The sequence below is a fragment of the Trichoplusia ni genome, chromosome 13, assembly GCF_003590095.1.
Source record: "Trichoplusia ni isolate ovarian cell line Hi5 chromosome 13, tn1, whole genome shotgun sequence".
Taxonomy (NCBI): Eukaryota; Metazoa; Arthropoda; class Insecta; order Lepidoptera; family Noctuidae; genus Trichoplusia; species Trichoplusia ni.
Window position 1 is genome coordinate 7,751,220 of NC_039490.1, and position 71,698 is coordinate 7,822,917.

The window sequence follows — 71,698 nt, forward strand, 5'->3', positions numbered from 1 at the left end:
GGCGGCTCAATAATGGTTTGGGGAGGAATAAGTTCCGACGCTCGCACAGAGCTGGTCATCGTCAATAACCGCTTGACTGCAGCCCGATACATTGAAGAAATCCTTCAGGAACACGTTTTGCCTTACACAGGCTTCATAGAAGAAAACAATTTTCTCCTAATGCATGATAACGCTCGTCCGCACGTTGCACATTGTGTCGAGGAATACCTTGAGGAGGTCGGTATTAGAAAATTGCAGTGGCCAGCTCGTAGCCCAGACTTAAATCCAATAGAGCATGTCTGGGACATGCTTAAAAGAAAAATTAAGGCAAACTCCAACCGCCCCAATACTCTAAATCAGCTTCGGAATGCAGCACTGGTTCCTTGGGATAGCATACAGCAAGTGGATATCCGGAACATCATCCATGCCAGAGCGCATGCAGGCGGTTATGAGAGCTAGAGGAGGGAACACCCAATATTAAAAACACAAAAAAACAACAAACATACAGTTGTTTTTCAATCCATAGTGTATTGAAACTGATAGTGTAAAGTTCATCGTTTTCTGAAAAATTGAGTTTAAAAAAAAAACAGTATTTTGGTGTAGTGTACTTGAGAAAAAGAATGTTTAAAATCATAAAAAATAGCCAATAGACTTATCTTACTTTAATTTAGTGTCAATATAAGTTCCAATTTAGAATTATCGTCAAATTTCTACGTGGCCAAGTTTCCGTGCCGGTGAGTGTATAAGTATCATCTGATCATAGAGTCTACAAATGCTATCGGGAGACTGGTTCTGGTTCGTTCACGCGCCGTTCAGGATCTGGCAGGAATCGGGTCACTTCTGAGTGAGATGATCGATTTATTGTAACAACTTCTTTACGAAATCGACGCCTTAACGCTTTTCAACTGCAGCAGCAGCTTCGCGTTGTACGAAGAGTAGCTGTAAGTGACTCTACAATAAGAAGAAGGTTGAAGGAACGCGGATTGGCACCGCATAAGCCAGCGAATGGGCCGAAATCAACTGCAGACCATCGAAGAGCGCGCCTTAACTTTGCACGCGAGCATCTAACTTGGTCATACCTTCAGTGGAGCAAAGTACTGTTTTCTGATGAGTGTAAAATTATGCTATATGGTAACGACGGAAGGAACAAGGTCTACAGAAGAGATGGAGAACGCTTTGCACAATGCTGCATTGAAGAAAAGGTCAGCTATGGTGGCGGTTCGTGGACGGTTTGGGGAGGAATCAGCGCCGACGGTAAGACAGAACTTGCCTTTGTGTCTGGGCCAAGGCTGCCTGCACTAAACTCTCATCGGTACATCGAAAAGTGTCTTGATGTGATGCCCTATGCACATTTTATTGGCAACGACTTCATATTCATGCACGACAATGCTACAGCGTCCGCGGGCGTCGTACGAGATTATCTTACCGAAGTCGGTATCTCCATTATGGTATGGCCAGCAAGAAGCCCGGACTTGAATCCCATTGAACATCTATGGGATGAATTAAAGAGACGAATTCGAGCAAGAGATCCAGCCCCAGAAACACTTAGCCAGCTGCTAAATGCAATCCAAGAGGAATGGGATGATATACAACAACATGTGATCGTGACTCTCATCCGATCGATGAAGAACCGTATGGAAGCAGTAATAAGAGCTCGCGGAGGGAATACAAGTTATTAAATAAACGTTTATTACATTTCTTTTCATTTACGCGTGTTGTTTTACCCATTTCCTTTATATTCAATACAGGGTAAAAATTACTCATTATACAAAATACGAAACCTATGAAGACTTAATTTGAATTTAAAACATAAACATTAGGATTTAAAAACCTCATACAACTCACTATTAAATGACAGTTTACATTTATTCCTAAATATACACATTTTTCTTATAATCCTTATTAAATCATAAGATGCGAGGTGTTTCGATTTTTTTGATGAGAAGGGTATAAAAAAAACCCGTGCCGCCATTTCATACAACGAATTACCTCTTAACTTAGAATGACCCATAACATTATCCTCGCATCGGATCTTATTGAGCACGAGCTGCACAATTCCTTCCAAATTCGTTCCGTTTTAACATCGCCTGTCATTAGATGAACACAAGAAAAAACGAGCAAAGAAAACTCCAATGCATTCAGCGAAAAAGGTGGCTGTTATTAATGTGTTCAAACACGTTGAAGAAACGTGGCCGAAGGATTCATATCCGAACAAAATTTATGTTGTTAACAAAACAGGTGAAATTAGACGAATTTCACGAGCCACTAAACGTGTAAGTAAACAGGTTTATAAAAAAAACCTATCAACAGGCGTGAAAATACTTCATTATAAAATGATTTTAAAGTACAAGTTTTAATTACTGAAGAATTTATGTTGTATGTAATACGCTTAACAATATTCTATGTATATTTCTAAATACATACACAGTATAGATAAATTACACCCAGACACCAGAACAAATGATCATGCTCATCAAGTCATCACACAACAGTTGTCCTGGGCGGGAATCGAACCCACGACCTCCGGTATAGCAGTCAGGGTCACTAACCACTAGACCAACAGTCCTGCCTAATGACGTAGCAATTTATGCCGCCTCCGTGTTCAGGGCTATGCCAGGTAAATCAACGTTTGGGGTATTTGTTTCACTCTTTATTTTATTAGCCGGCAGCAGATACGTCATGCTCCCTTAGTCGTCACTGTCTGCGGTGGCGTCTTGGGTCGGGTCACCTCCTGCCCTCTAATATGGCGAGGGAGGTGATGGCTGACCCTTGAGTCATACTCGTGAACGGGTGCTGCTTGCGGTGGCTGGTCGGTCTGCTGACCTTGGCCTTTGTACTTACAGTATAATTTCGTATAGGCTTAGATACAGCGACCTCAAATTTTTGTTTGTTTGGCATCGCACCTACACACTTATTTTGTTATTGTTCTGTACAATTATAATACTTCTTGTAAACGGAATGACAGCGTGCTGCTGGGGAGTTTGTTGCGCCGTTTCTTCCCACACAGCAAAAGCACTTAGGAAGCGGTAAAGGGTGGGCGAAACTGGGTGCTGTCCAATGTAAATAGTGCTGACCTTCAAAAAGTGCTACTTAGTAGCCTAATTTGAATAAATGAATTTTGATTTTGATTTGATTTGAAATATTTGAATGATGCAGATCTTCGCAGTGACCAGGTAGCATACAAATTACGACAACGGCTGAAATACAAGCACCACCTAGCTTTCTTGTTATGCCACATGTTCCTAATCTCGAGTCAAATCAGACCATGAACGCTGCACCAATCAGTCAGTCGTTTTCCAGGTATGTACTAGATATATACAACATACAGACGTATTTGTGAATTTCTTTTCTAGGCCGAAAATGTATACTTTACATTGCGTCTTACAGGAATTTAAGTCCATCAAGCTCTACACGTGCTCAATCCCTGATCGTTGAAAATGAAAATAACGACGAAATGGAAGTTCTGAAGTTAACTGGACGGAGGATGTTTGACGTTGAATATCTGTTTCACCAATTATCGGAAATAGATCATAGTCCTTTTAATTGTACATTTAAAGATTTCAATTTTGTGAGTGAATATCGTAGTGGCTTTTATTCATCATTTCATTTTATTTGTAACATGTGTGGCGTTAATTTTAGTTTACAAACCGACAAATCTAAACGTGAATAAAATCAACATGCTGTTCAGGGGGTTGTTACTTCAGGCAGTGGATTTGCTCAATTAGATAAATTTTGCACACATGTTGACATGCCATGTTTGTCTAATAAGTCTTTTATAAAAGAAAGCTCTATATTTAGTGATATAATTTAATATTTCGCTTTAGAAAGTATGTACCAAGCCGGGATAGAAGAAAAACAAAAAGCCATATCAAATGGTCATGTAGATCCTGACGGGATTTCATATATTACTGTTGTAGTTGACGGTTCATGGGCTAAAAGGTCATATAGAACTAATTATAACTCTTTGTCAGGCGTATCCTCTATAATAGGGTTTAAATAGCACAACTTCGATGGAAAGCAAGAGCAGATAGATTAAAGATCAGAAGACTTCATATGAAAGTTAAGCGTTTGAAGAAGAAGAGCGTTAGAAGGTATCTGTCTAGTGGCGTTATTTTCACTTCACGCAGTGCATTAAGATGATTTATTCTAAATAAAATACTTTTTCGTATTTTGTTTCAGGTTCAAAATTTAAGTGCCTTAATTAAAGAATTGGAAAGCAAAAGTCTTCTGTTAGGAGAGGAATCAGAAATTTTAACATCAATAAATGTTAAGTTGAAGGACTTGGTTGGGCGTCATTTGGCAAAAAATAAAAAATAAACCATTGACGAAGCAGTATTCTCCAGCTCTCCGATCATTCGCTTTGACACTCCATTATTTTTCGCCAAATGCTTACTCATACGTCAGAAAAACTTTCGATACTTGCTTACCGCATCCGAGAACTATTTCTAAATGGTATGAAAGTGTCAATGGTGAAGCTGCATTTACAGCTGAAGCTTTTAACATATTAAAGCACAAAACTAACTCCTCAGGCAAACGCGTTTTGTGCAGTCTTATGATGGATGAGCTGGCAATTAGGAAGCACGTCGAATGGGATGGAACAAAATATCACGGTTATATTGATCTCGGCCTTAATGACGTACAAAACGAAAATTCGGATCAAGCTTCTCAGGCTTTAGTCCTGTTGCTTGTATGTCAAACTGAACGCTGGAAATTACCTGTGGGTTTCTTTCTTATTCGTTCTATGACCGGTGAACAACGCGCTTCAATAGTTCAACAATGCCTTTACAAATGCCAAGAAAATGGTGTAGACGTTGTTTCACTTACAATGGATGGCTGCGCTGCAAACATTGCTATGCTTAAAAAGTTAGGATGTTCGTTAGAATCTCAGAATATGAAAACTACTTTCAAACACCCTAGTACAGACTACGAAGTAGCAGTATTCCTTGACGCATGTCATATGCTAAAACTTGTGCGCAACGCATTTGAAAATAAAAAGAAGTTTCTTGATTATCAGGGTAATCTTATTGAATGGTCTTATCTCGTCAAGCTCAATAACTTACAAAAGTCAGAAGGACCTTGGGAACAAGTTAAAAGAGAAACACATAAATTTTCAGCGACAAAAAATGAAAGTAAAATTAGCCAGTCAACTTTTTAGTAATAGCGTAGCAGATGCACTCCAAGTTTGTGAAAAATATAATGTTGAATTCAAAAATGTGGCGGCTACAATTACTTTTATCCGTTTAATAAACAACATCTTTGACATTCTCAATTTACGAAACACGTCAGTTTGAGTACAAAAAGCCCTTATTTGAAAAAAATATTTTGAAAACAAGGGAGTATTTAGAATATGCTAAACATTATATGATGTTTATAGTAGCTCCTGATGAAGATAAGCTTGTTATCGCCACGAATCGTAAAACTGGTTTTATGGGCCTTTTAACATGCATTAATAGTACACTTTTCTTGTATAACCGCCTAGTTGAAAAATAAAAGGTCCTCAAGTATTTAACTATGTACAAATTTTCGCAGGATCATTTGGAACTATTTTTTGGGGTATTAAGAGCTCATGGAAGGGCCAATAATAATCCAACATCACGTCAGTTTAAATCAGCTTACAAAAAAACCCTGATAAACACAGAACTGAAAGAGGGTTTCAGAGGAAATTGTATTCCTTTAGAGGATATTTCCATTTTAAAAGAATCCTCTGTAAACAAAATAAATATTACTACAGAACGTTATCGAATTTTGCAAAATGACTTGATCGAGGCATCATTGGATAAGGTGCCCGAAGCGACGCCTAGTGCACCGGAGCCCACAACGGCATCAGCCCAGTCGGAGCAGCCTAAGGGCAAAGGAAAGGGCAAGGGCAAAAAGACCACAGGCTGTACAGACGGAAGACCCATTCCTGCCCTCCACCACCCCTTCTATCCAGCCTTGGACAAAGGTGGTACGGCGGAAGGGGAAGAAGTCAGCCCCCTTACCGCCTGCAGCCAAGCCTGCAGCCAAACCTGCAGCTACGGTGGTCAAGAAGAAGAAGCTTCCTCCTCCTCCAAGAACCGCTGCGGTGGTGGTTACATTGACCCCAGAAGCAGCGGGGCGCGGGGAGACATACGAGTCTGTGCTGCGACGGGCTCGTACAAACGTCTACCCAACGCAACTTGGGGCTGGCAGGGTCACGTGTCGGAAGAGTCAAACGGGGGCTCGAATATTCGAGTTTTCAGGCAAGCAAGGCGGCACCAAGGCGGAACTCTTTGCGTCCAAGCTCAGAGAGGTTGTCGCGGACACTGTAAAAGTGGTAAGGCCCGTCAAATGCGTGACTCTAGAGGTGACCGACCTCGACGACTCGGTCACGCAAGAGGATGTTGTGGCAGCGGTTGCGGCGATAGGGGGCTGCGCCGCTGAATCTGTCAGGAGCCGAGCCATAAGCCCAGGACGCGGGGGTATGGGCACTCTAAGATTAGAGTGCCCTGTCGTAGTGGCCAAGGCGGTCCTAGCCAAAGGTCACCTCTCGGTGGCGCTTATAGCTCGGGTGGGGTCCGGATTCTTGGGGACGAGCCGATGCGCTGTTTCAAGTGCTTCGGGATCGGCCACACCCGAGCTCTGTTTCCATCTATTGCAGACCGCAAGAACATGTGCTTCCGGTGCGGAAAGGAGGGGCACAGGTCTGTCGCTTGTGAGGCAGCAAACCCGCACTGCGTGGTATGTGCTGCCAGTGGTCGTTCGGCCAACCACGTCATGACGGGCAGGAAGTGCTGTCCGCCCGCAAAGAAGGGTAAAGTGCAGGCACCGGTGCGGCCTGCCGTTGCTGCCGCTACTGAAACCCCAGTTCCAGTGCCGGTCGTCGTGGGGAATGCGATGCTCACCGACTAATGGCTGGTCGTCGACGACATCGCTTTCTCCAGGCGAACATCAACCATTGCAGAGCGGACAGACTGACGAGGCTACATTTGGCAGAGTGGGGTTATTTAATACCAGAAATGAACATTTATGGTGTTACGAAAACCCGCACGAACCGAGACCTCATAATTATCAACACCGGTTTAGTGTGAATGTATGGGCGGGAATCGTGAATTCCACATTACTGGGCCCTATCTTTTTGGATAGACTTAACAGTGAAACTTACGAACAATTTCTTACTGAAACACTACCGGTATTAGAAGAAGACATACCACTCGCCGATTTACGTGGTATGTACTTTCAACAAGACGGGGCACCTGCGCACTATGCTCACCGAGTCAGAGACCTATTAAACAGGATGTATCCTGGTCGATGGATAGGACGTGGCGGGCCCCGCGCTTGGCCTCCGAGGTCACCAGATATTACTCCTTTTGACTTTTATTTGTGGGGACATGTTAAGACGCTAGTGTACACAGATCGTGCAATCACAAGCCGTGATATGTTAATAGAAAAAAATATTTGGGCGTTTAATCAAATTAAAATGAACTCTGAAGTGTTATCGCGAGTAAATGAACAGGTTATTTTTAGGTGTGGACTATGTGTTGGTTGTGAAGGTGACTATTTTGAACGTTATGTGCGCGATACTCACCGACACCCGCGAGACTTGAACTTGAGAGGTAATAATAATTTGTAAATATTGATTTGAAATATCTAATTATCATTAAATCAATTACTGTAAATATGCTGATTCCACTTTTTAAATACGCCTACATTTAAAAATAAAAATGGATGAATAGTACCAGTTTTAAGTTGAAGAATGTTCAACATAACTTTCGTCACATTGCATATGTAATTTAAGTACCTACATAGAATTTGTTCTTATTTTATTTTTTAATGTAGCCAGTCCTAAGCCTGGGAAGGGAGAGTGGATTCAGTATTCGGTACCTACAAACATTTATCAAGTGATAACCAGTTACAATTTTACAAGAAAAATACGTCACATACGGTACCTAGTTGATAGTTTGTTTTTATTAAGGTGTTAGTACGTAGGTACTGTGTGAAAGATCAAGGTCATTCCCATGTAACAAATGTCCGATTGTACCTAGGTATTATTTGGCTTTTACGTAAAAAGGCGGGAAATCGTAGCGTAGCTAGTTAGAATTATTACTACCTACGAGTGGTGTTGTGGTACCTACAATAAAATGAGCGATAACGACGATAACGAAGCCGCACGAACTACTCGCAGAAGACTTCAAGAAGCTGGTCTGAAAGGCTGTAAAGCTAGGGAGAAGCCATGGCTCTCCGATAACAACAAAAAAGCTGGATTGAAATGGGCTTTAAAACACCAAACTTTCACCGCTGAAGATTGGTCAAATGTTGTACGAATCAAACTTTGAGGTGAGTAAGTCAATTTAATGCCCTGATACAATTTTATATAACGTTTTAAAAACTAAACGCATAGTTGAATTTATTTTAGTTTTACGGAACTCAATATTTTTCTCTTTATTGCAGATTTTTGGTACACCTGGTGTGACCTTTGTGCGTAGCCGTGTGGGCGAAGAATTTAACCCCGAGTGTGTGATCCCAACCGCTAAACACGGTGGAGGCAGCATAATGGTCTGGGGTTGCATGACCGAATCTGGAGTTGGCGAATTGTTCGTGTTTGAGGGTCGCATGGACTCTACTAAGTACATAAATGTACTAGAAACTGCATTACTGCCTTCATTCACGCAACTTTTTGGCGACACGAATATGGATGGTGTCAAATTCCAGCAGGATAACGCTCCATGCCACAAATCTGCACGCACTATGAGATGGATTCCGGAAAATGACACGGAACTGCTTGACTGGCCAGCTCAGTCTCCAGATCGGAACCACATAGAACATTTATGGGGTTTATTAAAGCGCAGGGTTAGGCGCCACACAATTAACAAAAAAGAAGATTTAAAACGCTGCCTGCGCCTAGAATGGAACTCGATTACTGTTGACGACTGTAAAAAACTTGTTAACTCTTTACCAAAAAGAATTTCTGCCGTAATTAAGGCAAAGGGTGGACCCAGAAAATATTAATTTTCTATTAATAAATAGTAAAATAAATCCATATGAAACGTTTTGTTTTATTTCTATTTGATACTCCGTATAAAACTGAAAGATATCATGGGTGCTCAATACTTATGGCAAAGGCTGTATTTGAGATGTTATCGTTGATAATTGTATAATTATTATAAATAATGAAAGTTTTTAACTGTGAAAGTTGTTCTAGTGGTGAGTGTACAGAAAATAAAAACTGGTGCGTTTATAAAACTATCTTTCGGTGACAAAAAACAAAAGATCACGAAAGGTTGCAGTACGCCTTTTTCGAATTTGATACAAACTAAAGGTACAGTCAATCGTAAATTTAATATAAAACAATATAATTTTCAAATAACAAAACCGTCTGGAATAACGTCGGTTCATAAGTTTCTCAACGCGGCTAAAAAACACGAGCTCTCGTGAAACCATTTAGAATCTTGTATGAAATATCACACCTTCGGTAAAAATCGTATTGGGACGTGTTTAGATTCACAAATTCAAATCGATACTGCTAAGCACATTGCAAAAGTTGATCGGAATCGTAATATTTTTCGGCGACTTATAGACATTGTTTGCTTTTTAGGTAAACAAGAACTTGCTTTTCGCGGACCTGATGAATCAGCTTCGTCGTCGAATCAAGGCACTCGTGGCTTATGACGTGGGCTTGGAAAATTATTTACAAAATTGCACAAGCTCATTTACGGGTTTGTCAAACCGAATTCAAAATGACCTTATCTCTAGTGTAGCGTCAGTAATGATTGAAAAATAAAATAACAAATCGCCGAAACTGATTTCGTTGTCGTGATGGTTGACGAAACAGCAGACGTGAGCGGTAAAGAGCAACTAGTTATTGTTTTTAGATCTTATTTTAAGTCGGAAGTGAATGATCGTCTTACTATATACAATGACGTAAGTTCCAACCGCACCACGCAAACTTTAAGTACTGTCATTCTGCAGATTTCATCAGAATTTAGGTGTTCTTCAAAATTAATCGCTCAGACCTATGACGGCGCCGCTGTGTCATCTGAACTCAACGGCGTTCAGTCTACTTGTTCAGTTCAGTTTACTTGTTCTCAAAAAGTTATGTAGTAATACACAAGTCATCGTAAATTCCGTTATAGTTTGTGGTTCTAAATTGAATATTCTGAAAACTGAGGTTAAAATTCAAAACGTATTTTCAACTACAGTAAATCAGGCAAACGTGCCCCACATTTCGAATTGAAATAAAATTAAAAAATAGTTTGTGGTTCTAAATTGAATATTCTGAAAACTGAGGTTAAAATTCAAAACGTATTTTCAACTACAGTAAATCAGGCAAACGTGCCCCACATTTCGAATTGAAATAAAATTAAAAAAATACTTAATATTATATAAAATTAATTTTGGAAAAAAATAAAAACCGACTTCAAGACTACACTAACAATATATACAATTGAACTAAAAAGTATAAAATAATATTTTAATTACAAGCCAAAGAACACTAAAGGAAAATCAACGAAATTATTGATACTTATGCATACTATTTACATTTTAAAATCAGTTATTTTTGAGATCGGTGCCAAATGCGGGCAGTTTATGTTTCTTTTTTGTGTTATTAATAGATAAATTATTTTATTGTCTTCTTTTCAATTATCGGTTGTTTTTCAATTATTTATGTAATTTCTTTTTGTGTCATTAATATATTGTTTTTGTTTTGCCTGGCACCTACTCCAAAAATAACTGATTTTAAAATGTAAATAGTATGCATAAGTATCAATAATTTCGTTGATTTTCCTTTAGTGTTCTTTGGCTTGTAATTAAAATATTATTTTATACTTTTTAGTTCAATTGTATATATTGTTAGTGTAGTCTTGAAGTCGGTTTTTATTTTTTTCCAAAATTAATTTTATTTTTCACTTTTTAGTGGAAAGTTAGTGATTTTTAGTATAGGTACGCCTACTAAACGCGCTGCCCAAATGAGTTCTTTACCCCCGTGAAACTGCCCAGAATTCCCAGTGATATTTGTTCGAAAGCCTCCACCCAGTCTGTTACCATTTGAGAGTGATGTTAATGATGGAGGCCATTTTGAATAACCGAATATCTCATCAGAACAAACATCTAATTATGTTTATTTTAGTTTCAGTATTGCGTTTTTTGTAAAACTTTGTAAGTGACCTTGAACATTATTTTTTTTCGAAATAGTTTTTATAACCTTTGTAGTGAGTACAGGCGTGATAATATGTTGTGTGATGGCGTAAACAATGCTTAGATATGCTATAGCAACAATTGCGGTTAATCTGCTGTTATTTATTGAAGAGTTCCCCCGATTTCTACAAGATCCCATCATCAGATATTGAAATGGTGATAATGGGACCACACGGGAAGCACAAGCTTTCAAATAAAAAAAGAATTATGAAAATCGGTTCACCCAATCGCAAGTTACGAGGTAACAAACATAAAAAAAAAAAAAAAAAATACAGTCGAATTGAGAACCTCCTCCTTTTTTTGAAGTCGGTTAAAAATAATCAGCCTTAACCTCTGACTCAATTGCCATAATAAAAACTAAAAAAATCTTCTAATATACACCGTGATTATATTAGTCGTCTTACAAAAGCAGCCCAATGACTAGAACACGTTCATGATAAAAAGATAGGTATTTATGAGATTTGAAAAAAAATTAAATGCAATTTTTATTCAATATTATGATGCAATTCGTAGTTTATTAAAAAATATTCAAAGAATATATACCTGGATATACGCTGCCCAGCAGACAAAATATATCAACTTCAAAGATTCTAGCTTTATATATAGACACATTAAATAAAACCAAAAAAAATCGTATCTCAAGACGCCTTGTCCGTTTGCTTGACATCATCGCAAACAGAAAGTTACATTGGTGTAACTGCTCATTATATTGACAGTAATTTTGAACCAAAACAAGTCTTATTGGAATGCAAAAGTCTTAACGAAAGTCATACTAGTTCAAATGTAGCCTGAGAATTAAAAAGAGTAACAGACGAATGGAATTTAACACAAAAAGTTAATTTTGCCATATCGGATAATGCTCGCAATAGTGTAAAGGCGATAGAAACTGAATTAGAGTGGAAGCACTATGGCTGCTATGCACATTCTTTACATTTAATTGTCACGGCTGCTTTACGACCATTAGATGAATTGATGTCCAAAACAAAAAACATCGTAGCGCATTTTAAAAGAAGTACGAGTGCTACAGATGTGCTCCTCAGTTATCAGTTAAAAAATATGTCAGACAGTGGTGAGCCTAAAAGGCTAGTGCAACAAGTGCCTACACGCTGGAATTCCACATATTATATGCTGCGCCGATTTACTTACCCCCCCCCGTCCGACACCGCCGCGAGCGGACGTGTTTAGTAAGCGCTCCGCGTATAAAATTGTTTAAAAGTGCACTTTAGTAAATTATCATTGATTACTTTACGCTATACGAACTATAGACAGTGATAAACAAACGAGTGTATTTTTACCAAATATAAGCTAAAGATATAGTGCCATAAAAGCGAAAAACTAATAAAAAGTCTACGTGTTTACAAGTGCAAAAGTGTTTGTCATTGCCCGGAGCGCGAGTAGTGCGGTAAACCAGTTGTCAAAGACAAAGAAAGGTCACACTGTTCACACACTACGCGGCGTCCTGCGAATAGTTCAACATTTCGACCGCTTCTAACGTGTAACCGTGGTCGAGTGGCAGAGACGCCCGACAGCGATTTCGTCGCCGTGCTCGGGCAGGCAGCGGTTCGAATCTCGGCACATGAAGTATCTTTTTGGATGTCGCTGACTATTATTTTATGGCCTTAAAACATTTTCCTAAGCTTTTTTAAAATACTAAAGAAGTTAGGTGCTGGTATTTATTTTTACAAGTTTCGCACACAATTCGACTTGTTCTGGCTGTTCTTCATACTTCCATTCTCCAACACCGCTATGTCTACAAGTAGATCTCCATCACGAACACCTACGCCGAGCTCTGCGCCACTTACTGCACCCTCGCTCAATATGCTGCAACATAGCTTATCGGAACCTAACATTAACGCCGAAAAATCAGAAAAATGTGTTGAATATGACCACCAAAACGTTACACAAAGAAGTAAACGCAAGTGTTTGGAGTCAGGAACTGCTCAGGAGAGTGAAATATCAATTTTTATGTCAGAAATGAAAACCATGTTTACTGAATTTAAAGAACAGCAAAACAAAAAGATTGAGAAAATTTATGAATCCATTGAGGAGATAAAAACCCAAAACACCAATATTCAATCTACTGTAACTTTTCTTTCTCAGGATTATGACGCATTGAAAACACAAATAAGTCAACTAGAAATGCAACTCGAATCTGAGAGGAAGAACAATTCTATTGTTATAAAAAGCTTGGAAGACAAAATAGAAAAACTTGAAAGAGGCACTAGGTCCGCTTGTGTAGAATTCAAGAACATACCTGCTAATACCCAGGAATCAAAAGAAAAATTGATGGATATTGTTATCAAGACCGGTTCTGTAATCAATGTACCAATACAGCGCCACGAGATTAAAGACGTCTACCGCATAGGTTCCACTGAAAAAAATAACAGGCCGGTGATTATTGAATTTACTACCAACATCTTAAAAGAACAATTTATTCGAATGTATAGAAAATTCAATAAAGACACAAAAAACAGACTGTCGACAGAGCACTTGAAAATAAGCGGTCCACCTAATCCTCTATTTCTATCTGAATATTTAACTCCGAAAATGCGAAGACTGTTCTTTTTGGCCAGAGATTTTGCAAGCAGTAACGAATACCAGTACTGTTGGGTCACAAATGGTAAAATATACCTACGCGAAAAACAAGGATCACCACATATTTTAATTAAAGACGAATTGGATTTCCCTAAAAAATGACTAGAATATTCTACTTCATATCCCTTTATTTCAATGTTGTTTATCGCCTCTAGTTATATTTTGTTTATTATAAAGCATATTGTAATTCAACTTAAAACAAAGGTAAATGCTATAAAATTGTATACTTATAAAATTAACATAAGCAATACCTACAAATCATACAACAATTTGTTACTATATAAAGTGTTAATATTCCTGTACACAAAAACATTATTATACACATTCGAACTAGACCTCATACCACACAACACTGAACACTTACTTGTACACAACTATCACAACACAACACTACACTACGAGAGAAAACACTTATTCATCATAGTAGACTTCTTCCCCAATAAGGCGTTAACATCTGGTTATGCCTTCAAAATAAAAACCACATTTATTGATATCAATCACTATCTTTCCATTGAAATTAATTTATTAAATTATCTCTTTAATCTATATAACAAACATAATGGGTGATACATCAAATATAGTAACTGATCTAGAACAACTTAATGTTTCAGATTCCTATTCATGCTCTCCGGAACAGTGTAATACATATATAAGAACTATAAACACCGGACTAAATATTTTCCACGTAAATATTCGTAGCATAGGTAATATTAGTAATTTTAATAACTTTATAATTATATTAGAGAGAACTAAATTGTATTTTCATGTGATTGTTTTATCTGAATGCTGGTTACAAAAATGTCCCTATCTTCCTGCTATACCAGGTTTTGAGTCCTATGCGTCCAATCATAATAATCAAAATGATGGCGTGGTCGTATATATAAGGTCAGATTTAAAGTTCATCTTAGAAAAACCAATATTCGATGATGCAAACTGTCTCATTGTTAAATTTTCTACAGAACTAGCGTTGATCGCAATATATCGTTCTCCGTCTTTCCGGAATATCCAAAACTTTATTAACAGCTTGGATACTACCCTCCACTCATTAAACTCCTTTAAAAGTATTATTTTATTGGGTGATATTAATATTAACATATCTGCGAATAATAATGACATGCATTCTCATTTTTACCTTGATACACTTGCATCACATGGAATGTTACCAGCTCATCTTTTTCCAACTCGCTGCGATAGCTGCCTGGATCACGCAATTATTAAATCAAAAACGCGCATGATCACCTTGGTTCTAGACTCGTTTGTTACTGACCACGCCCCTTTGATAGTGTCTCTTAACTCACGTATTAAAACTTCAAAATCCGCAACAGTAACTCGTCGTGTGGACTTTGTAGCATGCGTTAACGAACTTGAGAAAATTGATTTTTCACCGATTTTACAATGTTGTGAACCGTCACAAGCTGCTGATGAACTAGTAAATATAATTTCTAATGTTGTCAGTAACAATACACGTAATGATCGCATTCCAAGTAAAAAACGCATACTTAAGCCCTGGATCACTCCAGGGATCTTAAAATGCATACGTCACCGGGATAAATTATATAAGAAAACTAAAAAAGAACCCACCAATGAAGTGACCCGGGTGATCTACTGGCGCTATAAAAAATTCTGCAACAATTTATTAAAAAAACTAAAGCGTGAATATGAGCGGGCCGAATTCAAAAAACACAACAAAAACCCGAAGGCAACATGGAATCTTATAAAAACTATTGCAAATCTTCACACAAATAAATCAAATGCTCATGAACTACTGTCTTTGATGGATGACCCTGAGCTTGCTGTTGACGTTGTTAATGACTTCTTTGTTAATGTAGGAAAGAATCTAGCTTCCAAAATTGATTCGGATCATAATAACTCTGCACGTGTCTTAGACCCCCGCACAATGAGTACCTATCAAAACTCTATGGCTATTTTCGAAACTGATTGCGAGGAAATTGATAAGATTATTGTCGGTTTGAACTCTACGAGTGCAGTTGGATGTGATGGTATTTCTACAGCACTTATTAAAAATGCAAGGCATATTCTCATCCCAGTCATGTGTCACATCTTCAATCTTGTTTTTGCTACAGGGGTTTTCCCCTCGGTGTTCAAGACTGGTTTAGTTTACCCTATATATAAGAGTGGAGCTAGAGACCGTGTCGACAACTATAGGCCAATTTCTGTACTTACTACTTTATCCAAAATTTTAGAAAAAATCATCAATAGTCGGCTCCTCAGTTACTTGCAAGCCCAAAATATTATTGCTGAGAATCAATATGGTTTCAGATCCGGCAAAAGTACTGAAGACGCAGTTTTGGAATTATCAAATACTATAGCTAAAAACCTAAACAATAAACAAAAAACATTGGCAATTTTCCTAGATCTTTCTAAAGCGTTTGACACGGTCTCTATTCCACTCTTACTAAACAAGCTAGAAAGACTTGGAATCAGAGGTTTGCCCCTGAATATTCTCACAAGTTACTTAACAGGTCGTTCTCAGACTACTAAAATAGGAAATTACATAAGTGGACCAAAAAATCTCAGTTACGGTGTTCCGCAAGGTAGCGTACTTGGACCTACCTTATTTTGATTTACATTAATGATCTCTGCAACCTACCTTTACTAAATTCCAAAATTATAACTTACGCAGATGATACTGCAATAGTAGTACATGGTAATGATTGGTCCGATACGCGTCTTCACGCTGAGTCTGCTCTGCAGGCTACTATGACCTGGTTAAGAAATAATCTGCTGACCCTGAACTTAAATAAAACTAAATTTATGACCTTTTCCCCGCGTATAACATCACAACCGACTAATGCCTACACACTAACAGCTCACATATGTAACCTCAATTCAAACCAGGACTGCAATTGTTCTCAAATTGACCGTACTCATTGCATGAAGTATCTTGGTATTTATATTGATAGTACATTGACTTGGAACGAACATATAAAATCACTGGTGGGTAGAGTACGTAAATTAATATATGTGTTTAAAAACTTGAGAGCTTCTGCTGACTTTTCTACATTGAAAACCGTATACTATGCTCTGGCTCACTCTATCATAACCTATTGTATAACAGCCTGGGGCAGTTCTGGAAAAACCTCATTACTGCGAGTGGAAAGGGCGCAGCGGGCTATTTTAAAAGTTATGACACATAAACCAATACGGTTCCCCACAAGTGAACTCTACGCATTATGTGAGGTACCGAGAGTGAGACACTCATTTGTACTTAGCACCATACTACGCAAACACTCCGAACTGCCCTTCGATGCTGACCTCATTAAACAAGGAAGAAGGTCTATTAGAGTCTGTTCAACCGAGCCAGTCAGCACCTTAGTAGTTAGCCGTCAAAATAAATACCTAAGCCCTATTTTGTACAATCGTGTCAACAAAATATTGAAAATTTATTCCCTTACTCTAAGAGAGTGTCGGGTCAAAGTTGATAAATGGCTACATGGTCTAACCTATGAAGAACTAGAAAACTTAGTTAAAATGTAATTATAAAATTTCTTAACACGCAATTCATACGTCAACACGCACTCATACAAAACTCGTACGTTATCACACACACACACACACACACACACACACACGCACGCACGCACGCACGCACACCACCCACACACACACACACACACACACACACACCACATCACACACACTTATACTATACCATATTTTCTTTTTATCTGTAATTGTTATTTAAAGTTAATTAAAATAACTTCTCTACGCTGGAACGCTGACGCGCAAACCTTTTTGTATGGGCGTTAATGGCTGCGACACAGTTTTATAACTAATGCAGTCATTATCGTACGTAAATTTTTTACTGTATAATTTGTGTTTTAGTTCCAATAAAAATATTTTTATTTTTTTAGTTCCAATAAAAATATTTTTATTTTTATTTTTTTACTTTACTAAAAGAAGCTGTAAAACATTGTATGGCACTAATTGTGAAAGATTGGCCTGAAATCAATGCATTAGATTGGGAGACAATGAGCGAGTTATGCACAGTTTTACAACCTTTTGAAGAGATCATTATGTTTTAAAAATGAACAAGATCGATTAAATTAATTTCGATGGATTTTTAGGACTTAAAATTTTTCTCACGCAGTTATTTTTTTTTTTTTTCAGAAATTAGGAAATCTTTCAACATGGCACCCCCAAAAAAAAGTATTGTTTGGAAATATTACGACAAAAATGATGACAAATCTATCAGATGCAAGTTATGTCAAAAAAATGTTAAAACGGCTGGCAATACCTCAAATGCGAAGGCACATATCAAAAATATTCATAAAGCGCTCTACTTGGAAGTTTTCAAAAGTAACAATAGTGCTGCTGCTGTTATAAAAGATTATATCTCAGATTTGTCCAACCCCATTCCTAGTACTTCAAAACAAGATATTTTCACGATATCGGAATCTACCGTCAACGAACATCAACTATTGCCTTCAACCTCTACATCATCGTCAATGGATTCTTCGTCGTCGCCAATGGATAGTAGCGAGATAAGTACAAACAATTCTCAACCTGATCAAAAGATAGATTATGATAAAGCATTGCCTTTTAAACGCCAAAAATCAATTGAAAGTAGTTTTGGAGAAATATATGCGTATACCTCTACTGGTGACAAAACTAAAGGAATTAACAATGTCATAATGTTCATGATCTGTAAAGACAATCAACCTCAGGGGGATGAAACTCTCCTACAAAATCGAAACTCGAAAAGTAGTCTAAGAAACTAGCGCCATCTAGTATGCGAGGGACGTCATTTTTCTTCATTATTGACTAAAATAACACTAGAGGGCAGGAGCTTCAGCTAGGTTTATGCTCAAAGCAAAGTTTTTGAAGTATAATTATTCAGATATTTATATTACTTTTTCTATTATGTTATAAAAATACATAATTAATATTTTATGTGAATTTTTTAAATGTTGATTTTTCAATCGTCATTTTCACTGCGGCAACATCCGGAAAAATCTGTTACCTGTCACCCATATTTGAATCACTTTGTTCGTTTTGTTCGTTTTGCGTTTACTGTTTTTGTGATATATTTTTTATACCGACTTGGCTTGTTTACGGATTCTGATTTTCCTGAGTGCAACGTATTACCTGGCTTGTTATTTGGACCCCGAACTGATAGCGTATATGATAACTTGGCTTCTTCACATTGACTTCGATTTTAAAACTTTTACGATTTTGGATTTTGAAAATGCCGAAAGCATCTGCATTAAAATGTTATTTTGGATGTATTATCGATGGTAAGTTCTTATTTAGTATGTTTCATTCAAGTAATTAATGATTCATTTCAACTTTGTATAAATTCTGTACAAAATAAAATACCTACATTTTATTAAAATTTTATTTAAAGGACCGCTACACCGATTCCCGAAATGGGAATATCCTTACACGGAGAGGTTTAATCAGTGGAAGTCTGTACTCAGCCTCGCAACCCAAGAGAGAGGAAATAATTACATATATAATTCTGTTCGCATATGCCACAGACACTTTGAAGAATATTATAAATCACCGAGTAAACTTTTGACCAGAAATGCAATACCTACATTGAATTTGGGTATGTATTTTTACTAATTTCTGGTTTACTTTTTTGTTTAGCATGGTTACAAAACAACTATAGTAAAATTTTATGTATACGTGTTAAAAATTTGTATGTTAAACAGCTGGCGGCAGCTAGTGTTTCAATATTGTTGTACATTCTAATATGCAAATATTTTATTTACAGACTCGACACAAAATCCACAAATAAATATGCCATTGACACAAAGTCCACAAATGACTATGCCATTGGCTGAGCAATATCTTGTTGGAGATGAACCAGCATCAGCATCAATTTTATCAAGAGGTCAGTAGTGATTGTTTTTGAAAATTGGTTTTTAATTTATAATAAAAAAAGTTGTGGTGGCTAGTGGGTAAACCGCTGAAGTATGAGGCCGCGGGTTCGATCCCAGGTCAGGCAATGACCAATGCAACTCTTCTAAGTTTGTATGTACTTTCTAAGTATATCTTAGACACCATGGACAGTGTTTCGAATGGCACGTTAAACTTTAGGTCCTGACTGTCATTGAACATCCTTGGCAGCCATTATGGGTAGTCAGAAGCCAGTAAATCTAACAGTATATCCAAGGGGTATCGTGTTGCCCAGGTAATTGGGTTGAGGAGGTCAGATAGGCAGTCGCTTCTTGTAAAGCACTGGTACTCAGCTGAATCCAGTTAGACTGGAAGCCGACCCCAACATGATTGGGAAAAGGCTCGGAGGATGATGGTTTTTAATTTCCAATATCATTATTGGAAATTATTCATATAATCTCAAAATCTATCTCAGCATGGTGTGTAAAACTTCCCCACTTCTGTAGAACCCTACATGACACGCTGCTCCCTCTACAGTTTTTAAAGCATACTTTAATGATTTTATTACCAACGTCTTATATAAAACTAATATTAGAATTATTGGTTATTTCAGCCACTGAAAAATGCTTTAAGAAGCGAGAATCAAGTGCAATCAAAAAGCTCACGCGAAAACTGCATGAAATGCGCCAAAAGTGCAAAATGCAATAAAAAAAAATTCGCTTTGCGAAAAAATTGACTTTGTCAAAATCATTTCTTACAACTATAGAGAAATTACCTGATGCAGCACAAATTTTATTAAGTTGCAGTTAAAAGGCACTAAGAAACCGAGAGGAAGACGATACACCAGAAATGAAAAAATAATGGCCTTGTCCATCTACAAGCAAAGTCCTAAAGCATATAACCTTTTGAAGAAAATGTTTATATTACCTTCAAAACGTTGTTTGCAAAAAATTCTAAGTTCATTCCAAATGAAACCAGGCATCAATGCTGAAATATTAGAAAATTTAAAAAAGCAAGTGCAGCACATGACAGCAGAAAAAAGATTAGTTAATTTATTGTTTGATGAAGTGTCATTAGCGCCTGGGATGGTTTATAATGACTTTTTAAATGAAATTATTGGTTTCCCTGATGATGGCAGTAAAAAAGCAAAGGACATTGCGGATCGTGCCCTGGTTTTTATGATAAAGGGCATTAAAAGTAAAACAAAACAGCCCATACTATTTATATTCACAAAAAGTGGAATAAAAAAGCAGGAATTAAAAGTGGTTTCTTAGGTTTACGCGAATGTTAGACATTGAAATGAAACTACTTTTACGGATTTTATCGCGGTTTAATTTTAGATTTTAGTTCCCGACGTTTCGAAACCTTTGCAGGTATCATGGTCACGGGTAGACTGAGATGGCGTTCGTCTTGACAGAAGATGTTGCTCGTTCTACCTTCATATTTTAATTAATTATTTGTGGTCCGACCTACGCAGTATGAGCTCACTGTGTCTTGATGTCTTGCAGCGCTGCTCTTGGGTTTGGCCTTGAGTTTATTTATTATTGGATCCCAAGTAGGTGATATCTTCCAGCCATCTTCTCTATTGAAATTAGGGTGTTTTTTAATCTCAATAGCCTCGCGAAACATCCTAGGTAGGAATTTGGATTCTTTAGCGAGGATCTGTGGTTGGTCAAATCTAATATAATGGCTGGAACCTTCAGCATGTTCGGCGACTGCAGACTTCGTTGAGCGGCGGTGTTTGACGTCAGCTATGTGTTCTTTAACGCGGGTCCCTATGCTTCGTTTGGTTTGACCGATGTAAGAGAGGCCGCAGTCACAATCTAGTTTGTATACTCCTGCATCTTGTAGAGGTATGTGACACTTGACAGATGGTAAGGACTGGCTAATCTTCTTGGGCGGCTTGAAGTATGTTTTAATTGAAGCTCGCTTCAGGATGTAACCAATCTTGTCAGTGACTCCTCTGACATATGGTAGTACAGCAGGCAAACGATCAACAGTGGCTGGCTTCACTCGGTTTCTGTGACGGGGCCGTGGAACTTGGAGCTTGTTGTCTCGCAGTACTTGCTTGACGTGTTGAAGCTCAGCGGCAAGGTGTCTGTCATCACAGAGTCCGTGTGCTCTCTGAAACAAAGATTTTCCCACGGTAGCTAACTGTTTAGGGTGGTGGTGAGATTCACCGTTTAAGTACCTATCTGTATGGGTCTTCTTTCGATACACGGTGTGACTTATGGTCTGATCAGGATTCCTTTTAACTAATATGTCTAAGAAGGCAAGAGATTTATTATCCTCCAACTCCATAGTGAATTGAATGCAAGACATCAAGACACAGTGAGCTCATACTGCGTAGGTCGGACCACAAATAATTAATTAAAATATGAAGGTAGAACGAGCAACATCTTCTGTCAAGACGAACGCCATCTCAGTCTACCCGTGACCATGATACCTGCAAAGGTTTCGAAACGTCGGGAACTAAAATCTAAAATTAAACCGCGATAAAATCCGTAAAAGTAGTTTCATTTCAAGGAATTAAAAGATTTATTAATAGAAACCATCAAAAGTGTTAATAGTACAGGTTTAAAGGTGGTTTCAACAATATGCGACCAATGTCCTACAAATGTTGCAGTGATAAGGGAATTAAGAGAAGAAACACAAAAAAAATATGCCGTTGAAGGGAAACCAACGCAAACAACGTTTTTTGAGGTTGATAACACAAAGTCTTTCCATTGTTTGATACACCCCACTTATTAAAGGGTGTCAGAAATAATTTATTGAATAAAGACGCAAAATTTATGCTTAATGGACAAGAGAGATGGGCAAAATGGGAACACCTGAAAATGTTACTGGCCATTGATGTTGGTGATGATGAAATTCGTCTCGTTAATAAGGTGACTGAAAGTCACATAAATAAAGAAAAATTAAAAAAAATGAAGGTTAAATTAGCTGCCCAAGTATTTAGCCAAAGAGTTTCATCAGCGCTTCGGTTTTCAGGAAGTAAGTGCATTTTGTTAACATTTGAATTAACATTAAATACTTTGCTATTCTGAATTCGACCTTTTGCAACCTCATGCTTTGAGCAGTAGTATATTTTTCATTTTTGACTAGTGTGAAGTTCTAGTAGCCAATAACGGAACGGCAAAATTACAATCGTACATACACACATGCAAAAATACAATCTTTCTTCTTTATAATAATAGCTTTTTTTTTTCAGAACATGGAATTTTGCCGGCAGAATGCGAGGGAACCGCTGATTTTCTTTTAATATTCGATAAATTATTTGATTCTTTTAATGGTCATTCCTATCAAGATGATTCAAAAATGTACAAGAGTTGTGTGAAAACGAATTCCCCTCACTTCCAACTATGGGATGATTTACTCCCTACATTAGAATCAATTAGATTTAAATCAATCAGTAAAAAAAATGGTATTGATCAAATTAAATATGAGATGATTCCTTCAATAAAGAATTGGATACTTAATATAAAAACTTTTAAGGAAATGTGGGAGTATTTATCATCCAATTATAGAATAACAAATTTAATCACAAGAAATTTTAATCAAGATCCATTAGAAAACTTTTTTAGTAGTATTAGAAGCAATGGTGTTAGAAACATAAATCCAAATTGCTATCAATTTATTAATGCATATAAAACATTGATTGTTAATAATTATAATTCACCACATTCTGCAGGTGCCAATTGTGAAGAAGATTATAATTCAGTTATGCAATCATTATCATGTCTAATCGGAAGCAATCGGGCTGATTCAAATACTGTTGATTTTGCATGTAACATTGATTCCTTGCTTAGTGTGATGACGGAAATAAAAAATAATGATTCTCTATTGCATGCTGAATCGAAAAAATATGTAACAGGGTATGTAATTAAGAAATCAAAGACAAACGTTTTCAAAAGTTGTACTAATTGTGTGAATAATTTGTGTAGATCTAGTGCTGATTTGGAATCGTTTAATTATGAAATTGATTATACAAAAAGATCATTATTTCACCCAAGTGACAAATTTATAGATTTAATGAATAATATGTATTATGTGATTGTTGCATGTCTTCGAAATAACCCAACATCAAAATGTTTAAAGGATGAAATCAAGTTTTACATTGATTGTGCATGTGATTTTAATATAATAACTTGTAGGAAACATAAAGGTGATTTGATTGATTTCATTATTAATCTTTCAATTAAATTGATTGTACATAGTTGGTGTTTGGGGGTAAACAGATTATTAAATGGAAAAACTAGATGTTTTGATAGGAATGACCAAATCAAAAAGCAAGCATTTGATTATTATAATAAGAGAAAAAAATAAAAGAAAAAGTAACTTAAAAAAATGTTTTTATTTATTTTTTAGCCCTGGATCGTTTAATAAATCAGTAAATGATTGAAAATACAACTATTTACTTTTAGTTTAGTTCAGTTCATTATTATTGTTGTATTTTTGATCATTTAATGATTTTTTTATTCAAAATGACTACGTAACTCTGGTACTACTAGCGCCACCTATAGCGCTGTTACCCAGTTTGCGCGCCATCTAGCGTGTGGGGAAATATAGTTTTCTGAATTTTGGCTCTCAGAGTGGCGTATCTATACCAGTATTAGTGTATAATCTATGCTTAGTACAGTCCACTTGCATTCATTTGGTAGTAACTAATAAACCTTTGAACTGTCAACACGTTGTTTTTAAATGTGCTACACCGTCCAAGCAAAAATCATCCTTATCGCCGTGAACAGTCGGTGTCCATACTTCTTAAGCTGTTTTAACTGAATTTCACACTCACTTTGGAATCAAAATATAAACAAATACTTCATATTTGTTTTTACATAACCTATTATTTATTTTGAACTCAGAACTATCACACAAACTCAAAAGACAAGCAACAATAATGATATCAAATCAACCACACCAACAATGTTTTAAAACATCAAACAAATCAACCAATTTAGTCGCTTCAGACTCTCAACCAGGGATGTTACGGAGGTTCGGTTCCGATTCCGAAAAGTCGGAACTTCCGATTGTTTTTACACTTCCGATTTCGGTTTCGGTTCCGAAACTTTTAAATCGGAGGTTATATCGGAGGTCGACGCACAGCGGTGCGGGCGGCGCGTGGCCGCAGCCACGAACTTGTTTATACTTGTCGCGCGGGGGATGCCCCGCTCCACGTAGTTTTGTCAATTACTTACTCTTTCATTTATTATTGTTTTGCATTCGGGATCGGGTCAATCGTTTTGTTCGTGCGTTTGAGTTTCAAGTAAACTTAAGAGTTGTTAATAAGTGTTGGTGTGTTTTATTAACGATTGAATGTGACACATTTAATTGAATTGAACAATGAAACCAAAAACTAGTTTTATTTGGAACTATTTTGATGAAGTTTGTGCTACTACGGCAAAGTGTAAACTTTGTGAGAAGATATATTCAAGAAAGGGAGGTACCACTTCTTCTTTAAAAAGTCATTTAAAGTCGGTGCATGCTACTGAATATGAAGAATTAATTAAATTAGAATCTTCAAAGAAATGTTCACAACGGCCTACGACTTCAACAACACCTCTTCAAGAGGTCAAAAAACAAATTACTGTCCAAGAGGCTTTTATAAAAAATCAAAAATGGTGTAGTTCTAATCCTAAATCTAAAGAGATAGATAAATATATTTCTGAAATGATTGCATTGCAAGACCTTCCTTTCAATTTCGTGGAAGGTATTGGATTTAAACGACTTTTAGGGCTATATTTCACCGGGACACCATGGCGGCGCAACCAGTCGCCGCTGCCAACAAAATGTATACAGCTCTATAGAGAGTTACTCACCTGGTGTCCGTTTAGTTGCGCAACCAATTTGGCGGCGCGACCAACTCGGACGCGTGCATAGAATGTTACTGGTTGCGCCGCCGCGCCGCCACGCTGGTCGCGCCACCACTAACTACTATAGCGCGATATGGTGTCTCACTCACTCGGCCGCCAGTCCGGCTGCCAGTGACGCTCCCACCTCATTGCATGCAGCACGTGTCGCAGTTATGTTTTATTTTTTAACTGCTTATTTTAATATCTGATTAGTTTGTTAACTGCATACGATGGATAATTTCGATACAGAAAGGTTTATTATCGAAATTAAAAGTAGACCATCAATTTGGGATAATTCCTCGTCAGATTATTCCGATAGAGATTTGAAAAAGAAATGTTGGGAGGAAGTTGTAGATTTATTTGGAGAACAGGAGCAAACCGTTGAACAAAAAAAGAGCTTTGGTAAGTAAACAACATTTATTTTTCTGAATGAATTTGTCAATCAATAAATGTTCATGATGCTTCTGGTGTAACATGGAAAGCCAAAAGCTCGTTGTAAGTTGTGTATGTATTTATTAATGAATATAATTATTTTGCCATGGAAGTGGGTTTTCGTTTACAAAATAATGTGTAAAATTATCTCGAGTGGTAGTAGCAGCACGCCCTCCTCTATTGAAATTTTGCTGTGTTGTTGTTTGAAAGCCCATTATTGTCAGAGTATCATCATATGAATATCCATCTCTAGAACGTACAAAATTGTGTAACACACAACATGTTCTCACAATGGATTTTGCTAATTCTGTGTGGACATTTAATGGTCTGTGGAAAATTCTTCATTTATTTGTTAAGATGCCAAATGTGCACTCGATGTAACGGCGAGCTCTCGATAGTCTGTAGTTAAAAATTTTCTTTTCGGCACTGAGGTTGTTTCCTCCGTATGGACGCATAATATTTGTGCTCAACCCGAATGCTTCATCGCCTATAAATACGTAAGGGAAAAGCGTTGGGTTATTTTCTGAAATTTGTAGGGGCTCTGGAATATTTAAAGTATTACTTATGAGTTTCTTATACAATTCAGTTTCTTGGAAAATTGCTGAATCGCTACTTTTCCCATAGGCACCGACGTCTATATAAATGAAATTATAATTAGCGTCACATGCAGCCATCAGCACCAATGAAAAAAAGTGTTTATAGTTATAATACATCGAACCAGAATCAGCAGGTTGAATCAGTCTTATGTGCTTTCCATCGATACTACCGATGCAGTGTGGAAAGTTGGCATGTTTTTCGAAACCATCTGCTATTTTCATCCAGTCATTTGCAGTAGCCGGAAGTGATAAACATGTTTGCAAGTTATCCCAAATCACAGCACACACTTCTTTTATTATTGTGCTTAATGTTGTTTGTCCTAGACGAAAGCTATAATGCAATTCTCTCATCGTACATCCACTTGCGAGGTACCTGTAATTAACAAAAAGTAATAAGTGTTATAATTTTATTTCCAGGGTTAGTGTTGCAAAAAAGGTGGAAAAGCATCAGATCATGCTATGCGCGGGAAGTCAAACGTCAAAGAAATGTTAAGTCCGGGTCTGGAGCCACTAACCGCAAAAGCGAATATATATATTTTAAGCAGTTACAGTTTCTACAAAAAGTAGTAGCTATCAGAGAAGGTGAAGAAGAAAAAAATTCGGAGAGCTCTGAAGTAGGCGAGCGACCAAAAAAAGTTACAAACAAACGTAAACTAGCAGTAGACGATGATCCTTTTATTCAAGCATTAAATAATTCAATTGAGCAAAGACGCCGTGAGACAACAGAGCAGAGACTACGCGAGACAGCTGAGGTTGACGAAGATCGGCTATTTTTGCTTTCATTGTTGAGCACATTAAAAAATCTACCTCCTCAAATTAAAATGGCTACCAAAATAAAGATGCTAACTTTGTTGAACGATGCGTCAGGTTTTTCTGGTAACAGGACGTTTGATTATACTGGTCCGTCTTTTCGGAATTCTCCAGAAATTAATCCAGGTGGCAGGATGATGAGTCATGACACCTACCATCCTGGTTATTCGACGCAACGGCAAGTGATTGCTACTGAATATCCTGGACCAAGTTATAGGACAAACACGAATTATCAGAATGAACCTATCACAAGTAGTCCTAATTCCCCATATAATTCTATGAATACAATGACATATGCAAGTTCTCCAAGCGACACAAATGATTCACAGGACTCAGAACCACTTATGGATCTATATAGCACTTAAACGTTCATGCTTGTTTGTTTGTCTACATTTTTTAATAAAACTTACTTTAAAAATGTTCATAGTTTGATTTAACTTACCTTAATGTTACAAACAACTTTTCTTCAGGACTGATTGATTTTCTTAATATTGTGTCTTGCTTTAACAAATCATTTTCACACAAAGTCAGTAACTCATCAAAGGACCTCACGGACATTCTCACATAATTAAAAAACTTATCCGGATATCTTCTTAGATCGGCGTATATGTTGACGAATTGTCCTTTCTTACAGCGATCGGCTAAATAAGGATGAACCCACCACTGTTTCTTTTTTCTCTTGAACTCTCTTCTCCTACGTACATACAGCAGTAGTGCTGTCTCTTCAACGTCCATTTTGATACTGTCTCAGTGTGGTGTGGCGACTCTGGTGTCTGTATGGTGTCCAGTTTGGTAGCTTACGGACACCACGGTGGCGCAACTGGTTGCGCCGCCATGGTGTCCCGGTGAAATATAGCCCTTACAGTTCATGGTGCCGAATTATCAGTTAAGGGGAAGACAGTTTTTCACAGATTATATTTGTGGCGAGTTATATGAAAGACTAGCGAAGAATATAAAAGACTTGCTGAAACAATTTCAGAAAATGTCATTTACTACAGATATTTGGAGCGAACCTAGTTCAAATGTATCGTTATTGAGTTTAACAGCTCACGGCATCAACGAAAATTTTAAAAGGATAAAAATTATTTTAAAATGTCACACATTTAATGAAAGACACACAGGAGACCAAATCCAAGAAAAAATTAATGAAATGTTAATGGAATGGGGCATAACAAATGACCAAATTCACTGTTTTGTTCGCGATTCTGGATCTAACATGATACGAGCAATGAGACTCGCTGACATACCTGATATCAATTGTACTGTACACCAATTACAATTATGTGTGCGAACTATGTTAGATTGTGATGAAGGAATCAAAATATTATTATCAAAATGCAAAAGAATTTCGACGCATTTTAATCATTCCCAACTTGCTCAAACAGAACTGCACAAAATACAACAGGAACAACTTAACCAAGAAGCTTTAAATGTGGTACAGGAATGTACTAGGTAAGTTGCATTTTTTATGTGTTTATCTAGAGATATTTTAGAGATTTTTTTTTAACATTAATATTTAAAAAAACGATAAAGTGTGTAGGATAAATAAATAAATCCGGCAGCCAAACTACTGAATCGATTTTGATAAAACTTGGTTCGGTACATTATGAAGCTGATTATTATATAGGGTGATTAATGCACCCACAGGTGTATAAATACTTTTTTTAGTAAAGATTCATTCCCTGGTAATAAGAAAACGCACCACGAGTATTAATTTAACAATAAATTTTGTCAATTTTGCAAATTTATTAATGTTAAATAATACAAATTATTTTTAAAAATACAAAAAATTGCTCTAACTTTTTTTTTACTTGTTAATTTAAGGCCATACAGTAGATTGATTTTTTGTCAAAAATCTTTATCTCTCCGTTTCGTTTGATCCACGATTTACAGAGCCATCCTGATAGTTAATTTGATATTTTATTTAATTCATTTGATATTTGAAAAAGTTTTTAATTAATGTTTAATAAATAATAGCGTTGTTTATCAGAAATTATTAAGGTTATTAAATGTGTGCATTTTGTAGCATTTATAACTTAAAATAATTATTATTTTTAAAATTTGACAGGTGGAATAGTACATTCTATATGATGGAACGAATGATTAAAATACAGGATTCACTTTGCCTGTACGCAAGTAAACATAATATACCACAAATATCGCCGGAAGAATGGCTGCAGCTAAAAAAACTTGTGGCCATAATGCAACCCTTTGAAGAGATTACCAGAAATATGAGTGACAGTAATACTAGCATTTCATCAGTAATTCCGTTAATACACACATTAAAGCATACACTACAAATAGAAGACAATAAACCTGACACAAATGAGATATTCAAAACCATAATAAAATGTACCATCGACCGATTGAACTCAAGATTTGGAGATCTCCATTCTAACAACTTCTTTACAATAGCTACATATTTAGATCCTCGTTATAAAACAAAATTTTTCAATGAAGTGGTAAAGGAAAAGCTTGAATCTACCTTGATAAGTTTACTACATGATGATGGAAATAAATCTGCACATGAGGAAGAAAATATTGACGTTCCTGTAGAAAAGCGAGCAAGGTTAGCGTCGCCCATAGCTGGCACATCTAGCAATGTTAAGAACAATGTCCAAACAATTTTATCAAATATATTACTGAGCAGCGATGATGATGATGATAATACTACATCCGAGGAACATGCAGATTTGGACAAATTTCTTAAAGGCTTTACTTAATGAATACAATAAAGAAAAACGTATTTCTATCAGTGATGATCCCTTATTATGGTGGAAAGTAAATACAAAATTCAGACCCCTGGACTCGATTGCCCGCCAGTATTTGTCGTGTCCACCAAGCTCGGTAGCGAGTGAACAACTTTTTAGTGGTGCTGGCCTAATCTACGATCCATTAAGGAATAGATTGGAAGGAGATAAAGCTGCAAAGCTTTTATTCATTAAATATAATTTGCTTCTTCTGGAGTCACTGTTTTGATTTAATTTACTTCTACTAAGTACATCATTTAATTTAAAACAAAAACTAGTTTGTTTTTTTCTTTCAACACCTAGGTAGGTGTATTGTTTTTAATTTTATATTAAAAAGCTGATTAATAATATTGTATTATTTTATTGCACCTGGGGCTGGGATCAAATCGAATTCAAATTTGTTCTAGTCTAGGTTAGGTAGGTAGGTTCTAGCATTTCTCGTTTGTCAGTTTTTCAATTTTGATCTAATGCGATTCTGTTCAAGAGACATCATTTATTTATCACATATTTCTTCAGCCTCCGCCTCCGATTCTGATTCCGGTTCCGATTCCTGTTCCGATTCCGATAAACCAAATTTAAAAACTCCGATTCCGACTTCGGTTCCGATATCATCACTTCCGTAACATCTCTGATTTACATTGTTGTATTATTTTGTTTTCTATTTATCGGTTTATAGAAGCAGTGGATATAATTATACCCTAATCGCTACTAGACATACTAGATATACCTACGTAATTTTAATTCTTTATTTTTAATTTCAAGTGAAATAAGATTAGCCTCGTTTGTTGCTGAACACAATCTACCATTCACTATTATGGAGCACCTACCGCAGTTGATGCAAGCCGTTTGTCCTGATTCAAAAATAGCAAAAGAAATAAAATGCTCTTCAACCAAAACTCATGACATAATTGATCATATTATAGGTAAAGAAAGTTTCAATAATTTATGTGAAGATCTAGGGCAAACTAAGTTTTCGCTTATTACTGACGAGTCCACTGATCTTAGTACGACCAAACACTTGTGCTTAGTTGTGAGATATGCGAAAATGAATCGTATCAAAGATTGTTTTTTAGCTCTTATTCCATTAGAAGAAGCTAATGCACCAACCTTATTTGAACACATTGTAATTTTTTTTAGAAGCAATAATATTCCATATAAAGATAATCTAATAGGTTTTGCATCTGACGGGGCAAACGTAATGATGGGACGTAATAATTCTGTTGTAACATTGCTGCAAAATGAAATTCCTAACATTTTTATACTTAAATGCGCCTGCCATTCGTTGCACCTTTGCGCGTCATATGCTTGTGCCCAATTGCCACGTTTCATAGAGGATCTTGTAAGAGACATTTACAACTACTTTTCTTCTAGCCCAAAAAGAGTGGCAGAGTTTAAAAACTTTCAAATTTTTTGCAACTTAAAAGTACATAAATTACTTCACCCCTCTCCAACACGCTGGTTATCAGTACATGCAGCAGTGAAGAGAATATTGGAACAACTCTCTCTCTGCTCTTAAGGCCGCCGTACACGGACTGCTTCAAGCAGTTGAGACCGACTGCTTAAAGCCGCGACCGCGCAGTGAACTATAGTCATTCATTCGCTGCCGTACACACGACTGCTCGAGCAGTCGCGACCGCTTCAAGCCGTCAACTGCATGATGAAATTCCATCGTGCCGTCGACCGCTCGCGAGCGGTTGCGAGGCATACACCGACTGCTCGAGCCGTTGACTGCGCTAGAGCAGTCGACAGCTCTCCGACTTCCCTCCCCCCCCCCCCTTTGCGGCCTCGCGGCGTCTGTTTTCTCATTTACCGACTGTTTTTTGAACATGGAGTACATGTGCGATAGTGATGCCCTTATTAGCGCAATTAAAACGCAAGAACTTATTTGGAACTATAAACTGAAGGAACACAGCGACAAAATAAAGAAGAACAATGCATGGGCAATTATTTGCGCCCAAGTAATTGAGAACTTTGATGAAAAACCAGTTGAAGAAAAAAATCAAATCGGTAAGTAAAAAAGTCAGTCATTTTATACACACATTTATTATTTTATTTCCTTTATTTCATTAAAATACGTATAAATTACATTTTTAAATATACAGGGTTACAGGAAAAGTCGTGCTAGATCCGTTAACCCTTAGAAGCCTGATTTTTCAAATTAAATTAAAAAAAATATAGGTGTATTCTGTGCAGGAGCTAGATAATTGGAAAAATAATAAAAAAAATCATAGTATGTATTTCATATACATATTTCGAAAAAAAAAAACTGGTATCAATTTTGATACTTCAGGCATTAGACTTTTTTTTTTATTTCAATGTAAACGACACTATGCAATAATATTATAAATCAGCCTAACATTTAAAAAAAAAACGAATTACAAGTATACATTCGGTTTGAAAGTTCGGTATCAAAATTGATACTCGAGGTATTTAAGGGTTAAGGGCGTGGAGTACCCATCATTTCTGACATATTTCACTATGAGACACCCTACCCTAAACTTAACCCTTTTCGAGATATTCGACTTTTAATTTTTTTATTGAAAATTGCCGATTTTTAGGCTTCTAAATTAAATTTTGCTTATTTTGTGTGTCTTATTATTATTATTATTGCATTTTTACATGTGTAATAAGATGCTTTAGGACGTCAATCATTAAAACAGTGTATAAGTTAATAGAATACGCCGTAGTAGACAAATGAAAGTTAAGAAATTAAAAAAAATATATAAAGTTTATTTTTCTGTAAGGGATATCTAAAAAAAATATTATGGCAGTTGTTCGGCAGATGTGTTTTAAAATATCTACGTTTCATCAGCTATCTAACAAGGTATAACAATCTAGGGTTTTATTTAAATGAATTGAAAAAAACTTAGTTTCATAGGCGACAGTGGAGAAGAAAATTAATACTTAGTCCTAAAACGTAAAATAAAACAAAAGGTAAGCATGCAATGTCATTTATTAAATCAAGTTTTCACACAACTTTTTGTTATTTTACAGTTCATGTTCAACATGGCCGCCTCTGTTTCTAATACATTGTCGCATCCTTCTACGGAGACCAGTCTTCACTACTCCAGTGGTTAATGTTGTCCTCATTTGATTTGCTGCATCCACAATCCTTTCTCTTAATTCTTCCACAGACGAAACTGGATTTGGCTCGCTGTAGACAAGACGGCTGAAGCGGAAGCGGGCGCCAAGCTGCTCGGCGGCCGGCGCCTCCCCTGCCGACGTACAGGTGTTGGCGACGTCGGCGGGGAGTAGTACTCGTCGCTGGAGCTCGACGCGACTGCAACTGCCGGCGCTGGACCTCGGGCGGCAGCTGCGAGGCGGAGCTCGGCGACGAGCCCGGGGATGGTGGGCGTGCGGCTCTTCTCCTCGTCAACATATTAATTGTTTATTTTGTCATGATTTTTCTTGGTCTTAGTTTTTATGACATATGTCATACCGCTATGTCGTTTTACCGAAAGCATGTTTTTTATTTAATTTATCTTCTTGCCAGTTGTCTTAGCGTAAAGTTGTATAACAAATTTATTTTGCTATAGCTTATTTTAAATTAAACGTATTTGTAAAAATAATAAACATGAAAATTTAATTTTACAGACTGGTAACAATATAATAGTTGTTTTGCTTCTTATTATATTTTTAATATTTAAAAGAATACAGAGGCTATGCTATACGGACGGCGCCCTTTTCATTTATATCATATTCCATTGCCAATCTAGTTTGCCTTCTTCGCTCACAAAGTAATTAGCAAATTCTTCACGGATTGCTGTTAACATAGGTCCACCTGGACGAACTTGCTGGGTTGAATGTATTATAGAATAAGGAAGACCCTCAAACGTATCCTCAAATTTATTTCCATCTCGTTGTTTTACGTAGTTGTGAAGAACACACGATGATTTTACTATATCCACTGCGAAATCAACATTGACGTTAAGTGGTCTATGAAAGATCCGCCATTTATTAGCAAATATGCCAAACGTGCATTCAATATATCGCCTCGCACGTGATAACCGATAGTTAAAATTTTTTTTTTCTCTGGTAAATTCTTGCCACCATATGGACGCATTAAATTTTCCTGCCAGCTAAACGCTTCATCCCCAATAAACACATTCGGTAATAACGGTCCATTTTGTGATATTGCAGAAGGTGGAGGTATATTTAACTTTTTTTCTTGTAACATTTTATATAGACAACTCTCTTCGAAAATAGTCGAGTCAGCGTGCCTCCCATATGAGCCTATATCCACGAAAGTGAACATATAATTACTATCACATACTGCTAGAAGTATTATCGAAAAATATTTTTTATAGTTATAATATGACGATCCACTTTGTGCGGGTTGTATTATTCTAATATGTTTGCCATCAACGGCACCGAGGCAGTTCGGAAACTTAGCATTTTTTTTGAAACCATTTATTATGTCTTTCCATTTATCTTCAGTTAGTTGTTCCATACACATATCCTTCATATGTATCCATATATTTCTGCAAACATCCCTCACTATCTTACCTATTGTTGTTGATGCTATTCTAAAACTATATTGCAAATCCATAAATGTACATCCAGTTGCCAAATACCTGTAAAACATATTTATAAATCAATCAATTATACTAACTTATATTTTTTTGTTGTTACAGCCATGTTAATACAAAAAAAATGGAAAACATTAAGAGATGGATACACCAGATATGCTAAAAAAAATTCGGCCATATGCATATTATCAGCAGATGTCTTTTTTAAAGGCAATAATAGAAGATAGACCCGACAAAACAAATAGATTACAAGAAAGTGAGCACACTGAAATTACGTCCGAAGAAACCGAAAATCGCAAAAATAAAATACCCACAGAAAGAAACAAAAGAAAATTACAGTGGGTGGCCAAATTATTATACTCATGAGCTTTTTTCGAAGATAATTCATTTTTCTCAAAGTTTCTGTAAATTCTAGAAGCATTTAACCTTTTCTTCGAATAGTTTTTGATTTCTTATGTATTCTTCTACATTTTTAAGTTGGCAACACTGCTTCAAATATTTTTTTTTTTTAAGTGACAGCTGTTTATAAGACGGCCATCTTGTAGCCCATTTCTTTTCGGTGTCTCGCTAAGATAACACGTGGCAAAATAAAAGGAGTTTTACTGCATTTTACAATCAAAGCTGTTGATTTAAGGTGAGTGTGTTTTGCCAAAATTATTACTATTCGTTTTTTTAGTATATTTTCTCTTATTTCGTTGTTGTTTTTTAATTTTGGATTTCATAACCTAACATGTTGCTAATTTTAGCCATGGGAAAGATTTCGGACATTTCTCCTAAGAAACGATCGGAAATAAAAACACTTTTAAGTCACACCAGCCATTCTCAACGGAAAATAGCGGAATTGGCAGGTGTTTCGCAGTCTACAGTCCGCAATATAAAAAGATTGACCGACGAAAACAAATCGTTATCGCCAAGACGTATCGGTAAATGCGGAAGAAAACGTCTAACAACTCTTCGAACTGAAAGAGAAATCCGGCGAATAGCCGTCGGGAATCGCAGAAAGCCGCGGAAAGTCATAAAAGTCTTGTTGGATGATGCTGACGTAAAATTATCAGACCGAACGTTACGACGCCGGCTGAAAGAAATGAATTTCAGTTGCCGTCGACCTCTGAAAAAGCCAAAGTTAACCAAAGCGACGCGTGCTAAACGGCTAGAATTTGCTAAAATGCATAAACATTGGAGTGTAGAAGACTGGGAGAAGGTAAACATGCGTTACAAAATATATTTTGTAAAATAAAAATAAAATTGTTCATTTCAAAATGATACTGTTGGTATTTCAGGTCTGTTTTTCCGACGAATCGTCTATCCAGATTCTCCAGGATAATTCACAGTTTGTTCGACGCAGGCCTCATGAAAAATTTGATGAAAATTGCGTTGTAGAAAGGGTAAAACACCCCCCGTCTGTAATGATATGGGGCGTGATAAGCTCGAAAGGGAACGGTCGGCTGCATTTGGTCGAAGGTACTATGCGCCAAGACCAATATTTACGAGTTTTACAGACTCGTCTGATACCACAAATGGCAGAGTGGTACCCTGATGGTGACTGCATCTTCATGCAAGACTCGGCGCCTTGCCATAAAGCTAAAAAAGTCATGAAATTTTTGAAAGAGAACAATATAACACTTTTGGATTGGCCTGGCAATTCGCCAGACCTTAACCCTATAGAAAATATCTGGGCAGCATTAAAAAAAGAAATTTGCAAAGAAAAAATAATAACAAACAAAAGAGAATTAAATGAAAAAATTATAAAAGCATGGCACAACACACCTGCGCTACAAGAAATTTCAAGAAAGTGCATTGCGAGCATGCCGCAACGTATTCGAAGTGTAATAGCTCAAAAAGGAGGATTTACAAAATATTGAATTTATCTTTTTGGAGCCTTCCCTTTCATAAATAAAATATTATTTTCGAACCATTTTTGTTTCATTTTACTATTAATAAGTTACATTAATTATTAACATTGTAATTAAAACGTTACCATAGGTTTCATAGTAAAGTAAGTGGTAAAGAACTCACGAAAGATAGATTTTTATAAATGAGTATAATAATTTGGCCACCCACAGTAACTACTAAAATCACAGATGAGAACGTCTTAATTGAAAAATTATCCAAACGTTTCGATGAAAAATCGCAAAATTCGCGCATTGATGATGAAGATAAATTGTTTTTACTATCATTAGTTGGCGAATTCAAAAAAATTAATGAGCATTATAAATTAGATGCTAAGACCGAAATACTTAACGTAGTGAAATACTTTAAAGGGATGACAAATCACACATATCCTTCGAGTTATGGTGACAGGGGATATTCATCGTTTAATGATTATCGTGGACCATGGGGTTATAATACTGGCCCCCTACCTCTACATCAGTGCCTGGCCCCTCTAGATCAGCAACCGGCCCCTCTACATCAATGGCTGATGACCAAAATTCTCAATTTGAAGACCTTTCATCATGTTCTGTAATGTCCGATGATGTAATTTCCAATATTTTTAATGAATAAAAATTTTAATAATTACTATATATTTTTCTTACCTCAATGTTACTGCTAGTCTTTCTTCAGGTTGGATACTTCTCCTCATAATTGTGTCTTCACGTTTAATGTGAGACTTTAGTATATTATACAATTCATCAAACGAAGACATTGACATTCTAAAATAGTTGAAAAATTTTTCTTCATCACTTCTAAGTTCCATAAACAAATGATGGAATTGTCCACGTTGTTCTCTTAATTGCAAAATTGGATGAACCCAAAATTTTCTCTTTTGACGTCGCCGCCGTCGTCTCCGCCTGAGCAGGAGCAGCAAAAGCAGTGCTTCCTCGTCAGAATCCATGACTCGACTGTGGTAGAAAATCAACTGCTCGAGCAGTTGGGTCGTAGCTCGAGCAGTCAACAACCGACAGCTCAAGCAGTCGACGCCGACCGCTCGAGCGGTCCGTGTATTTCACTCAGCCGCTAACTGCTCGAGCAGTCCGTGTACGGCGGCCCTTAAACTATTTCTTATAGACCAAATATCTAGCAATGATCATCTTTTAGCTGCAGAACATATATTACAGAAGCTCCAAGATCCTACTACGATATTATTTTTGGAATTTTTAGATTTTGTATTACCATTATTTACCGATTTAAATAAAGAAATGCAAGCAGAACACCCGAAAATTCATAATTTATATGAAAAAATTACTGGAACATTAAAAACTATTTTTGATTGTTTTTTAAACAGAGAATATTTAACTAGCACTTCAATCGAAAATGTTGATTTTAAGAATCCCAGAAATTTTATGGATATTGATGACGTATACTATGGTGCTGTTGCGTCTAATACACTACTAAGTAGTTCAGAAAATCTAAACTCAGATCAAGTAAATTTGTTTAAATGCTGATGCCTAGATTTTTATATCGAAGCTTGTAAGCAAATAACCACGCGGTTTCCATTGAAAAATAACCCAATAAAAGGTTTAGACATAATTGATCCAAAAAATGTTAAAATTGGCAAAACTGCTTCGATAGTTCCTGTGAGTAGGCTCTTTCCCAATGTTGTTCACAGCAATGATTTCCAGGAAATTGCAACTTAAAGAACAAATTTTTTCTGTTAGAAAATAAAATAAAATCTATCGTTATATTAATATACAGGGTTACAGGAAAAGTCGACCTAGATCCGCTAAGGGCGTGTAGTTTGCAACGTTTCTGACTGATTCTACTATGAAATACCCTATCCTAAACTCAACGGTTTTCGAGATATTCAATTTTTTACTTTTTTTGAAAAATTATCAAATTTTTGTCAATTTAAGCACATAAATTAAAATTTGTGAGTCCAATTCATCGTTTTATTTGTTTTTTACACAAACAATAAGATGTTCTATTATCTCCATAACCAAAATTGTGAGTAATGTAACTAAATTAGGTCATAAAAGGGGTTGAAAGTTAAAAAAAGTAAGTCAAATTTTTGAAACTTGTTTTTCGTTAGTGAATACCTAAAAAAAAATGTATGGGAGATAGTCGGCGGATGTGCTATAAAATATCTACGTTTCAACAGCTAACCAACAAGGTACAACAGTCAAGGTTTTTTCTTAGAATTCATAGAAAAAACCCTAGTTAAGTGCCCGCAGGTAGCAAATCAAAAGGGTTCTCGCCTATTGTTTTTCAACTTTGGTCGGAGCGTGAAAGCGAGAAAACTTACGATTTATGCAGGTGTGTGAGAAAGACAATGAGCCGAACCTGTTTGGGGTTCAATACGCCATTCCATTTTGCTTTGTCTTTGGTTGTTAGTCTGTTTATGTGATTCGTCCATGATAGATGCGATATCGTTTTGCTCTCTGTTTTCTACTCGACTTGGCTGTGTTTTCGGACTGTTTCTTCTTATTTGTGACTGCTGTGCTTGTGAACTGGACTCGGATTTTTGCTTGTGATACGGAACTGTTGATGATGTCGGCCTACACAAATGAAGAATATGCGGATATGTTAATTTGCTACGGATACTGCAATTGTGTGTCGGCACAAGCTCGTAGCGAATACATAACCCGCTATCCTGGTCGTCGAGTGCCGGATGTGAGCGTATTCGACGGAGTTTATCGAAGACTCCGAGAAACTGGCTCAGTTTCAAGACGACGTACAGATTTGGGAAGACCACGTGTAATTGTTGACGACGGAGAACAAGACAATGCCATACTACAACGATTCCGGTTGGATCCAACTATTTCCACTAATGTTGTTGCCTGTGACTTGGGAGTCTCGCAATGGAAAGTATGGTCTACTGTACACACTGCGGGCCTGTACCCATACCACTACACGCCGGTACAAGCGATGGAGGAAGGCGATCCCGCCAGACGAATAGATTTCTGCAGATTTATGTTGAACGCCGATGCAGAAGACCCTTCATTTTTTAAAAAAAATTGTGGACGGACGAGTCAAAGTTTGATAAAGACGGTATTACCAACTACCATAATGCTCATTATTGGGCCCCACAACAACAAGGTAATCCTAAAAAGAAGAGAGTGAAAGGGTCACAACGCAGATTTAGCGTAAATGTGTGGATGGGAATAATTTCAAATTATTTGGTTGGGCCTTACTTTCTCCCAGACAATTTAAATGGAGAAGATTACGAAAATTTCCTAAGAGGGGACCTAAGCGATTTGCTCGACGACTTACCATTACAACTATTTCAAGAAATGTGGTTTCAACACGATGGCTGCCCTGCACATTACAGGAGAAGTGTCCGAGTATGGTTAGACACAAACTACGCTAATAAATGGATCGGACGAGGTGGGCCTTTACCGTGGCCAGCCAGAAGTCCGGACCTTACCCCCATGGATTTTTATGTATGGGGGCACATGAAGAGCCTCGTGTACAGGGAGCCCAACCCAATTTCCACTGTGGAAGAGTTGAGAGCCAAAATAATTAACGCGGCGGATCAAATAACACGGAGACACGCGGATCATTAACAACAAGTGTTGTTAAAAGTGGATTGAGGAGAAGATTGCGACTATGCGTACGTAACAGAGGTGGACATGTTGAGCACGAAATTTAAAAATTGTTACACAATCCAATAAATGTTTATTATTATCAATCTTGTTTTATTTTCGTTTCTGAGTGCAGGTGTTAAATTAAACGTAATCAACACGGTAATTTTTTACCCTCTCAGTAGCTTAGTAGCTAAGTTTTTGGATGATTAAAAAAAGAAAACCTTGACTGTTGTACCTTGTTGGTTAGCTGTTGAAACGTAGATATTTTATAGCACATCCGCCGACTATCTCCCATACATTTTTTTTAGATATTCACTAACGAAAAACAAAGTTTCAAAAATTTGGCTTACTTTTTTAACTTTCAACCCCTTTTATGACCTAATTTAGTTACATTACTCACAATTTTGGTTATGGAAATAATAGAACATCTTATTGTTTGTGTAAAAAACAAATAAAACGATGAATTGGACTCACAAATTTTAATTTATGTGCTTAAATTGACAAAAATTTGATAATTTTTCAAAAAAAGTAAAAAATTGAATATCTCGAAAACCGTTGAGTTTAGGATAGGGTATTTCATAGTAGAATCAGTCAGAAACGTTGCAAACTACACGCCCTTAGCAGATCTAGGTCGACTTTTCCTGTAACCCTGTATAATACATTAAATCACAGGAACAACTTAAAGAGGTGCAGAGGTTTGGAAAGTTTTTTTTAGGGCGCCGCCGCCAGCGTGCGCGCGTTGCGGCGCCCCAATGACACATCATGACATGTCATGTTTGTCAAATAATATTATTATTGTTTAACCAAAACGTGTGTAAATTATGTATTATGAACGATTACATCCGCTCAATCACTCAAAACCATAAGGATTTTGGTGCTAGCGAAGGTGTGGCGACGCTGCCAGGTGCATCGCATATGCCGTGGCTGCCGGGTTCTGCGTGCACGGCGAACCTGAACAATTTGTGTTTTTATTTTTATAATTGTTTTTGTGTTTATTTTTAATTTTTAAGTGTATATGACCTCGAGCGCGGGCGGTGATGTGTCGGTGGGTGTTGTTATGCAACCCACGTCATCTACTACGGGTGATTTAGTGTGCTGCCCGTATTGTTCTCAGGCACGATATTTTAAAGGTAACCGGGGCTTGAGGATACATTTTGGGAATGTCCACAAATCCCAAAGTGCGTCCTCTTGCCCTGGCCTCAATAATCCGTCACCTAATGTTACCCTCACGACACCAACTCAACCATTCTGGCAAAAATTATCTACTTTAAAAAAATCTCTTCCTATTATAAAACGTATTCCTCGGGGTGCAAGGCCTTCAGTTGCTCTGCATCTTGCAAGATGTGTTCGCCTTGCATCTCAAGAGAATACAATAACTGCCTGGGAACAATTACTCACCTTCCCATACAAAGTTTTACATGTACAGAAAAATTCGGCTACTCAAAAATCTTTGACATCACAAATTAAAATAAACTGTTCCACATTGCACCTCAATTTCGACGCTAAATTCTCATCTAAAAAACACAAGTCACCAGTTGACGTTGCTCGCATTGTCGAGAGTAAATTAAGTGAAGGTGATATTCGGGGAGCCGCTAAAGTACTGTTTAGTGATGACGAGGTCGCACCGTGCTCTTCAGAAACACTCAGTGCTCTGGAGAGCAAACACCTAACTCCTGGCGACAACCTTATTTTTCCTGACCCACCAGACCCAAATTTAGACTCATTCCAAATTTCAGTGAACCAGTTAGTCGCAGCAATAGGCTCATTCCGAAGTGGCTCTGCTGGTGGTCCGGATGGCCTGTCTCCTCAGCATTTAAAGGATTTGACAGGTCCCAGCGCTGGTGAAGCCGGTGAGTCCCTTTTGAAAGAGCTTACTGCTCTGACTAACCTGATGCTAGAAGGCAAGGTCCATGAGGGCGTCATTGATACACTTTACGGTGCTAATCTTTGTGCTCTTCGCAAAAAAGACGGAGGAATTCGCCCGATTGCAGTGGGATCAACTTATAGACGTACGGCAGCTAAAATTTGCTGTAAATTTTACAGTACATTTTTATCGGAAAAATTCCAGCCCCTTCAGTTAGGTTTTGGTTCGAAAGGTGGTTGTGAAGCTGCCGTACATGCACTTTCAACATTTTTGGCTTACCGGAAAAATGAGGTTGTCCTTAAGGTTGATATCAAAAATGCCTTTAACTCTGTCAATAGAGATACCTTGTTGGCAGAAGTCAAAAATGAAACCCCTAAAATTTTTAGTTTTATTTGGCAGTGCTACAGAACCCCTTCTAAATTAGTGTATAAAGATAATCTTTTGAACTCTTCCGTCGGTTGCCAACAAGGAGATCCTCTCGGGCCAGTCATTTTTAGTTTAGCAATACACCCAATCATCAGGAAACTTAAATCTAAATTAAATGTATGGTATCTAGATGACGGAACCTTAGGAGGCGATATTAACACAATCACAGAAGATTTCACTACTTTAAAAAATGAACTTCATTCCATTGGCCTTGATTTAAACACAAATAAATGTGAAATTTTCATCCCGAACAATCAGCCATTAATTCAAAATCAACCATTATTACAAAAATTCTATTCATTAGCCCCAGATATAAAAATTGTAGACCAATATTCACTTCGCCTTCTAGGGTCCCCAATATTAGAAGAATCCTTTAGTAAATTTATAGATGATAAAATTCAAAATTTTCAATCTATTTCGGATAGACTTTTTAAAATCTCTGTGCATTCGGCCTTAACTTTGATTCGGTTTTGTTGTTTAGGTCCAAAATTTATATACTTCCTCCGGTCTTCAAATTTATGGATGCATTTACCCCTTTTGGAAAAAGTAGACCAAATTATACGGTCCACCTTAACGTCAATTCTCAATGTGACTTTGGACGACCGAGCGTGGTCCCAAGCCACATTGCCGATTCGTTTTGGTGGACTAGGTATCCGTAAAGTTACCAGCTTGAGTTTGCCAGCGTTTCTGTCTTCGGTCCATAGCACTGAAAAATTGACAAGAGAAATTTAAAAATTTTCTCTGGTTGATTTTCAGATCCTATGCATGTCCGAGGCAGTAAATAGTTGGAAAATGTCCTGCCCGGGCACGGATCTTCCCGCACAACTTTCTTCTCAGAGGCAATGGGATGAGCCGCTTTGCAGTTTGATACGGAATGAATTAGTTGAAACGTCACTCAATACTGCAGAGCGTGCTCGTCTCTTGGCTCTGGGAGAATGGGAATCGGGCCTCTGGTTACAGGCATTACCTTCAGCCAACATAGGTACGATGTTGGATAACAATACTCTCCGGCTCGCCATTGGTTTGCGTTTGGGTGTACAATGTGTCGCATCTCATCTTTGCCAATGCGGTGAAAGAGTCGATTGCCTTGGTCATCATGGCCTGTCCTGCGGCAGGAGCGCGGGGCGTATACCGCGTCATGCAAATATTAATGACATCATTCGTCGTGCTCTTGTCACTGCTGGTGTACCTGCCGTTTTAGAACCCAATGGTTTGGTACGCAACGATGGTAAGAGACCTGACGGAATGTCATTGCTGCCTTGGAAATTGGGTCGGCCTTTGGTGTGGGACGCGACATGCGTCGACACCCTCGCGCCATCCCATGTTCTAAGTTCAGCGGTCTCGCCGGGCGCTGCTGCTGGAGCCGCGGAAGCCCTAAAACGGCGGAAATATAATAACCTTGTTGGTAATTATATTTTTGAGCCGTTTGGGGTCGAAACGTTCGGGACATGGGGACCAGGTGCACGAGTTCTTTATAAAGAACTCGCAAAGCGTTTGGTCGACTCTACACGTGATCAGAAGGCTGGTCTATATTTTGCACAAATATACCGATTTTAGCTGGAAATTCTACCGATCTCGCTCTTTGACGTTCGAGACCACTGTGCCCAAGTCAGTCGCTGCCGCTCTGTTGTACGGTGACCACGCTTCGTCGCATCGCATCACAAAATGACGCGAAAACTGAGCGACACGGAAAACTTAAAACTTGCACAACTATACCGTGATAATGAATGCTTGTGGGATCTTACATAGTAAAATTATAGAAATAAAGAAATGCGTGCAACAGCATTGCAGAATATTGCACTAAGCTCTCATCGGTACATCGAACAGTGTCTTGAACCTCATGTGATGCCCTATGCACATTTTATTGGCAACGACTTCATATTCATGCACGACAATGCTACAGCGTCCGCGGGCGTCGTACGAGATTATCTTACTGAAGTCGGTATCTCCATTATGGTATGGCCAGCAAGAAGCCCTGACATGAATCCCATTGAACATCTATGGGATGAATTAAAGAGACGAATTCGAGCAAGAGATCCAGCCCCAGAAACACTTAGCCAGCTGCTAAATGCAATCCAAGAGGAATGGGATAATATACCACAACATGTGATCGTGACTCTCATCCGATCGATGAAGAACCATATGGAAGCAGTAATAAGAGCTCGCGGAGGGAATACAAGTTATTAAATAAACGTTTCTTACTTTTTTTTTCATTTACGCGTGTTGTTTTACCCATTTCCTTTATATTCAATACAGGGTAAAAATTACTCGTTATACAAAATACGAAACCTATGAAGACTTAATTTGAATTTAGAACATTAACATTAGGATTGAAAAACCTCATACTACTCACTATTAAATGACAGTTTACATTTATTCCTAAATATACACATTTTTCTGATAATCCTTATCAAATCATAAACTGCGAGGTGTTTCGATTTTTTCGATGAGAAGTGTATGATAATAAACTTAAATTTCAGTACAGTCTTTTTATATTAGCTCCAAATGATTTAATCTGGGATTTTTGATAAAAATACAAAAAATCCAACTAACGCAAAAACTGCTGAATTTCGGTAGAACCTGTAAGGAATACGTCGCCTTACTATGACGTCATGTAAAGAATACGTCGAGTTACCAGTAACCCTGTATAATGCCATTGAATTGATTTGGGCCCAAGTTAAAGGTAATACAGAAAAGTAGCAATACAAAAAAATAACACGTGGTCGTAACCTCAACTCACCACGAGGCGCATTACTAACCTCCAAGGCTACATGCGGCGACAGACGTCAAGTCAAACGTCAGACGTCATTTTGACAAGTTTATACTCTTTGCGCTGTAGCATGGTGCGGGTGACAGTTACCTGTATGACGTTGACATCTGTCAATACCACATGACTAGGGATGTGACCTTATGCAATTCATTTTTATCGCTAACGATACTCGCGGCATAAACCTAGTTCTCTTTAAATATTGTTATGAAAATTAGTGTGTTATTCAGTTCTGCAGTGTAACTACATGTATAAACTTGTCAATATAAATGTTTTAAGGCTACATAATTATCTTTGTTCTTATATAAAATAATGAAAATCGGTTTTTTTTTTTCGTGACAACATTTTTGCTCTATGGCGCGGCGCCATTTTGTTTACTCCTCCGATGCTGTGAGTACGAATACGAGTGCTAGCGCCTTGACACGTATTACGATTTCATTATTTGTTTTCATTTTTGTTAAATTGTTATTTGTTATAAGTTTGTTAAGTTTGTTGTTTTATTTGTTAAAGTTTGTTGGTTGAATTTGTTGTTATTACTATGCCTAAGCATACAAAAAAAAAAACAGTTTTGGGTAGTCAGGCCAGGGAGCTTGTTGTTCGCCTCCGAGACTACTTTGAAAGAGAACAACAAAATAATGGACCGTTGTTACCATTGAATCGAATTGTAGAACGAGTAACCGAAGCTCTTGATATTGGCCGCAATACTGTTTCGCGTATAACACGTGAGAAAATCGGCCAAGATGGGATGTCTGAAAATAAATTATCGACACCCAACAAAAAGCGGACCAAGGTGAAGCCAATCACAGATTTAGATGATTTTACTAGGGTTGCTATTAGAAATCATATTTATGATTATTATAGAAGAATGGAGCTACCCACATTGCTCAAGCTTCTAAAATCATTAAAAGAAGTTGACTTGTTCAAAGGAGGTATTACTTCGTTGCGGCAAGTTATAAAAGATATTGGCTTTGTTTACAAAAAAGTTAACAAAAGGAAGATTATCATGGAGAGGACTGACATTGCCCTAGCAAGATGTACATTTTTAAGGAAGGCTAAAAACATAAGTGATTGGAGCAAAGTTGTCTTTTTGGATGAAACGTGGCTAAACGCCAACCACACAGTGGCTAAAAGTTGGACCGACGATACGGCACAATCGAGTACCAAAGTACCGGAGGGCAAAGGCGAACGCCTTATTATTTGTCACGCAGGTACAGCAAGTGGATTCGTCCCTAATTGTTTGCTGGCTTTTAAGTCAAAAAAAACTACGGAGTATCATGAGGAGATGAACTACGAAAAAATTAAAGATTGGTTCATAGGTCTATTAAATAATTTAAAAGAGCCTATGACCATAATAATGGACAACGCACCCTACCATTCGGTACAAGTTAATAAACCCCCAAACCAATCCAACCGCAAAAGCGAGTTGGTGAAGTGGCTGAGTGAAAACGGAGTTACAGCGGATATAAAAATGTTAAAGACGGAGCTTATTGCCTTAATCCGGCGTCATAAGCCACCAACTCCTACCTATGCTCTGGACGAGATAGCAAAAGAAAAAGGCCACCAGGTCCTTCGACTACCACCCTACCATTGCCAGTATAATGCTATTGAGCTGATTTGGGCTCAAATAAAAGGTATGCTTTTAATTTCAATTCCCATTTTGAAGCTTTATAAACAAAACAGCTTTCCGATCGTAGCATGTAGTTTAAAAACATTACCAGATACTAGATTAGACGTATTTCAAGAGTAATTTTTTGTATTACTTACTTATGAAATAAATGATTATTTGATTGAATTGAAATACTTTTTTTCATAAGTTCGTTTATTTTTAGGTCACGCCGCAAGAAATAATACTTCGCCGCCCTTTACGGCAAATAAGATGTTGGCCCTATTACAAGAGGCCATCAACAATGTTCATCCTGAAGACTGGTCGAAGGTCGTGAATAAAACAAAAAGGGATATTATGTCTGATTGGGATCGTGACATACATATTGACAACATAATTGAGTCTTCGTTAATAATATCCGTCACAGATTCAGATGATGAATTGAGTGAGAATTCAGATGTTACTGACTCTGACATGAGTTTAGACGAATAAAATGTATTTTTTCTCTGCAACCATGCCCTATAAATGTTCTGTTGTATAATTATAGACCTTTTAACAACAAAAATTGATATACGCTCAATATACGTTTTTTATTATAAAAAATATCGACTATCCATCGTAGCAGTACCTTCCATCACTAAATACGTCTATGGCGTTACGTTATACGCATAACACTTTGCTTAATTTTTCATTCAATTTGATTTTATTTATTTTATTTGTAGACTAGAACATTCTGGTTGGGTTTAATTTAATTTACTACAGTTATTAATGATTTAATATATTGCGAATGTGGTACAGCTGAAATACTTAGTCATAATTTGTAAATCGCGGCAACTTTCAAGAGTGAAACGAAATGTTACTGAAACTGTCACCCGCACCATGCTACAGCGCAAAGACTATAGTGATATTTAAACGTCAAAGTCAATTGACATTGACATCTGGGAGACGTCAACTGTCATCTGTCATCTGTCACCTGACAACGCAGCCACAAGTGGAGACCCCGGAAACGGCCTGAAGACCCAACACCAGAGCTGAAGACACCGCAGCGGCCTATCAGGTAAGTCCGAGGGAACTCCTGAACGACTTGTCCTAGGACAACCGGGTTTGGATATTTCCGACTGGGAAATCCAGGACCTGTCACCCACCAACTTTGAACCACCAATCACACGCCAAGGCAGGCGGGGGTGTTTCTAAGGGGTGACGGAGTACCGTCAGCGGCAGCAGAACATCGGCAGCGCGCGACGCAGCGATAAGAACATCTTCGTCACATAAAATAGTACGAGTCCATCACTACAGGTATTTATCAAATTTATCTTTTCTTTTATTTTCTTTGTATCTCCACTTCCTCCTTAACAAAATGTCAGCCCCAACAAAAACTAACTCCGCTAACGCAAGCAAGGCCAAGCCGACGCGGTCGCTTAGGGAGGAGATGCTGTCTCAGTCTGCGAAGTCTGTCGCCTCGGAAAGGTTGGCGCAACCATCGCAGACGTGCACAGCGGACCTAAAGCCGAAAGCGGCCTCGGTATCAGACGCAGTGCTACAAAACCTGAAGAGCCCTGTCACAGCTTACAGCTCGGCCTGCTCGGAAGACCAGCAACGCACGAGCGAAAACAAGCGGATCTCGGAGATTGTCATAGCATGGGAGCGTTGCAACATCTCTCCACCCAAACCGATCACCACAGACGAGGGGGACTCAGACGCCTCGATCCGGACAGACCACACGTCAGGCAGGAGGGCGAGCATCCTATATAGGACACCGAAGAGAGGTACAGGTGTCCACATGTACCTCGCCACAAGGGAGGCGAACACCCTCCTCCAACAGGGAAAAGAGGTGATGGAGGCAGCCGGTAACATGAAGCGGGAGTGCAAGATCACCGCTCAAGAAAGCCTACAGGGACTGTATGAGACAGTCCTCTCCTTGTCGGACTCCAGGGCCAGACACAGGCACAACCTGGAGAAACAGAGGTCTCGGCACGCGCAAGAACTAGTGCACGCAGAGCGGACGCACACACGAGACATGCTCGCTCTCAAAGAGACCCTCGCCATGGAGCTGTGCGGAGCCCGGGAGGACATACGGGACACCCTGAAGGCCACTAAGAACATAAGGGAGTGGCTAGGCTAGGAGACTCTCGAAGCGCTAAAAGCAAGCGCCGAAACGAGGAAGTGCGTCCAAGCGCTTGAGGCGACAATAAAAAAGACGCGGAGAGCATGCGAAAGGAGATAGCCAGAAGCTCAGGGTCGCCGGGAAAAGACATCCCGAACCCAATCCTGATGCGCCTCGAGCTGAATATAGGCAACATTACAAATCAGCTCGACACTCACCGCAAACAGCTGGACCGCCTCAAGCAGACGCCAAAGACTCCAGCCACTAGCAACGTGCAGCCCATCCAGCACGAATGCTGCATCACCCCCGCAATGGTGACGGCCACCTCCACAATGGAGAGACGCGCTCGCACTGAGTGAGATCTACAATGGAATTTACTCGTCAAAAACATCTGCGAGAAATATCCATTCACTGAAAGTGAATGTCGAATCACATAATGTTTTGAATATAATATCGATTTTTTTTATTTGACAGTGTTGATTGTATGATGTTATATTTTTTTAATTACTTATGATAATTTATGTATTGAATAGATAGCATAGTATGTCGATAGGTATGATTTTCTTCGTTTTGTTTTATAGAATGTCAGCTTGGTGTCCAAGTGAGGAGGCTCTTCAAGACTGCATCCCCTTCTCTATAACAGCGAAGACGAATTATTGTGTATTGTACACATCTGAACAACTTAATTATAAATTGATATTATAAATAACAGTATTTGTAGCTAATGCGATGCCTTCATGTTTTTGCATTATTGAATTTTTTTATATATTTTTACTTGTATTTTTATTCGCAAAAGCTAAATACCTTACAAAAAGACCAACTATCGATAAAATTTCGAAAAGTGGTGGAACATCACTAGTTGTTTCAATGCTTTGCCACGTCAATTTTTATGTGATTTTATTATAAACATCTCAACGTCTTTCATCTAATTATTTACGTAATTAGATAGCATAGGCCCTTGTTCTCAATATTTGTATATTTCTTGTAATCTAACTCACAGCACAGCATGGGTGTAAATAGTGACCCAACAGATAAAATTGGTAGTGACCTTTTGAACGTTTTTAAAATCTACGTTGCAGCGAAAGACTGATAAAGAAGATTCTAATCGACAATTTATGTTGTCATTGGTTGACGACTTTAAAAAGGTCCCTCACAGATTAAAGCCAAGGATAAAGATAAATATAATAAAATGTATCTTAGAAGCACAAAATGAGGAAGGCAATTTCCAACAAGTACAAGGCGCCGATAATTATGAATGCGGCACTTATTCAAATCAACATGGTGGTTACTGCACTAAACCTCACAGAGAATGAACGGAAAATAGGCGTCCAAATAATGAGCCCTCCTCATCCAGTTTGAATCTACCAGCTGAAGAATATATTGAAAGAAACTTTTGCAATAATCAGCAATCACATGTGGAAAACTCCACATTGGCAATAGATCAAATATCTCCAATGTCCGTAAATACTCAAAATTCTAAGGAATCTGAACTATTACCCCTGTTCGAAAATTAAGTGCCTTTCACCCTATATTAGAAAATTGTGATTCGTTATCTTTTTCTTAAGAAAATAATAACTCTCGGACTATTCTTACAGTAGTAGAGACTCATGAATTTAGTTTGGACGGATTCAACTGCTTTTTTGGCATACCAATAGGCAAAAATCAGTTAAATCCGACGAAATAAAATCTGATTAGTCATGCCGGATGAATGTGTGAACAGATCATTTCAGTAATTACTGCTAAACTAATTAATATTGTATGACATAATTTGAACAAATAATATTCGATTTACAGTAATTTGTTATTCTTTTTTAATACGAAAATAGAGCATGGTTCTGATTTTATAATTTGCTTTTATTCTATTGAAAATGTTTACAACTCCTACACGTAAATATACTTACTTATGAATTGCAGCCAAACAGGTATGACCCTAAAGCATATATTTGAATGATATTCATTAATCTATTGAAAGAAAATGTTTCAACCTGTAAGATCATTCAAATTTAATGTAAGATGACCACTTAACGGACTTACCTCAAATAGCTAGGGAAGTCCGTCTATACGCCGATTAAAAAAAAAGACCTCTATTTAAGTGTTATTTGATATTAAAATATTTCAAGTGTTTTTATAATAGTTAACTTAATATGAATAAAAAACTTTTGATTTCATCCTTGACTTCCTTTTGCTTGTAATGAAGAGTCTTAAGACACCTAATAACACTTTATATTCGAAATGTTGCTAAGAGTTTCTGACTTTTAGTATTTAAAAATCAAATTAACAACTGCAGAATAAATCAACATACAACCATGTTTGACCAATAGCAGAATATTGATTTTTACCTCTATTAAACAAAGTTTGAATAGACAAATGACATTGGTGACATGACACAACAACCAAAGGACACAGGACCCAGCCAAACGCACAGTTGCCTTCGAAGTATATTTATAAGTATTTCTTCGACTGATTTAAGTAAGTAAGTAAGTAAAACATTCTTTTTTGGGAAATCTTAAGCTGTTGACTGAATTTCACATTCACTTTGGAATCAAAATATAAACAAATACTTTTTATTTGTTTTTTACATAACCTATTACTTATTTTGAACTCAGAACTATCACACAAGCTCAAAAGACAAGCAACAATAATGATATCAAATCAACCACACCAACAATGTTTTAAAACATCAAACAAATCAACCAATTTAGCCGCTTCAGACTCTCAATATATCTACTTCAATAGCAGATATGTCAGCATTAAACTTCATTTTGTTTTATACCAGCATCCAGAAGAAAATATTTAAGCAAACTAAGTTGGTTCAGTTGACAGCGAACTATTTAAAAGATTTATGATTTCAGTTGATGCGGCCTCTGCATCAATAGTTCGCATAGCATTTAATCTTTCAGTGATATGCTTTCCAAAAAACCAGTATTCCATGTCTGGTAGAGGTTGGATATCTAAAGGTTTCATAGCATGTAACAGATCATCCAAAACTTGTTTACACTCAGATGCTTTTTTTGTCTTTTGCAGAATACCAGTTTTATGACGAGGTCTATTTGTTCGCTGACCTCTTTGTCGAATATTAAGTTCTAAATCAATTTCAACTTCAGAGTTTTGTTCTTCTTTGAGATTTAAATTGTTTGTTAATTCTTTATAAATGCCTGGGACAGTTTGATAGGTCTGTAAAAGAAAGAAACAAATTACGTAGTATATTTGTCATTCATATGCTGGTATAAGTTTGAGATTAACCTGTTGCTACAATATGGACTAGAAAGATCTTACTTATTTTAACCTCATTTAAATTTATACTCTGTCTATAGTAAGTTGACCTTTTTTTAGACTAGGTTTCAAATAACCATGCAATATGTTACTGGTTTCAGTTAAAGTAGAATCAATGTTAGTGCTAAATAATTTGAATTTTAATAGATATAGTTACTTTTAACAATACCTTATCACAGATAAAAAATACGTAAATCACCCTGCTCATATGCAATGTGTTGTAATCTGCCAAAAAACGCAATGTGGACTGAATATTGAATAGTATCTTGCTTTTCTTGAAATAATTAAAAAAAAAATGTTTGATGCTAAATCACTATATAACTTACCTCATAATTTAAATCCTCCTTTTTGTAGACCTCTCTTAAAAATTGTAGAGGTTTCCACAATGGCCAGCAGGGTACATAAACCTCATCGACACTTTTGGCTTTCAATTTGGATCTTTCAACTCTTCGTAAGTTGTGATTGAATGTACTTCTTATATTCACCCAACGGTCGCGAACTGACCGCGCTGAGAATTAAAAGAAAATAACAGCATTATAAGGTAGATTTTTGAAATGGTTGTTCCGGTCGCAAAACTCGGGGACTAACTATGTACAAGTAAACATTTCTTTCACTCTTTTAAAGCAATTGACTAGACTAATATTTTACATTCATGGTGCCATGTGAATTTATATTGGTTGACTAAAACAACTGTAATTTTTAAGTACCGTAAAACGGGGTGAATAGAGGGTTATTTGGGGTGGATAGAAACAGAGTTTTTATTAGAATTTGGACGTTTAACTAGACAAAACATAAAGATTATACGCAAACTCACAAGTATTTCATAAAGTAACTGTGTCTAAGCATTTAATGTAAGAAAATATTCATGTAACCCCCTAAAAAACACTATTCTCTATTCACCCCTTGAAACTCTATTCACCCCGTTTTACCGTACATGAAACTTAGCAGCATAAATTCCTCGTTTATGCTGCTATAAATATTGGACTAGCTTTCATTTTAAGTTTTTAACATAGATAACAGTGGATACCTGTAAATCCTCGTCCCAACCTGGCTGCAAACTCCGCGTAAGCTTTGTATTTCTGCTGAATATGATGATTCGTGTTCCCAACCGGCCGCCATATGTAATCTCTTTGGTGAACGAACGCGACTAATTCTAATTCTAATTTACGCGTCCAATAACACGGTTTACGAGGCATATTTTTGTGAACAAACCAGTACACAATATTATGCTAAACCACTTAAAACTTAATTAGCTGTAATAGACACGAGTAAAAACTTGGGGTGTACGTGTTTGATCCGTTTGATTTGATGAATTTTGATGGAATAGACTATAGAACTGGGAATAGTCAATAGACTGAATAGACACAGATAAAACATCTTCTGAGATTATTGCCCACTAACCCACCCAGAATATTGTATTGCTTATCGCCAGTAAATTTTCCGTTTTGTTTGTTGTTGTTTTACAACTTAGCCATAAATATCTTATGCATTTTATATGCATAATAATTTATTTTAGTCTTTTCCATTTTAAAATATTGGTTTACCGTTTGCTTTTAATGGATTGTGATTGATGCTTCATCTGATATGATTTTATTATTATTATTTTAATGGTAATTATTACAAATGTTTGACAATCAAACGAACAGAGTTGATTTGAAATAGGTACAACTCTTTGTCTATATTAGTACAACATATGTTACAGAGATGGCGTTAACTTTCGAAAAGTGGCCGAGTCCAGCTGCTATCAGCTATTATACAATCAACTAAACTTACCTCTAACAGCTGCATCTTGCCGCGTATTGTGTTGAAATAAAATGAAATCATTTATTCTGTAACTAGGATAGACGTCGATAGACCCTGAGAAGAAACGTCGTTCGAAAGTCGAAACAAACTCAGGGGTCTTCGCGGGTCATCGCCTAAGTCCAGACAATGTAGTTTTCCATTATGAAAACGGCATTATACTTTATAATGTACTAATTGATATTGATCTTGATCTTGATAGGTATAAGATGTTTTGTAAGCGACAGACTTTATTTACTGGACTAGATCCTTGGAATTTTTAGTACGTTCGATCCCTGAGATTTCGGTCTACGCTCGAATGCTTAGACTTAGTGAAGGGAGTCATTTACCTACCGTTCTATTTATCTACATAATATAAATAGCCTTACTTTAGATATGATAATAAATGACAGATATAATTATAAATTACAACCGATCTATACAAGAAAATTGTTCAAAATATTAATTTTAAACACCATCGTCCGCCTTACTGGACCATAAAGATCAGTGTTTAAAATTTTAAATGATATTTCAAGTGTTGCCAGTTGAAAATTTGCATAGTTGTAGTGGCATTAACACTACCATGACATTAGAGCTTATCGAACGCCGCCGGATGGTTTATTACTTCCGTTTCCGCGTAGAACGGCGGGCTTGCAACACGTCTATGCGAGATGTGGACACTGCTGAATTTTGACTTTATTTTTAAAATAACATGTTTTCGCTTGTAGTATATTTTTTCAATTTCAACCAGTAGTCCCTGAGATAAGCGCGTTCAAACTAACAAACAAACTCTTTAGTTTTGTATATTAGTATAGATTCCAAGCGTTTCTACATGCAACCACGATCGCTCCATCAAGAGCGTAACGGATAAGAAGAACTACGTTGACTCTTTACGACTAAAATGGTTCCGTAGAATGTTAGTGTTTAATCCTACTATATTAGTAGGATAAAACTGAGAGTTTGCATGTATGGATGATTGGATGTTAAATAGTTTGTTCCTATTTCACGCAAAAACCACTGAACGAATATAGACGAAAATTGGTACACAGATAGTTTATAACCAGGATTAAAACATAGAATTGTTTTATCCAGATTTTGTGTTTAAATGGAATCATTTTAGATTTACAGCGGGTGGGCCCGCGAGCAACAGCTAGTACAATACAAAGGAAACTAAGTTAGTAATTTTTAAAGTAAAATTAACACTTCCTGTTTTTAAACAAAATAAAATCTCTTTTTTGTTTATTTATTGATTTAACTGAGTAATATCAATAAGGAACAAAAATGTAAAAAAATAATGTTTCTGAGCTATCAAAAATGTTGGAAATTCCAGAGAAAGTAATACTTCATTCAAAACATAACTCATGCTCAGTTTTGTTCAGATCATAATGTACTGGTTGCTGTATGGAAACTGAATATCATTTATGAAGGAAATAGAATAATCATTTGTTTGTTGGCGCCTTGTTGAATTAACTGCGCAAAAAAGGAATGCAGAGTTGCTATTATGCTTTTATCAGGCGTTCGCTCGTTCGGCTAGAATACTTTTTCAGGGCGCGATTTGTAATAAATTAACCAACTTACCAAAAGGGCTTTTGCTTAAAAAGTCCTGTTGTTTTTTTTCTTAGTAGGATTTTTGCTGATATAGCGATATTTTGCTTTTCTGTTAAAATGCTCGCGATTCATAATAACTGAACTGGTAAAAAAGTCCTTTAAACGGTTCGACCAAGTAGTAACAGAATAGGCGACATTTTAGTATAAGAACACTGCCATCTACACGCAAAATTATGAAGTTGTAGTTCAGTCCTCTGAAAAGAGATGGCGCTGTATGTACGAACTGAGTGATGGGATCTGTTTTTATATTTTGCCTAGATTCAACAATAGTAGAATTTAAAAACATATTTGATAGAAATAAAAGCAAGGCGCCTATTAAAAAATAAGAAAATATATGACCCAGGGGGATTCCGAGTTGGAGCAAGTGGGTATTGAAATCTCATTCTTTTTTGCCTTTACCAACTAATACTTTTTATTATTATGCGTAAGATGCTCGTTGCTCAATATTGAACAGTTTACTGAGATTTATTGCGGTGTATCTCATGAACTGTGACAGAAGATAGTTGTAATATGACATGTATTTCTGTAGCTGTAGCAAACATTTGAAAACAAAATGGAGGTTTTTGTTGGGTGTCAAATACATAAGTTTTTTTATTTTATAGAAGCTTTCATGAGAATGATTTATTACTATCTAAATATTGCAACGGTTCACTCATGTTTATTTATCGGGATTGCCCAACTATTTTCGAAGCCAACCGGAGTAATTAATTCTTGTGGCCTGTTAGTTAATACCCACCCACAAATGTAACTGAAGCCCAATTGATGGATACAAATATGAAACCATCAGCTCGAAGAATTATGCGTGCGTCTAATACGAGTGCGTTTAAGACGGTGTTTTTTAAAATGTTGAGTTAAAGTAAAGTTAGAAATTATGTAAACTTTCGTAGTTTATTTCGTTACAAAAAAAGGCGACAGGCATACAAAACACGCTTTTGCCAAAACATATTGAATAAATACGTGTATACTCGTAAAATAGATTAAACTCCATTTAACGTCGCAAGCCGTTATCATCGGCATTCAAAATATATTAACGTTGGTTCACATCTAGCTATCACCGTCGCATTATGAACGTTATCGCGAGAACCGCACACTTTATGCCTTCCGCTTCCGGTGTTGAAAGCCCCACTCACATATAGCTTAATACCTTTTTAAAATCATTGTGACCTAAATCAAGCCTTATCCGGGCATATCCGGGTTCTCGTAGACTCACATATGTTGGGAATGTACGATTATTATGGTATACTTAATCTGTTTTTGAAACCAGAAAAGCCTGCTAGCACTAGTATGGTAGGGAAACAAGTAAAAACATATGTATAAGTTGTTTTAATATTATACACGGTGATTTTTTAGTCGTCTTACAAAAGGAGCCCAGTTCATGTATCCGACGTAAAATACCCCTTGGCGCGATTATTATTTTTTATCATCAACTAAGATAATAAGTACGAAGAAAAATTAAACCAGAGAAATCTGAAAATACTCTTAAAAATGATAAAAACGCCGCCGCCCGCGACCCTCACCATTGTTACAAGGCTCGGACGGCGCTCGCAACAGAGCTGTGCTTATAAAAAACTACGAATTGCTTCATAATATTGAATAAAATAGCATTTTAAATTTATTCAAATCTCATAAATACCTATTTTTTTTATCATGAACGTGTTCTAGTCATAGAATAGATGAACTGGGCTGCTTTTGTAAGACGACTTAAAAAACACGATGTATTTACTACCTGATCTAGAGCTGACGCTGAGATCAGACCGTAAGTGCATGCAATAAAAAGCATTCAAATCGATCCAGCCGTTTAGGTGGAATTCAGAGACATAATTACACATATAGTGTTATAATATTTTAAGTAAGATAAAATAAATTACAGAAAGGTACACATCAAAATGCTCTTCACTCAAATACTTTTCCTGACTGGTTATCAAACCCGACGACCTTCGGTTAGGCTTTCAGGGTAATTAACCACTACGCCAACTGGCCAGTCCGAAAGTTTTATGACATTTAATGTTATAAAAACTGCGCTATTATAGGTAAGAGCATACACTATGCGTATAAGAGGTTCCAGATGTTACTTTTATAAAAAAAAAAACAGTATTTCACGTTCCCATTTTTATTTCGGTTTAAAGAATTTATTGAATAAAAGTATGTTTGACAAAACAGTTACAACCAAATTGAGTAGTCATTTACAAAGGTCGAAAAAATATTTTTTGTTTATTTTTCAATTTTTGAGAACTAGCCTTATAAAACTTGTAGAGCAAGTCCCATTCAAAAGTTAATAGGGCCTGTTCACACTACGCATCGGCCTATTCGACCCAGTCTCCAATGTATCGGAGCAATTAATTGTAGTGAAATCAAGCGTAAATGTCGAATGTGCGAACTAGCTTTACTGAAGGCCTTTCACTAATTCCAAATAGCAATGCCCAAATGAGTTTGTGTAACTTGGTTCGCCTCAATTACGTATTGGCATAGCGATAGACATTGAGGCTTAGAGTCTGCTAATTCAATAGATTGTCTAACACTATATTTTGATAGTAACTATCGTGACAATGATACATTATTAAATGATGTAATGGTTAACTCAAGCGTGAACAGTTCTACTCGCGATCCCGCCGCGTCTGCTCATGATTAAGGACTCCGGTTGAGTCCGAAACTAGTCGGGCTACCCCGATAAATACGCGTGAGTAAAAGGTTACCTCTATCTATATCTATACTTATATATGAAGCTGAACAGTTTGTTTGCTTGTTTGAACGCGCTAATCTCAGGAACTACTCGTTCAAATTGGAAAATTCTTTTTGTGTTGAATAGACCGTTCATCGAGGAATCGGGTTTTAGGCTATATATCATCACACTGCGACTAATAGGAGCGAAGATACAATGGAAAATGTGGAAAAAACAGGGCAGGTATAAATCATAACTTATCTTCTAACCACGCGGACGAAGACGCGGGCATCAGCTAGTCATTTAATATTTATTGTCCAACACTGTTTGTTATTCGGTCTTTAGGGGCCTACCATCACCTTTTCAAGCAGTAATCGTCTGCTGTGGAATGGTGATAGCGTTATATTCGGCTTTAAGACATGGTCAATTTATTAATTTTAATTTTGTAACCAAACAGTGAAAACCGAACCGTATTACTAAGGCTCTGCTTTATTATTATTTTAAATACTTACAACTATCATTACAGAAATGTTTGTCACCCGTCTGTTCCCAGGCACTATCTCACGCCAACCCCAATGCACTGTGCGCGACGCACCGCAATTTTTTTCTTTAGCCTATCCTAGAGTGATAGTGATAGAGCAATTTGTCATAGGCCTTACTACTAAGGAGAAGTATACATTGCTTTACTTTATGAATCGACCGCGGGCTTCCAGCAGACAAAAGAGACTGGTGGCTTTCACGTTTTGTTTCGAGGTCAACGTGAAGGGAGCGTCGGCCATGTCCGCCATGTCCTTTTTTTTGTACGGGGTAAAACTCTAATGACTTCAACCCATGCCGAGGGCACAGCGAGGGGATATGTTGGACTCCCACCGACTAAAAACACCCCGTGCCCATTCAACTGCCTGAGCCAGAGCCACGGGATCGCTCAGGACGGTTGGTTAAAAAAGGTTGGTTTAAAAGCCAACCCCTCATTCCTCGTAAGAACGGACGTGCAGGACGACACGACGTTTCCTTTTTGGGCTGTTAGCTGGTCGGATGGCAGAGTGATGTCCATCAGATCATACCACTAAGCTATCCCCGAAAACGTGATGGTGAATGTCTATGACACTTAACCAAGCCAGTTAACTTGAATCGCCGCCAACGTACAAGATTCCAGAAGTTTGTTCATTAAATGGGCGAGTTTGACCTGTGCTCAAATGTGAAAAGTTTAATTGTTTCAAGTGTTCTCGGTTGTGTGATTATATCGAAACGATATCCTCAAATATGAAGTGCAACCCTAATCCATACTAATATAATGAATGCGAAAGTATCTCTGTTTGTCTGTCAGTCTCGCTTTTACGACAAAACTACTGAACCGATTCCAATGAAATTTGGTGCATACAAGGTTTAGAGCCTAAGGCAGGAATAGGCTTAGACTTTTTAACTGGGAAAAAGGTCTGTAAGGGCGGGTAATGGGGATCAAAGTTGGTATGAAACCTTGTTTTTTTTTTAAAAAAATGGTTATATATTGTTGTATTATGTCGGACGGAGTGCGGGCAACAGCTAGTTTGAAATGAAACTACTTTTACGGATTTTATCGCGGTTTAATTTAGATTTTAGTTCCCGACGGGCACGGGCAGACTACCCGTCTGTAGTCTGCCCGTGACCATGATACCTGCAAAGGTTTCGAAACGTCGGGAACTAAAATCTAAAATTAAACCGCGATAAAATCCGTAAAAGTAGTTTCATTTCAATGTCTAACATTCGCGTAAACCTAAGAAACCATTAAACAGCTAGTTTTTTTACGAATCTCCCATAGCAACAAAAAAGTTTGGTGATAAGTGTCTCCTAGTTTTATTTCGTTGTTTTTTTTTTGTATCGCAATATGTCGTAGTTTCCTTGCGTTCCATGCATTTGTATGCTCACGAGGTGCTGTGTTCGCACCCAATGCAGTCAAGTACCTTGGTATTGTGAGACAACCTAGTTTCCAAATATTAGAAACTGGAATTGAAAACTCGTAGCAAGAGGATTTTGTCTTATAATCTATATATATACTAATATATAAAGCTGAAGAGTTTGTTTGTTATTTTTTTGAACGCGAAAATCTCAGGAACTACTGGTTCAAATTGAAAAAAAAAAAGTTTTTTGTGTTGAATAGACCATTCATCTAGGAAGGTTTTAGACTATATACCATCACGCTGCGACTACAATTTACAATGGAAAATGTGGAAAATACAGGGAAAATTATTCATCTTCGAGGGCTGGTGTTCAAAAATTCGTTAAGTGGAAAAGAAACAGGGCCACGATTCTGCTATTTACAACTGCCGATGAATGAATGAAGATAGGATTCAATTCAGTACTGAACACTCACGGTCAATACAATGAATTTTCAATGAAATTATTGTGTTTGAAAAATTCTTAGAATATTACGAATAGTGTCAATTTAGTCCTACTTTCATTTATTCACCGGCCGTTGTAAATAGCAGAACCGTGGCACTGGTTTTTCCCATTTCCCTTACTCATGTAATATCAATATAATTTAATTAAAAGTTGGAGGTAAGATTCACTTCACAAAACCGACTGTGCGCGACGTGTCATGGGTTCGATCCCCATACAAAACAAGTATTTATGTGATCCACGAATGCTTTGCATGAGTCTGGGTGTCATTGTGCATGTCACTTGATTGCTCGTTGCACCCCCGCGGCACAAGGATTAAATGAAAGAGAAAATATATTTATTTGTAAGAATATGGTAATTATGGTATGGGTGTTTCAAACATTTCCAGTTTCCATTGCACAAATATTTGAGTTGGTACAGATTGTTTCATACCTATACCATTCCATTTTACATTACTTACAAACAGCGTCAATGCTGAAGCCTTATACGGAAAATTTCGTTGGTCTTCGTAAAGCATTTCATTAACGTAAAATTTCCTACCCTCAACACGCAAAAGAGATGGAAATTCGTATTCCACCACGTAACATTTTACCAAAATATTATTTTCGGTTCTTTTAAAATATTTTTACCTTATAAATGTGATACAGGTACGAGTAGATCGTCATATATCTTTTTATGCAAAACGCAATACAATGCGTTTTGACATAATATCCTTACTAATATTATAAATGTGAAAGTATGGATGTTTGTTACTCAATCACGCGAAAACGGCTGAACGGATTTGGATGAAATTTGGCATGCTTATAGCCATTGACATAGAACGGTTAATAGGCTACCTTTTATCCTGATTTTTTAAACAGTTCCCGAGGAAAAATTTTAAAGATATGTAAAAGCTTTAAGATCACTAAGGGGATGTATTTCCATCGAAACGGGGACCACCGAACGCTGTAAACTGAAGTCGCAGGCAACAGCTAGTGGATAATATTTTTTTATATAATAACAAAGACATAAAACCGACTTAAAATTTAAACTACAAATATTTATGGGACCAAATGTCAGCAATAGGCTAGTTGCCACTATTTTTATTATTTGATAGAACGGTTCATTACGATTATATAACACCATAAAAAAAATATTATTTTTTTCTGAAGCACCTATCCTAATATATTTTGAATTTTAAAATTTATTTTCGCTATGCTATCAAAAAAGCAGTCCGCCATGATCGTCTATTAATTATCTGTGCCGTGAAGTGACAATTCTTGTAAACACTACACGTGACTGTCAAAACCTTTTTATCGGAATTTAAAACCATATCTTCGAAAGGATTACATGATAAATATAGTAATTACCACTATTGTATCGTACGGGAATGTAAGAATACGTCAATACAGAACCCAGAAAAGTTGTGGATTAAAGTATCCACTGATGAGAATATGCGAAACACCTGGTTAAAAGAGATCCCGTAACTGTCCAGTGGAACTGCAGTGTATTTCTGTGTATTTTTACGTGAAATAAATATCAAGGCGTTTAAATGAAAAACCACGAATAGCCTGAAACTAGCGTTTGACATTATGTTGTTTAGAATATTGGTGACGTAGAAACATGGTGGACGGTGTTTTCAAGCAAGAGAAAAAAAGTAAGGGTTTCAGTTGAATTTTTACAGCAATCCTTTATTAATATTTATTGAAGTTTATATATTTCGGATCCTTGCACGGAATTATATTTGAATTAAAAGTTATTTCTATAAATGGTGACAAGAGGCAACTAACCTATTTCACATTAAATGAAAAAAATATCAAAATCGGTTCATCCAGTCCTTTAATCAAAAATAGTAAAGCTGAATTGAGAACCCCTCCTTTTTGAAGTTGATTGGAAATATAAAATAATATATAACTACTCCAATCGATTTTTTATCTAATTTTGTCCAACCGGTTGAGCGGAAAAATAATCCTCACACACAGAAACTGTTGTACTATAATATTATTGAGAGTCCCACGACTGGGCAAAAGCACAAATCATAAAATATGTCATCACATGGGCAGTTTCACAGTCAGAAATAATCGTGTTTTGATATAATGTTAGGAGGACGTTCAAACGATTCCAAATTCTATCATTATCTAGAGTTGGAGGCTCTTAATCATCAGGCTATTGATCTGTCACAACAAAAATAAGTAAAGCAAGTTTTATTACATCTACTTACAAACTTTAAAAAACCTCAGTAATTTTAAAACACAACCAAAATATCCATAGTCACTAAAAAAAGCCGCCATTTTAAACTATTCATATGATATTAATATTAACCAGTAAACTATTTATTTATGCAGTGGTTTATTTTCGCAGCGCAGTACTACGCTGCTACGATACGTAGACTTCGTAGCGACGTCGTAGCTATGTGTACGTAGCGTGGAATACAGGCAGTTTCGATCTTACTGAGGCAGAGGGAGGACGTGTTGCTTCGTACTACATTTTACGTGAATATAACCAATAAAAATATACCAAATATCGTAGTTTTTAACTGTAATAGTGTCGCGAGCGGTTTGTATGTATGTTTGTGTTAATTTAGATTTAATGTGAATTTATTTGATCTGTGAGTGTGTGTGTACTTAGTGAAGATATAATTATATTTAGTGTCAGTGTAACTAATATAGTTGTTAAGTGGTTTTTTAAAGGTGAGTTTATTTATTTTATGTGGATTTAGTTATGTTTTTGAAAGAAAACTTACTTTCAAGTTTTGGGGAAATTTTAATTTTATTAGTTATGAATACTTGTGTTTGGATTTCAAATCATCAATGACTAAATTAATTAATATTATTATTATTGAGTTGAGGAATATTGTGATTCAATTTTCTGAGGTATTTAATAACTAGAAATTGAGCGAGAAAAATAATAAAGATTAATAAGTATGTACGTAGTTATACTGGAAAGGAATATTGGCTTATTTTATCCATCGTGATCGGCACGAACAACAAAAACTGGAAATATAATCCCAATTAATTTATAATATAATTATAATACTTTTACAGTCTTAGCAAATATTTTTTATTTTGACTATAAGTTTTAAACATGTAAAACAGTAAAACGAATATATATATTTGGAAATTAATATGACATTTGTGAAAAGGATACTTATAAAATAACATAAAATAAACATTTTGGGGCATCAACGTAACAAAATATGGCTTTGACGAAATATTTTTAAAACACACAAAACAGCAAATTTTATCAATATAGTTTGAGTAGTTTTGTACATAATAATGAGAAAAAGGCTGTTTTGTATTATCGCATATTCTGAGCTAAAAAAGAATATTCATATTTGTAGAAGAAAACACGTTGGAAATGTGTAATCTATTTATGATTTATTTCAAAAAGTTAACCGGTTTGAATGAATAGCCACGTCCTATCAATAAAATAATGTTTTTTTATTATTATTTGTATCTCTTTTCATTCACGGGCTAACTTCATGAGAAGAGACCCGGTCCTTCTTAAAGCCGTGAACGGGGACCAACGTGCAGAGGCCTTCTTGAGAACTTTAATATACAATGTGATGGGGCATCTACTAGGGATAATTCACCTCCGTTCTATGGGAGAGCAGACATGAAGAATCCAAAGTAGATGCAAAACTATTAAATAATTAGGCTATTATATATATGAGACATGTTAAGTGGACCAGTTCCTTAAAATGATTCCTGCACCTGCCTTTTTACATAATATATGGCGATGCAAACATTATTATTTGTTATTATTATACTATTTGTTTGGCCCATCTCACTTGCTGTTGCAGTTTTCTCATCTGTAGTATAGCTCTTCTTTTTGTTTCCCGCTTGCTGTGGAGGGAAGTGGAAAATATTTTCTTCCTATACTCCTCCTATTTACTACTTCTATATAAAATCTTCTATATATAAATTTCGATGCGGGTTCGAAGACAGTAAATCGTTTCCCTGGGACACACCGAGCTTAAGTGTTAGTTTTTAATCTATGTTGACCCCGGCTCACAGGAGTTGCAATGTTGTAAGAACCGTTCCAAAGATCCAGGCGGAGCCTTAGTAATATCTCTATATATATCGTAAAATCTGTATTATTCAAATCAAATCATCCGAAGTCATATTTTATACTAGATACACCCGCGACTACGTCCTTGTGGAATTTAACAAAGACGAAAATAGAATTAGCTTAAATTACTCCTTATAATATCAGACATCAGCTATCGATCAATAAATGTCCCTTCAAATCAATTCTGCTAAAAATTGGTGTACCTACGAGTGTGTATCGTATACATATTCATATGCAAGTTTAAATAGACGTTTATTTCAATATTAAAAACAGACACTCTAATTATATATGTATATTTTTATAATAACTATCGTGAGACTGATTCATTATTAAATGATGTAACGGGTTACTCACGCGTATTTATCGGGGTAGCCCGACTAGTTTCGGACCCAACCGGAGTCCTTAATCATGAGCAGACGCGGCGGGATCGCGAGTATATTTAAAAATGTATAGACTAAGTGTATTAAATGAGTTTACAGACAAAAACTTTTTATATAATGTAGTGCAGTTCTCATATACGTATGTTTGCTATGTAATTCGTATAAAACAAACTATTCTATAGCCGTCAAAACCACAGCGAGTGGACCCCGAAATAAATTATAACTTTTGCATGTGACGCTAACGACACACGACGTACCTCAAAATCCGGCCTCGCATTTACGAATATACTAGTTGGGGTCCCCGGTGGTTCTCGTTCGTAACTCTCAATAAGTTTGTCGGATACAAATATTATTAAAAATCAGGGTATTGGTCTAGAAAAACGAATTATTATGTAGGATGGGATTTACAAAGAAATATTAAGTTAATAAAATGAATAAAGTAGGTTGAAATCTCGTGTGACGTCATTTACTAGTACACTTTATCGACGAGAAAATTCATTAGTAAACACTTTTATACGTCTCACCTTTGATGCATCTGTTCTTGGCATTATTTGATTTTCAAAATACCATTAAAAATGTACATTCAATTATTTTTAATCTACCTAACGCTGACGAAGTACTTAGGATTTTTAAGTCTAATGAAAAACCCTATATATAAATATTTTGTCTGACAAGACAATATTAGTAAAAAAAATCTCTATCAGACTGACTTAAAATATTTCACCTATTTATGCAGTCATCATTGCTATTAGCGTAGGATAAATAGAAGGTATGTACTGTGACCATAATTTGGCGAATCTATTACCCTCTCTGAAAAAAAACAGAAAATCTCTTGTACTGGAGAACGAGGCAAGGAAATTATAATACTGTAACACCTATGTACATACACTCAAGGAACATTTTCCTCTATCATTACTTCAAGCAAATGTAATCATTATTTAACGTACCTATTAAACTTTGTCACATTATTTATAAATTTATCCTCTGCTCGGTTGGAGCCTGACCGCGGCACTTTTTTTACAAAAAGGCAGACCAAAAACGGTCGAGGTAAACATCGTAAGGATTCGTGGATACCAAATATTGGAATCTGAAATAGCCAACCCTTATGTACCCCAACGTAGTGATCAATGCTCAACTTTTGTCGCAATAAGGCCTGTGCCCAGCATTGATACATTTATAAGCTGGTAAAACAATACCACTTGCAATATTTATATGCAGTCATCTAGTCTAGTCTTTTCCCAACTATGTTGGGGTCGCCTTCCAGTCTAACCGGATTCAGCTAGGTACCAGTGTTTTACAGGGAGCGACTGTCTATCTGACTTCTTCAACCCCACAACTGGTTATGACAAAGATGGCCACCCATCTACGGATCAACCGTGTCAAGCGTAGCTTGACCTGTGAGTTATTGCTTACCCTCGAGCATTCTTCATATTTATATGCAGTCAAAGGAGTTTATTCTTACAAATACAATAATAGCGTAAAGTAATTGAACTCGTACCGTAAATAAATTATTTATCGAGTTAAAAAGACTCCCAGTTATATTGTAAGGCATAACGTTATTTTTGTAAGCCTTCGCGTGACGTCACGAAACCGTTGTAATTAGCATGCAATGTTACAGTACAAAGATAAAACAATAATTATTTTACTTTTCGAATATTTACTGGAGTTTTCAATGTATCGAAAGTTTTTGAAATTATTTGAGACAGAATTGTGTCGTGATTTCATCGAGGCGTCAGCTCATGATTAAGGACTCCGGTTGGGTCCGATATTAGTCTGAATATTCCGATACATACAATTAAAAACCGTTGTTAAATAAATAATGAGACAGAAATACACAAGAGTGTTTTTCACATTTGCAACTCATAAAACAAGTTTTGCTTAGTTTGAGACTAGATGGCGCTGTGTGGAAGTTGTGAATTTTAAAAAAGTAAATGTGTCTTACTAAAGTTATTGTGATGACAGCTTTATATGATTATCAAATTAGATTACTAAGTGGTTTCTTTAAGGTTGAATTTCTATTAACAGAAGGTATTTAAAAATATATCGTGTTCTGTTCAAGCCATGTTTATTCTCGTATAATGTTGGATAAATACTTGAAGATACAGCCTTGGAAACTGACTCTAAGCCGCAATAGCGGCTTGTCACTTGAATATAGTCATACAAATGTATCAATTTACACTTCCTTCTAATGTTTCTTACCATTCAATGTCATGTGTTTTACATCGAATCAGAAGTATTTCATTTTATAATCATGACATCCTTATACATATTATAAACTAAAAAGTTTGTATGTGGATAATAAATGTTTGTTTTACTCTTTCGTGCAGAAACCGCTAAACCGATTTGGACGAAATTTGTTATACAGACAGTTTATAACCTGGAAAAGGTTAGTTTTAGGATTGAACGTAGGATATTTTTTATCTCGATTTGAAGTTTCCGTGGGATCATTTTCGATCATTTTCGCTGGCAACAGGTTAAATTTTTAATAAAAAATGGGTAATAATAACAGTATGTTAAGTATGTATCCAAATATGTATCTTATACTCAAAACATTTGTGTGATTTTAAAAATAGTTGTTGCCTGGAACGTTTGTGTGCTTACTATAATTAATAGATCAAAAATCTAAACTCACACCATTTTCAATGTCACTCCATTAATTTTTTATCAATAACGGTCTAGCTTTTTTATAGTTGTAAATAGCATTGTCATCGGGTTTGAAGCTACTCTGAAATTTAAGCTTACCAGCTTAAAGGAAAGTGCCTCAAAGTGAATGTATAAAAAAGTGCTAAAACTGGGAACTTTACATAGAAAAAATCACAGCAATCGATGAATGGATCTATCATCAAACTTACTACGTAAGGATGCTATTAAAATATAGGTTCGACTGTCTGAACACACAGGGTTGAAAACTTTGCAAGTTTGAGTAAAATCATATATTTTCGTTCCAGTATTGTCACGCGATTCAAACATTATGCCACGATGTTACAGAGAGCACACGAAAATGATTACAACAAAAAGTTTGCCAAAACTTCCGAAATTTAGCACCTCGTGTGTAACGACTCGATACGTTCTTAATGATCGTATTAGGAAAGTTTTTATCGATTAATGACTTAAGTTGGATACTTTTATCTTTTTTGATACCTTTATAACAGACAGACTTGAAGGTAGTTTACGTTTTGGGCTAGTCTTGTTCAGCCGCTGTAGGTTAGGTTAGAAAGTTGTGTTTTGATAGCGTTCAGAGAGTGAGATTTGTTGTTATAACATTTTTTTTTATATAAGTATTAGTCATTTAAAATATACATTTTCAATGTATAAAAAAAGTGTAAATAAATAAATTAACATTGTTAAATATTTTTAATTACATACGCATTATAGATAAATTACACCCAGACACAGAAAAAAATATTGTGCTCATCACACCATCATTTGTCTTGGATAGGAATCGAACCCACGACCTCCGGTATAGCAGTCAGGGTCACTAACCAGTAGACCAACAGGCCAGCCAAATAGAACGGCACGTGTGCAGATTTAGTTGATAATAACAATTTAGTACAAATGATAAATAAAGTTATTTCAAAGAGACCTCTTGTGGTATTATTGGACCCATTGACACAGATTTGATGACCTCTCCCTGTAGTAATGTCTTAATTTTCGGAACAAAACTTTTGGAGTGTTTGCACGTTTGACCCATCTTGTAACTACAGACAACCTTATGGCCTGCCTTGGGAATACTTCGGGACATAGGGTCCCAAGAAGAAAGGGAAACTTAAACGGTGTGTGGTAAAGTACCCAACTAGGGTAAATAACTGGGTCTAAAAAGAATTGGCTAATTAGTATGTATGTATGTTGAAATTTGTCTGAAATGAAATGAATCCACAAATTTATTGGCCACCCAAAAATGTATGACCAGACAAACCAGTCTTTATTTTTACTATTATTTTGTTTCGTTCTAGTTCGTCTAGTTATATCGGTTCATGAAGTATAGCTCAGTGACAGATCGAAAGACAAGGATCTGAGTGATAGGGTTTCGCTTTGACCCTTTGGTTATGGAACCCAAAAAAGTAAACATACTAAAAATATTCTTTGAAAAATCGTAGATCGTTGTGAATGTGTACTTAGTAATATATTATTATTTCTCATTATCAGTTATTAGTGTACCACGTGCATTGCTAATTTGTCTATTCGATAATATTTTATAATAAATAAAGTTTATTAAATTTATAAAATAATGTAACATGGCTAAATCTTAAGCTACCCAAGAAGTAAGCACAGTATTTGACAAGTAGGTAAGTAGGTACTTTCTCGTACAAATGAATCGCGACATATAGAGATGCTGACAAATATGTAGCAAATAATAGTCAGGACGTGACGCCCATAATAAGTTGTCACTTTCAAACTAAACAAGTTCACTTACGCGTACTTCCCAAAAATATTGTTTGACAATACCCCGGAGGCGCCAGAAAAAAAAAACTAGCAAAAACAAACTTTTCCGATTCGCTATAAAAACCGGTAAACCGTGCCGATCTCTATCGGAACTATACCGGATTTTTATTTATCGTTTCCCGTTTTTACCCCGCGTGCTGTTAGAGTACTGTTTGATGTTTAAAAGAACAATTCTTTTGGTTTTTTTTTATCGCTGTTTTATTGAATCGTGACGTTTCATAAAGACGAGATTTGAAGTTCAATTTTTGAAAGACCGTTTTCTATTAACCTTTACATATAGGTTATTAGTTGTTGCTCGCGACTTCGTTCGCGTGGTTATAAGATATAAGTTAGGAATTTTTGCACGAATGCCCTCGAAGATTAATATTTTCCCCAGTTTTTGCCGCATTTTCCATTGTATCTTCGCTCTTATTAGTTGCAGCGTGATGTTATATAGCCTAAAACCTTCCTCGATTAATAGTCTATTGAACACAAAAAGTTTTTTTTCAATTTGAACCAGTAATTCCTGAGATTAGCGCGTTCAAACAAACAAACAAACTCTTCAGCTTTATATATTGGTATATAGAAGTATAGATTTTTAGTTTAATGTGACGTATTAGTCTTTATTGGTTGGTAAACAAGGCGTGGGTTAGTGTTTACATTCAAAACATACGGAAATATATTCGGTTCGCCTACAATATACGTACGACAGTATCGATTGAGAATAAAGATTAATATATATGCGTTATTTCTACTATCGCTAACGTCAATAGAAAACCCCAGAATGTATGTACCTAGATGACAGATCAAAGTCACGTCACTTATTGAAACGAAATGATGTTAACAATACGGTCATCATCATCTTCAGCCTATATTCGGCCACAGAGAGCAGAGCTATAGGTAAAATTGTACGCTTTGGGTTCGGAAACCTTAAAACTTTCCTCCTTAAGGTGTCCACGCAAACGCGCGTTCATGCATGTATTATGGCATCGCCCGGAGTGCAATATGTTCGCACCCTTTATGTGTGCAAGGGTAGCAGGTGCAGCCAAGCGACACATCTCTTAGATACCTTTTTACAAATTCTAAACGTTATGTCGTGAATGTTGTTTGCGAAGTATAAAATCAGAAAGTATAAATAGTTTATATTAAACCCATACTCAGATAGTAGAAAGAAACAGGTCTTAGTTAGTTTGTTCTTTTTAATATCGACTAGGAAAATTTAAGTTGTTTTATATCTATCTATACTAATATATAAAGTTGAAGAGTTTGTTTGTTTGAACGCGATAATCTCAGGAACTACTGGTCCAAATTGAAAAATTCTTTTTGTGTTGAATAGACCATTAATCGAGGAAGGCTTTAGGCTATAAACCATCACGCTGCGACAAATAGGAGCTAAGATACAATGGAAAATATGAAAAAAACCGGGCAGGTGTACCTAAATCATAACTTATATCTTCTACCCACGGGGACGAAGTCGCGGGCAACAGCTAGTTTTAAATAAAATAAATTAAAAAAGTATAACAACCTCTCTTATTTTTATTGTGTTTGATTTGTCATAAACTTTGTTATTCTACTGAGCCCTTTCATTTAATACCTATGTTTAGGAGATTAAAAAAATGTGTCGCTGGCAATCTAGGACTGATTTTCGTCAAATTATAGCTTACTTTATTAGCTTAATTGTATATTTAAATCAAATTCGTTTCATCCATTTCTGAGCTATGATGGAGCGAAACTGACATACACACGTAAAACCTAAAGTCGCCATATATTTTGCATTGTAAGCAAAATATTTTTTTTACAACAAAAATAAATATATTGTTTATCATACTCAACAAAATCTTATTTACCAAGTCACGTGGATAGCTTAATGAAAATGCCTAAATCCCTATAACTGTCGCTCAAAAACTTTCCCTAAAAACAATTACAAGGCCCTTAGCCACCCTGCGATTCGTCAAATTAAACGGGGAGACAGTTTCCTGGCGATCGATTTGCGAACAAACGTCTCAAAGTAGTTAATTAAACGAAGATTGATTCTCCAGAAGTTTATTGGATCTTGTGAGGCGATCGCAAAAACCCTTATCTGTAAATAAGGTGAAGTTTTTTCGAGATCTTATCTTTAAAAACTACTTTTTTTTACTTTTAACTTACAAGAAATTGAATACACTTTTGTAAATCGATTAAATTATTGAATCGTGTAATGGAATAAATTCGTTCGAAGGCTCATTTTTACAGGCGAAGGAGGTCGTATATGTTTGCAAAGTATTTGTTTTGAAATGAAAACTTATTTTTCTGTATTTCTATGCATATATGGACTTACATGACTATTAGTCGTGGTGGTGATCAACGCTTTTGGGCTATGACAC

General features: G+C 36.6%; 8 protein-coding genes and 1 pseudogene across 9 annotated transcripts; 6 read left to right on the top strand and 3 right to left on the bottom strand.

Moving 5' to 3' along the window:
• The first annotated feature begins 12,879 nt into the window (after positions 1 to 12,879).
• On the top strand, positions 12,880 to 13,830 carry LOC113500226. The gene has a single exon (XM_026880935.1). It carries the CDS (start codon positions 12,880 to 12,882, stop codon positions 13,828 to 13,830), a length of 951 nt encoding a protein of 316 aa, XP_026736736.1.
• Positions 13,831 to 17,644: 3,814 nt separating this feature from the next.
• On the top strand, positions 17,645 to 20,381 carry LOC113499925. Of its 2 annotated transcripts, none has more exons than XM_026880528.1 (4): positions 17,645 to 18,986; positions 19,097 to 19,300; positions 19,469 to 19,588; positions 20,207 to 20,381. In XM_026880528.1, exons 1-4 carry the CDS (start codon positions 18,938 to 18,940, stop codon positions 20,299 to 20,301), a joined length of 468 nt encoding a protein of 155 aa, XP_026736329.1. In that variant the 5' UTR covers positions 17,645 to 18,937; the 3' UTR covers positions 20,302 to 20,381. The 2 variants fall into 2 exon arrangements, with proteins under 2 accessions (XP_026736329.1, XP_026736330.1); XM_026880529.1 differs by having other exon boundaries at positions 20,213 to 20,381.
• A 7-nt stretch (positions 20,382 to 20,388) lies between these two features.
• LOC113499921 lies at positions 20,389 to 23,386 on the top strand (annotated as a pseudogene).
• A 550-nt stretch (positions 23,387 to 23,936) lies between these two features.
• Positions 23,937 to 27,727, top strand: LOC113499922. The gene is made up of 2 exons (XM_026880526.1): positions 23,937 to 25,847; positions 26,891 to 27,727. Exons 1-2 carry the CDS (start codon positions 25,676 to 25,678, stop codon positions 27,646 to 27,648), a joined length of 930 nt encoding a protein of 309 aa, XP_026736327.1. The 5' UTR covers positions 23,937 to 25,675; the 3' UTR covers positions 27,649 to 27,727.
• Positions 25,844 to 28,771, bottom strand: LOC113499924 (protein ALP1-like). Its single transcript, XM_026880527.1, has 2 exons — positions 27,726 to 28,771; positions 25,844 to 26,846 (listed from the first exon to the last, which is right to left on the bottom strand). The coding sequence occupies exons 1-2, from the start codon at positions 28,016 to 28,018 to the stop codon at positions 26,219 to 26,221; spliced, it is 921 nt and encodes a 306-aa protein (XP_026736328.1). The 5' UTR covers positions 28,019 to 28,771; the 3' UTR covers positions 25,844 to 26,218.
• Positions 28,772 to 30,332: 1,561 nt separating this feature from the next.
• Positions 30,333 to 31,794, top strand: LOC113499954. The gene has a single exon (XM_026880564.1). The coding sequence runs from the start codon at positions 30,848 to 30,850 to the stop codon at positions 31,547 to 31,549; it is 702 nt and encodes a 233-aa protein (XP_026736365.1). The 5' UTR covers positions 30,333 to 30,847; the 3' UTR covers positions 31,550 to 31,794.
• A 2,096-nt stretch (positions 31,795 to 33,890) lies between these two features.
• LOC113499953 (protein ALP1-like) lies at positions 33,891 to 37,709 on the bottom strand. The gene is made up of 2 exons (XM_026880563.1): positions 37,097 to 37,709; positions 33,891 to 34,607 (listed from the first exon to the last, which is right to left on the bottom strand). The coding sequence occupies exons 1-2, from the start codon at positions 37,393 to 37,395 to the stop codon at positions 33,932 to 33,934; spliced, it is 975 nt and encodes a 324-aa protein (XP_026736364.1). The 5' UTR covers positions 37,396 to 37,709; the 3' UTR covers positions 33,891 to 33,931.
• Positions 37,710 to 45,451: 7,742 nt separating this feature from the next.
• LOC113500026 lies at positions 45,452 to 47,264 on the top strand. Its single transcript, XM_026880670.1, has 2 exons — positions 45,452 to 46,712; positions 46,911 to 47,264. Exons 1-2 carry the CDS (start codon positions 45,620 to 45,622, stop codon positions 47,174 to 47,176), a joined length of 1,359 nt encoding a protein of 452 aa, XP_026736471.1. The 5' UTR covers positions 45,452 to 45,619; the 3' UTR covers positions 47,177 to 47,264.
• A 3,512-nt stretch (positions 47,265 to 50,776) lies between these two features.
• On the bottom strand, positions 50,777 to 53,858 carry LOC113500027. The gene is made up of 3 exons (XM_026880671.1): positions 53,089 to 53,858; positions 52,388 to 52,569; positions 50,777 to 51,962 (listed from the first exon to the last, which is right to left on the bottom strand). Exons 1-3 carry the CDS (start codon positions 53,255 to 53,257, stop codon positions 51,591 to 51,593), a joined length of 723 nt encoding a protein of 240 aa, XP_026736472.1. The 5' UTR covers positions 53,258 to 53,858; the 3' UTR covers positions 50,777 to 51,590.
• Between the last annotated feature and the right edge of the window lie 17,840 nt (positions 53,859 to 71,698).

What these genes read in the sequence shown, in the direction of transcription:
- LOC113500226 (XM_026880935.1), top strand. Translation starts at nt 12,880, where the DNA reads ATGTCTACAAGTAGATCTCCATCACGAACACCTACGCCGAGCTCTGCG.
- LOC113500026 (XM_026880670.1), top strand. Translation starts at nt 45,620, where the DNA reads ATGCCTAAGCATACAAAAAAAAAAACAGTTTTGGGTAGTCAGGCCAGG. An exon ending in GATTTGGGCTCAAATAAAAG is followed by an intron (nt 46,713 to 46,910) that starts GTATGCTTTTAA and finishes GTTTATTTTTAG; the next exon opens with GTCACGCCGCAAGAAATAAT.
- LOC113499954 (XM_026880564.1), top strand. Translation starts at nt 30,848, where the DNA reads ATGGAGCACCTACCGCAGTTGATGCAAGCCGTTTGTCCTGATTCAAAA.
- LOC113500027 (XM_026880671.1), bottom strand. Translation starts at nt 53,257, where the DNA reads ATGCCTCGTAAACCGTGTTATTGGACGCGTAAATTAGAATTAGAATTA. An exon ending in GTTGGGACGAGGATTTACAG is followed by an intron (nt 52,570 to 53,088) that starts GTATCCACTGTT and finishes TTTAATTCTCAG; the next exon opens with CGCGGTCAGTTCGCGACCGT. An exon ending in AGGAGGATTTAAATTATGAG is followed by an intron (nt 51,963 to 52,387) that starts GTAAGTTATATA and finishes TTTCTTTTACAG; the next exon opens with ACCTATCAAACTGTCCCAGG.
- LOC113499922 (XM_026880526.1), top strand. Translation starts at nt 25,676, where the DNA reads ATGGATAATTTCGATACAGAAAGGTTTATTATCGAAATTAAAAGTAGA. An exon ending in TGAACAAAAAAAGAGCTTTG is followed by an intron (nt 25,848 to 26,890) that starts GTAAGTAAACAA and finishes TTTTATTTCCAG; the next exon opens with GGTTAGTGTTGCAAAAAAGG.
- LOC113499953 (XM_026880563.1), bottom strand. Translation starts at nt 37,395, where the DNA reads ATGGATTCTGACGAGGAAGCACTGCTTTTGCTGCTCCTGCTCAGGCGG. An exon ending in AGACTAGCAGTAACATTGAG is followed by an intron (nt 34,608 to 37,096) that starts GTAAGAAAAATA and finishes TATGTTTTACAG; the next exon opens with GTATTTGGCAACTGGATGTA.
- LOC113499925 (XM_026880528.1), top strand. Translation starts at nt 18,938, where the DNA reads ATGCCGAAAGCATCTGCATTAAAATGTTATTTTGGATGTATTATCGAT. An exon ending in TTTTGGATGTATTATCGATG is followed by an intron (nt 18,987 to 19,096) that starts GTAAGTTCTTAT and finishes TTTTATTTAAAG; the next exon opens with GACCGCTACACCGATTCCCG. An exon ending in AATACCTACATTGAATTTGG is followed by an intron (nt 19,301 to 19,468) that starts GTATGTATTTTT and finishes TTTTATTTACAG; the next exon opens with ACTCGACACAAAATCCACAA.
- LOC113499924 (XM_026880527.1), bottom strand. Translation starts at nt 28,018, where the DNA reads ATGGACGTTGAAGAGACAGCACTACTGCTGTATGTACGTAGGAGAAGA. An exon ending in AAGTTGTTTGTAACATTAAG is followed by an intron (nt 26,847 to 27,725) that starts GTAAGTTAAATC and finishes TGTTAATTACAG; the next exon opens with GTACCTCGCAAGTGGATGTA.